The following is a 72,089-nucleotide window of genomic DNA, read 5'->3' as shown; positions in this document are numbered from 1 at the left end:
GCATTTCTGTAGCCAACAGCTTGCAGATGGTGAAATTCAACCTCTTAGCTTTCTCATGGCTAGGAGGAAATGGTCTTTTACTTTTCCACATCTGAGGGACCGAGGGCTGGCTGTTGTGCTTTGACGAGGTTGAGTAGGGTGTCCCCGGCAAACTGCCGGTCTGTGAGGAAGATGCAGGCGGACATGTTATGTTGCCTTGATCCAAAGGTGGTGCTCTCGATGTCAGAGAGCGCTGAACACCAGAAGGTGTTTCCACTTCCCAATTAACTGACGACCTGCCAATCACACTGGCTGTTGCAGGTAAAGAGGTGGCAGGTCTGCGTCCAAAAACATGTGTGACTGCTGTCCCCCCAGTCACAGAGGAGGAAGAGGCCGCGGATGCACAAGATGGGGCAGACGGTGGTTGACCCAGCCTGCTAGGCCGCATTGTAGCACAGTGAGCTTCCCACTGCAACTTATGCTTCATATCCATGTGACGGTACATGCATGAAGTACTCAAACTATGGATTTTTTGGCCTCTACTTAGCTTTTGGTGACAAATATTACAGATAACACGAGTTTGGTCATCCTTATCGATCTGAATAAATGCCCAGGCTATGTAAGTCTTAGAGCCCATGCGACCTGAAGAGCCACTACGACTTGTGATCAGAGGCAGAGTTGTGGTTGAGGATGCAGTTGTTGACGTGCTTCCAGTACTCCGTCTCTGTCCAGGAAGGTGCAACCTAACCTCGTCGTCAATAGCATCTGTGACGCCCCGCTGCGCTTGGTATCACAGATCCTAGAAGAGTGTATTGATGGAATCCTCCACAAGAGGCCCCCATAAACATTCACACATCTCCACCTTCCACCTGAGACCAGCAGAGGGAGCCCGTTAGGGATATAAATAGGGAAGGTGGAGCTAGGCAGTTCAGTTCCTCTGAAGAGTTCCTGCAGTAGAGAAGCCTAAGAGAGGTCAGTCTGCAGTGGAGCTCAGTCTAGTCTAGAGAACTCAGTTAATATTTCAGCAGTGGAGCACGAGGCTCCTGCTAGCTAGATTCAGGAAGCCCAGATAGAGCTTAAGGTGTGCCGGCGCCATAAGATCGGTGAAGCGCGGCAAGCTGCCGTTAGTGTGTATAGCCTAGTGAGGGCCCGAGTAGGCCGAAGGCGAGTGGCGAGTTAGTACATAAGGGGCAGAGGAGCTTAACCAGCTCACCCCGAAGCATTTACCGGTCACCGGATCCGAGCTTACCGGAATCTCTATGACCCAGTAAGGCATAACCGGAATCCCTGGAGAACTACAAGTCCCAGGATCGCTAAGGTGCTGATACGTAACAGAGCCAGGAGACGCTTAGGCCCCGCATACTGGGAGCGTGAACTCCAAGAGAAGGCCCTACCACAAGGTCAGCCAGCGCAGGACAGAGACAAAGTTAGGCCTAGCTCCAGGCAGGTCAGAAACTTACTACGCAGAGGCAAGAAACAGGAGGCCCTACACCTGCTCATTGGGGAGGATCCTGATATGCACCCTTCACCCTATAGTGCTCCGGGATGTGCCTGAATTTCCTCCAGTAAAAGGTACTGAAGAGACTACCGTGTCCGTTCCCGTTCTTGCTCCAGCTGGGTCTCGCCTGTCCTGCATTCCCCCTGCATACGCTGCCCTGAGACCTAGGTCCACCTGTGGGGAGCTATACCATCGAGCTGCCTTATCACGGGCCTCAGTGGACTGCTGCAGCGCTGGTGCTTCTCACCAGATACCACAGGTGGCGTCACGAACTCTTATAAAATTAACAATTATCCACCCTTTTAAAGAGTGACCCCAGAGTACGGGCCAGGGAGCCGACCACCGCGACATCCCCAAGGCCAGGCAAAGGCCCAGGTGACCTCATCGACTGGCTGACTGTGGGTTGACAGTAAGTGGGATCTCCAACCTTGTCATCATCACCCTGTGTGTTATCACACCCGTCGTCCTCAAAGCCAACCTCTTCCTGCCCTGACCGAAAAGTCAAGTTGCCGCTCCAATCAGGTATTTGAGTCTCATCATCGTCTTCATCATTGTCTCCACCAACAGGAGTTACAGTTTGGGAACGAGGGTCTACATTATGCTCAGAACCTTCTTCATCTGGTCCTGGATCCGACTTATAAAGATTCTGGGCATCAGTGCAGATCATTTCCTCATCTGGATTAACAGAAGCTCTGGAGCAGACCTCCGTTTCCCAGGCTATAGTATGAGTAAACAGCTCTGCAGACTCAACCATCTGTGTTACCCCATACTCAGACGGGCAGCTGGAGACTTGGGAGCTGTGAGGAAGCAAGTGCGATTGGGGTGACACCTCTGAGGACTGGAGTATTTGTGATGTTGAAATTGAGGTTGAGGAGAGCCCACTTAAAGGAGCACTTGATATCCGCTGAAGCACCTGCTGTTTTTGTGCCTCATCTGGAATTTGATGGGCGTGTCCGTAACAAAGGGATCGTATCACATTGTCCACGAAAAGAAGTCGACATGTTAGTTTGGCTGGAAGATGGTCTTTCTTCTGCAGATGTTACTCTCCCCCCACCGCGGGGGGGCTCGACCCACCAGCGGACAGGCACCAGTATTGGGAGAGGGGGGCTGGCCGTCAGGGTCCACCGCGGCTCCTGCACAAACCCGGCGACACGGAGGTGGCACGGGCAGGAACGGACTGGCCGTGTCGGCTTCTCACTTTTTGGATTTTAGAAGGGCATGACATGCCTATATCTGTGTTTCCCCCTCCTTTTACTCCTCCACCTCTTTTCTTTTCGCATGACTATATGTACTTGTCACTTTTCCATGTGTTAGTTATGTCTTCTGAGCAGTTTGTCAGCTTTTGGACACCTGTGAAGGTGTTTTCTATGTGTTTCTATTTGTTTTTGTTTGCCTGCCATTGGTTTTAACAGTGTTCTACGGGGGTGGCTCAACACTAGTCATAAGTATTCGGACCCTTTGCTCAGATACTCATATTTAAGTCACATGCTGTCCATTTCCTTGTGATCCTCTTTGAGATGATTGTACTCCTTCATTGGAGTCCAGCTGTGTTTAATTAAACTGATAGGACTTGATTTGGAAAGGCACACACCTGTCTGTCTATATAAGACCTCACAGTTCACAGTGCATGTCAGACCAAATGAGAATCATGAGCTCAAAGAAACTGCCCAAGGAGCTCAGAGACAGAATTGTGGCAAGGCACAGATCTGGCCAAGGTTACAAAAGAATTTCTGCATTACTCAAGGTTCCTAAGAGCACAGTGACCTCCATAATCCTTAAATGGAAGAAGTTTGGGACTACCAGAAGTCTTCCTAGACCTGGTCGTCCAGCAAAACTGAGCAATCGTGGGAGAAGAGCCTTGATGAGAGAGGTAAAGAAGAACCCCAAGATCATTGTGGCTGAGCTCCAGAGATTCAGTAGGGAGATGGGAGAAAGATTCACAAAGTCAACTATCACTGCAGCCCTCCACCAGTCAAGCCTTTATGGCATAGTGGTTTGACGGAAGCCTCTCCTCAGTGCAAGGCGTATGAAATCCCACACACAGTTTGCTCAAAAACACATGAAGGACTCCCAGACTATGAGAAATAAGATTCTCTGGTCTGATGAGACGACGATAGAACTTTTTGGTTATAATTCTAAGGGGTATGTGTGGAGAAAACCAGGCACTGCTCATCACCTGCCCAATACAATCCCAACAGTGATTGGTGGCAGCATCATCCTATGGGGGTGTTTTTCAGCTGCAGGGGCAGGACGACTCGTTGCAATTGAAGGAAATATGAATGCCGCCAAGTACAGAGATATCCTGGATGAAAACCTCTTAAAGAGTGCTCTGGACCTCAGACTTGGCCGAAGGTTCACCTTCCAACAAGACAATGACCCTTAGCACACAGCTAAAATAATAAAGGAGTGGCTTCAGAACAACTCTGTGACCATTCTTGACTGGCCCAGACAAAGCCCTGACCTAAACCCAATTGAGCATCTCTGGAGAGACCTGAAAATGGCTGTCCACCTACGTTCACCATCCAACCTGACGGAACTGGAGAGGATCTGCAAGGAAGAATGGCAGAGGATCCCCAAATCCAAGTGTGAAAAACTTGTTGCATCATTCCCAAGAAGACTCATGGCTGTACTAGCTCAAAAGGGTGCTTCTACTCAATACTGAGCAAAGAGTCTGAATACTTATGACCATGTGATATTTCAGTTTTTCTATTTTAACAAATTTGAAAAAAAATTCTAAGTTTCTGGGTTTTTTTCAGTCAAGAGTGGGGTGCAGAGTGTACTTTAATGAGAAAAAAATGAACTTTTTAGAATTTACCAAATGGCTGCAATTAAACAAAGAGTGAAAAATTTAAAGGGGTCTGAATATTTTCCATACCCACTGTATATTGTTAATGGGGAGACGGATACTGACATGTCTCTAGCCAGGACAAATATATGTCTTTTGAATATTTGCATGAGCATAATAAAGTGTATAGTATGGTGTGTATATAGTGTACAGATGTTTATATAGTATGGTGCTGACTGTGTATAGAGTATATAGTCTGGAATTCACACTTATATAGTATGGTGCTGTCTGTGTATAGAGTATATAGTCTGGAATCCACCCTATATACACTGCCATATCTCTACACTATATAGTATATATACAGCTCCATTCTAAATTCTTGAATACAGTACATAGTGTGGAGCTGTGTATATAATTGATCGTAGAATATATTGTGTAGAATATTGGAGGTATAATTGCATGTCAATCATTTGTATCCTATTTGGCATGGGATTATAAAAACCCCTTCAGTGTGCAGCTGAAACAGAACACCTAGGGGAAGCAGCATGGGGAGTCAAGTGTCAAAAGGCTGTGACTGACAGATCTAACACCTTGAGCCAGCTAAGCTCAGAACAAAAGGTTTGCTTACCATGTGGATACCATGCTGTTTAAACTGCTTTGCTGAGTCAGCTATGATTTCATAAGGAAAATAAGGAGATACTATACATCCTAGCTGTACATGATGTATATTTCCGTGATCCCCAGAACATTGAAATGCCCGCCTGGGACTCGGCCCGTTCTAGCACCCAGGGGTATGGCGATAGATAGAACAGCTAGTAGAAACCAGATAGCAAAGCTGTGCTTGGCCTTAATGCATCGCAGGTGCCCGGTCGGATCCAATGGTACAAAAACCATTAAGGATTTATGGTCCATCTTAAATTTTTGATCTTTTAGCTGCTAGAGACAAGGGGAGGGGATTTAGGTTCAGCCCAGAGGGTAGGAGGGGAGTGACTCAAAGGGGATAAAGGCTAGTGTAAGGTGGTCCACTTCGAAACAGGAGTCACGTTGAGTAACGTGCTGTGAAGGACCTAGGACCCAGCTGGCAGCCCATGCCCCCTTCAGCCCAGTGCACACTTGGTCAAACATCACACCGGTAATTGACATGATCCATCTGCTAATATCTTTTGTCCTACCACTATTGTATTTGCTTATCTGATCATTGTATATGTATAACCATTGTGTATATAGTGTATTGTCTAGTGTGCCCTTGAGGCAATTAAATATATAATTTAACCTTGTGCTGCTCTTTTATCTCGATCCACGAATCAACACGTCTGATTCTCAGTTTAACTATCCATGCTATCAGGGCTGGTTTCTGGCCTGATATAACCCTGTTAATGGACTTATATCGAATAGGAAGTGGTGGCTGCTGACCAGGCGCTGTTTCACTGGTGCTAGTGATAGGAGCCTCTCAGCCTGTCAGGGTTGTGGGCAAGGGTGGTGCCATGTCAGTGACTGCGTGGGTCACACCTTCTCACTATCCATGCCTCTCTGGGCTCATGTGGACAGGTGGCATCTGTGTAAAACTGTAGCAAGCTATCCTTACGTGTCCCCAGAGAGTGCGGAATGTTACATTGGTGAAAATGGGGAGACCACATTACGTGATCCTACTGATGTAATAGTGATGTCAGGCGCGGTGGCAAGGTGCGGATCCTTCACAATAAGCTTCATATGCTCCATAAACTTCTCCTGCACTGTATACATGGTGTAATTCTCAGTATCTGCTGTTAATGTGTGTGAATGACACTCACAGTACCACTTCTGTCCTGTATAATGGGTGTAATTCTCTGTATCTGTATTATTCGGTATATATACACTGCACAGTACCACTTCTTCTGTCCTGGAGCACCAGGATGGTGGAGCATACAGTATACCAGGATGTTGGAGCACTTGGTTTCAGTCACGGGGTCGGGGGCGGCTCCGGTTCAGTTATTGCTCTGAGAATACAGAGAGGCCGCTGTAACCATGCCCCTGGCCTGACTGACAGCCAGTCTCAATGTAGAGCCAGTGTCAGTCAGTGCGGTGGGCACGGTTACAGTGAGCAGTGACCAGTTGGAACGGTGTTCTTGGGGTTGTACTCATCCTTCTTCCTCCAAACACGGTGAGTGGAGTTCACACCAAAAAGTTCTATTTTGGTCTCATCTGACCACATGACCTTCTCCCATGCCTCCTCTGGATCATCCAGATGGTCATTAGCAAACTTCAAACGGACATGAACATGTGCTGGCGTGAGCAGGGGGACCTTGTGTGCCCTGCAGGATTTTAATCCATGACAGCGTAGTGTGTTACTAATGGTAATGTTTGAGACTGTGGTCCAAGCTCTCTTCAGGTCATTGACCAGGCCCTTCCGTGTAGTTCTGGGCTGATTCCTTACCTTTCTCAGAATCATCCTTGCCCCACGAGGCGAGATCTTGCATGGAGCCCCAGACCGAGGAAAATTGACAGTTATCTTGTATCTCTTCCATTTTCTAATAATTGTGCCAAGAGCTGTTGCCTTCTCGCCAAGCTGCTTGCCTACTGTCCTGTAGCCCATCCCAGCCTTGTGCAGGTCTACAATTTTGTCCCTGGTGTTCAAAGATAGCTCTTTGGTCTTGACAATGGTGGAGAGGTTGGAGTGTGATTAATAGAATGTGTGGACATGTGTCATTTATAAAGGTAACGAATTTAAATAGGTGCAATTAATACAGGTAATGAGTGTAGAGTAGGAGGGCTTCTTAAAGAAAATCTATCAGGTCTTTGAGAGCCAGAATTCTTGCTGGTTGGTAGGTGATCAAATACTTATTTCATGCAATACAATGCAATTCAATTATTTAAAAATCATACAATGAGATTTTCTGGAGTTTTTTTTAGATTCTGCTTTTCACAGTTGAAGTGTACCTAACTACGATAAAAAATACAGACCTCTCCATTCTTTGTATGTGGGAAAACATGCAAAATCATCAGTGTATCAAATACTTATTTTCCCCACTGTACATTGCACAGTACCACTCCTCTGTCCTGTTGTCGAAGAGAGGAGGCATTGGAGTTCGGGAGGGTCATTATTGATTTATAATTTTCTATATTCCTATGGGCAAATAAAAATAAATCTTGGAAAACCTGTTTAAATGGGTTATCCCAAGTTATATCCTATACTGCGTTTAAGGAATAACTTTCCAGTCGCTGGTGATCCGTCCGCTAGGACCGCCACAATCCCGAGCACCAGAGCACTGAAGAGCACCATGTAAATAGAGCTGTGGTCAATCATATGCACTGTGCCACCATTCACATGTGGCTCTTCAAATATCTCCTTTAACCCCTTAGTGACAGAGCTAATTTTTTAAATCTGGCCAGCGTCACTTTATGTAGTAATAACTCTGGAACACTTCAACGAATCCCAGATATTCTGATATTGTTTTTTTTATAACATATTGCACTTCATGCTAGTGGTAAATTTTGGTCGTTATGATTTGTGTATATTTATGAAAATATCGAAAATTTGACAAAAAATGTGAACATTTTTATGCCCTTAAATCAGATAGTTGCACCACACAAACTAATTAATAAATAACATTTCCCATATGTCTACTTTACATCTGCGTCATTTTTTACACATATTTTTTTTTTGTTAGGAAGTTAGAAGGACAATTTCTCATTTTTACAACAAAATTTACAAAACCATTTTTTTAGGGACCACATAACATTTGAAGTGATTTTGAGGGGCCTATATGACCGAAAATACCCACGTGACACCATTCTAAAAACTGCATCCCTAAAAGTCCTCAAAACCACATTCTAGAAGTTTACTAACCCTTCAGGTGCTTCACAGGAATTAATGGAATGTGGAAGGAAAAAATTAGCATTTTACTTTTTTTCACAAAACTTTTACTTTAGCCCCAAATTTTTTACTTTCACAAGAACAACAGAAGAAAATGAACCCAAAATGTGGGAAAACTACTATTTGGGCACACGGCAGGGCTCGGAAGGAAAGCAGCACCGTTTGACTTTTTGAACGCAAAAATAGCTGGAATCAAAAGCAGATGCCATGTCGTGTTTGGAGAGCCCCTGATGTAGCTAAACAGTGGAAACTCCCACATGTGACCCCATTTTGGAAACTAGACTCCTCAAGGAATGAATCTAGATGATGTGCAGTGAACACCTTGACCCCCCATGTGCTTCACAGAAGTTCATAACATAGAGCTTTGAAATTAAAAAAAAAGTACATTTTTCCCACAAAAGTGTTGGTTTTGCCCCAAATTATTCATTGTCACAAGGGTAATGGAGCAAAATGGAACTTGAAATTTGTTGTGCAATTTCTCCTGAGAACACTGACCCCATATGTGGTCAAAAACTACTTTTGAGGCACAGTGCAAAGCTCAGAATGGAAAAATCATCATATTGGAGTTCAGATTTTGCTGGAATGGTTTGAGTGTGCCATGTCAAATTGGTAGAGCCCCTGAGGTGCCAGAACAGCAGAAACCCCCCATAAGTGACGTCATTTTACAAACTACACCTCTCAATGAATTCATCTAGGGGTGCAGTGAGCATGTTGACACCACATGTGCCTCGCAAAAAATTATACCATTGGACGGTGAAGAAAGAATAAGTAAATTTTTTTCTGCAAAATGTTTTAGCCCTAAATTTTTAATTTTTATAAGGGCTAATAGGAAAAAATGAACCTCTCAGTTTGTTTGTTGTACAATTTCTCTTGAATACGCCAATACCCTACATGTAGTTGGGAACTACTTTTGAAGCACAGTGGAAAACCCCGAAGGGAAGGAGAGCCATAATTTAGTGCAGATTTTACTGTTATGGTTTGCAGGTGCCATGACCTACTGGGAAAGTAGACTTTAAGGGGACTATATATTGGAAACGCCACAAAAGTGATACCATTTTAAAAAACCCTTCAGTTGCTACACAGGAATAAATGCAAAGTGGAATGAAAAAAATACATTTTACCTCTAGAATCTTGCTTTATCCCCAAATTTCTCACTTGTGCAAGCGGTAACCCCAAAAAGTGGACTCCACAGTTTATTACCCACTTTCTTACGAGTGCGACGATATAGTCCAAAAGTTCTGTTTGGACAAACAGCAGGAGCAATATTTTAATTTTGGAACACAAATTTGGCTGAAAGAGCACCATTTTGCATTTGCAGGGCCCCTAGGGTGCCTAAATAGCAGAAAGCCCCCATGACTGACCCCATTTTGGAAACTTCACCCCTCAAGGATTTTATCCAAGGGTATAGTAATCATTTTGATCCCACAGATACGACACAGAATTTGATAACTTTTTCACTATGATATGACTTAATGTTATTTTTTTCACAAAAATTTTGCCATAGCCCCACATATCTCACTTTTGCAAGCAGTAAGGCCAAAAAGTAGACCTCACAGTTTGTTACCATTTATGATAGTGACAATACCCCACATGTAGTCAAAAAGTTCTGTTTGGACAAATGGCAGGGCTCGAAAGGGAAGGGGTCATATTTGAATTTTGGAACACAAATTGACTGAAATAGATTGCAGGCGACTTGTCACATTTGCAGGGTCCCTAAGGCACCCAAGCAGCAGAAACTCCCCACAACTAACCCCAATGTGGAAACTACACCACTCAAGGATTTTATCCAGGGGTATGGTAAGGGTTTTGAACCCAAAGGTACTACACAGAATTTGATGACATTAGGTCACCATATTGAATATGTCGTCATTAGCATTGAGCGCAAGAGCTCGCTACTCAAGTTTGCATCGGGTGCTCGGGTATACACTGAGTATCGTGGGTGCTCGAGAGAAAAAAAAAGCATACAGGGTGTTAAGGGGCCAGTTGCAAACAACTTTATTTATAATGGAAAGCAACCGAACCCAGGGTCCGCGATGCAGCCTGGTGGACTGTGGCCGAACACCTTCCGGGTGAGAAGGTAAAATAACCAACTTAAATAACAATCCCTTCCATGTTACAGCACACCAGGACGGGAATAGGGATTCGCACTATCTCCGTTAACAGTACGAGAGATGTGCGATAAATAATACATCTGTAGTCCTGTTGCAGCACAGGGACTACACAGTTGGCGCTAGGATGCGTGTGTGACTCACGCCGGCGAATACGTGCTCCCAGCCGGCGTGCTACCGGACTGAGGAGGATCCCTCCATGTGGCTTACAACTCGTACCGGGAATAGGATGTCTGCAGACTGCTCGGGGTGTAAGGCGACCCCTTTGACAGAGCCAGGCTGTCAGATGAAGCTACCTGCCTATTTCATCTAAGCCTGCCTATTTCCACTAAACCTGCCTGCCAGAAACTAAAGCACACGTGAAGCCCAAGAGACCAAGCGTCCACACAACACCATCACAGCTCAATGATCAGAGCGCGCCGCCATGTTTGTGGGCGGGCTTTTTAAAGATTAAGCCCTGCCCACCATCGCACCATTGGTGACGTCACCCGCGACCAATCAGGTGGTGCCAGGTCACCGGATCAGCTGACTCCCAAACCACCAATCACGGTCCGCCATGTCACGGGCATGCTCAGTACAGAGAATCCTGGATTAGGCTTTAACAGCCCTGTCTCCCTCCGCAACATATCCTTCATGCTGCTAGGAACAAAGACTCAAGAGACAACCTGTACATCTCATGCACCAGCTAGGCATTGGGACTGATGATGATGCTGAGCAGCATCAGCCCTGGCTGGACTGGAATGGGAGACCACAGAGTCCACTGATGGTTCTGAATCCAGCAAACACCTGATGCCTAACACAGGGATTGCTCTTTTATGGCAGGCAATCCTTGCATGTCTCTTGACTGTCTAACAGCCATGAAACATGCAGGATGGGGACTTGAGTATGTCACTCTAGCATACCCGAGCACCCCGATGCAAACTCGAGTAGCGAGAACTTACGTTCAACACTAGTCATCATATTATCTTCTTTTTTTTTCTTTTACTTTTGAAAACCCTAGCCCCAACACTAACCCTAAGCCCATCCCTAATCCTAAGCCCAACCCTAACCCTAAGCCCTAAGTCCATCCCTAAACCCACCCCTAACCCTAATGGCAAAGAATGAAAGAAATAAAAATTATAAAACAAAACTAATCTGACTAATGGGATTACACGGGGGTGACATACTAATTATTGGCTTTTGAACACTGTAATATGGTCTATCACAGTGAACAAAAGGAACCAATAGGAGAAATCCCTGCCTTTGACAAGTGTGGGCAGATCTCGATGGGAGCACTGCGCATGCACTCGCCATTTTTTTTCAAGAAGAAGCAGAGGGCCGAGGGACAGAGCAGGAGGGACCTGGGGATGGCGGAGCTACCTGGTTATTTATTGAATAACAGCGATCACGTGATCAGGAACCAAAAAATCCGGCACTGATCATGTTCTCCAGGGCTGGCAGCTGAGACCCCGGAGATTTTGCGACTGTAGGGGAAAGATGCTAAACCCTTATTCCCAATCGCCGTTTTGAAACGGCAATGAGGGAATAAGGCCCTTTAGCGGCCTCTGTTTTAATGCACATCTGCGGTCGTTAAGGTGCTAAAAGAGAGATAAGGGGCATGACAAATTAAGCAAAGTTCACTGATCATGGGGTGGGTGGTATTTTAGTATGTGGGCTGGTGGGGTTTGTGTGGCACTGTGGCAGAGCTGCTTTTTTGTCTCAGTCCAGACCTGTACATGGGCCTGCTGGACTGGGCATCCTGCGCCGTTAACAGTAGTGTTGAGCCACCCCCGTAGTGTTCAAGTTCGGTTCGGTTCGTCGAACACCCGTATGTTCGCCGAACTGCTCGTCGAACACCTTCGAACACCGTTAAAACCAATGGCAGGCAGACAAAAACACATAGAAACAAATAGAAAACACATAGAAAACACTTCAAAGGTGTCCAAAAGCTGACAAACTGCTCAGAAGACACAACTAACACATGGAAAAGTGACAAGTACATATAGTCATGCGAAAAGAAAAGATGTGGAGGAGTAAAAGGAGGGGGAAACACAGATATAGGCATGTCATGCCCTTCTAAAATCAAGAAAGGCTGGAGTAAAAATCAAAAAACCAGCCTACCAACACCCAGACGTAGTGACAAGAAAATTAAAAAAAGAAATATCTTTAGGTAGAATGGCGGTTCCATTCAGAACACTTTCCATACAAGACGTAGTGGTATCCCCATTGTGAGTTGTGCCAAAAACGGAACCCAATACATTCGGACTAATCCACCATTTGTCATATCCAAGGGGCAGGTCAGTAAACGACAACATCGACGCGGAACCAAGTACGGTAGTATATACTGTACATCCTTTGACAAGGCAATCAGGCGGATCAAGAAGTTGGGAAGGGTCACCCTAATGGCCAAAACAGACATTGATGCGGCGTTCTGGTTACTTACTACCTGTGCCTCCGAATAGTGTCCACCTATTGGGCTGCTTCTGGGAAGGAGCATACTATATAGATCGCTGTTTGCCCATGGGGTGGTCCAGATCCTGCTCAGTATTTGAGGCGTTTAGTTGCTTCTTCGAATGGGTTGTAATGGACGTTTCTAAGGGGGCACATATTATCCATTACCTCGACAACTTCTTATGCCTGGGTCCAAAAGATTCGCCACAGTGTGAATACACGTGGTAGTCCACCTGTGAGAAGGAGAGAGCTGAAGGGAGAGCGGACACCACAGAGCCGAGGGGTTAGATGGAGAACAGAAGAAGGAAAGAGGGCGAGGGAGGTAAGGGAGTACAGTGGAAGGCCGACCTGAGCTCCCCCACGTTCCTGCTGGGCAGGGAACAGCCCTGGGAAGAAAAGCCGCTTGCGCATCCCTTTGAGGTTACGGGCGCGAGCGGGCAGAGGGACTACGCTGGAGTGCGAAGCCGACACGGCCAGTCCGTTCCTGCCCGTGCGACCTCCGGATCGCCGGGTTTGTGCCAGAGATGCGGTGGACCCTGACGGCCAGCCCCCCTCTCCCAATACTGGTGCCTGTCCGCTGGTGGGTCGAGCTCCCCCGCGGTGGGGGGGAGTAACATCTGCAGAAGAAAGACCATCTTCCAGCCAAACTAAGATGTCTACTTCTTTTCGTGGACAATGTGATACGATCCCTTTCTTACAGACACGCCCATTGCTACAAATTCCAGATGAGGCACAAAAACAGCAGGTGCTTCAACGGATATCAAGTGCTCCTTCAAGTGGGCTCTCCTCCACCTCAACTTCAACATCACAAATACTCCAGTCCTCAGAGGTGTCACCCCAATCGCACTTGCTTCCTCACAGCTCCCAAGTTCCAGCTGCCCGTCTGAGTATGGGGTAACACAGATGGTTGAGTCTGCAAAGCTGTTTACTAGAGATGAGCGGTGTTCGACTCGAACTGTTCGCCAATCTCAAATTCGAGCTGTTTTAGTGGGTGTTCGAGCCATTCGGCGAACACGAACAATTTGAAAAAAATTCGGCTGCTCGAGGTTATGTTTGATAACTGTTCGTGCACCAAAATCATAACTGGATTTTTTCTCAGTAATGCTGAAAATGAATGTTAATACGCAGTTTGAGTGTACAGCAGGGCGGGGGAAGGGGCAGGGGATGGATTTCTGCAGAAATAATGAAGATCTCCATTTTTTTTCTCTTTCCCGCATTTACAGTGGGGAGGTGCAATCTGTTAGCCTATCAGCAGCGCACACACAGAGCGAAGTGCTTTTTCACACAAGCAAGGGCATGTGTCATTGGCAGTGTATGTCACATGTCCTTGCCCTATAAGTCCCAGCCATTTTCCCCGTCGCCACCATTTTCTCACTGCTGCAGCTGCGTGTTAGACGGCACCACTGTTGCTGTGTGCGCTATACTTTCAGTGTTAATTTCAAGCCAATTTTCGCACAAATCTACAGATAGCTTGGGAGTAGGGAATAGTTGTGATTGCAGTCCTTTTAAGGACTAGGTTACATCATTTCCTATGACTTTTATCAGGCAGGTCTGAGCTCTTAATTACATAGGTTGGGAGTAAAGACTAATTGTAATTGCAGTCCTTTTCAGGGCTAGGTTACATCAGCTCCTATCACTTTTATCAGGCAGGTCTGTGATCTTAAATAGATAGGTTGGGAGTAAAGACTAATTGTAATTGCAGTCCTTTTGAGGACTAGGTTACATCAGCTCCTATCACTTTTATCAGGCAGGTCTGTGATCTTAAATAGATAGGTTGGGAGTAAAAACTAATTGTAATTGCAGTCCTTTAGAGGACTAGGTTACATCATTTCCTACGACTTTTATCAGGCAGGTCTGTGCTCTTAAATAGATAGGTTGGGAGTAAAGACTAATTGTAATTGCAGTCCTTTTGAGGGCTAGGTTACATCAGTTCCTATCACTTTTTGCCAGGCAGGTCTGTGCCAGTGCTGTGCAAGTTTTTTTCACAGCATTTGGCTAAATCTAGCAAAGCAAATCCTTTTTGGCCTCTTGCAGTGTGTGTTAGTCAGTGGAGTAGCCTATCTGTGTTGCAAGCTACACCACCTGTGTTTAGAATACAAATTTTTTTTCTGCACCTAGTGAAGTAAAACCTTTTGGACATAGCATCATTCTATTAGTCCATCTATACTAACCTCCATCAGGTTGCAAATTCAAAATAATTTTTATCTGCATCTAGCTCTGAAAAAATATTTGGGCTTGGGCTTGTAGCAGTGTGTGGTACTTGTTCTATTAGTCCATCTATACTAACCTCCACCAGGTTGCAAATTCAAAATAATTGTTATCTGCATCTAGCTCTGAAAAAATATTTGGGCTTGGGCTTGTAGCGGTGTGTGGGACTTGTTCTATTAGTCTATCTATACTAACCTCCACTAGGTTGCAAATTCAAAATAATTTTTATCTGCATCTAGCTCTGAAAAAATATTTGGGCTTCGGCTTGTAGCAGTGTGTGGGACTTGTTCTATTAGTCCATCTATACTAACCTCCACCAGGTTGCAAATTCAAAATAATTTTTACCTGCATCTAGCTCTGAAAAAATATTTTGGCTTGTAGCAGTGTGTGGGACTTGTTCTATTAGTCCATCTATACTAACCTCCACCAGGTTGCAAATTCAATATAATTTTTTTCTGCATCTAGCTCTGAAAAAATATTTCGGCTTGTAGCAGTGTGTGGGACTTGTTCTATTAGTTCGTCTATACTAACCTCCACCAGGTTGCAAATTCAAAATATTTTTTATCTGCATCAAGCTCTGAAAAAATATTTCGGCTTGTAGCAGTGTGTGGGACTTGTTCTATTAGTCCATCTATACTAACCTCCACCAGGTTGCAAATTCAAAATAATTTTTATCTGCATCTAGCTCTAAAAAAATATTTCGGCTTGTAGCAGTGTGTGGGACTTGTTCTCTTAGTCCATCTATACTAACCTCCACCAGGTTGCAAATTCAAAATAATTTTTATGTGCATCTAGCCCTGAAAAAATATTTCAGCTTGTAGCAGTGTGTGGGACTTGTTCTATTAGTCCATCTATACTAACCTCCACCAGGTTGCATATTCAATTTAATTTTTTTCTGCATCTAGCACTGAAAAAATATTTCAGCTTGTAGCAGTGTGTGGGACTTGTTCTATTAGTCCATCTATACTAACCTCCACCAGGTTGCAAATTCAAAATAATTTTTATCTGCATCTAACCCAGCCAATACTTTTGGGCTAATACCACAGTTTGGCCACTCAGCTCTGCTCGGTTCCCATCCATTGTTTTTTGTGCAAACAACTCCAGAGTTGTGAATTAGTTAACCACCAAAATGATTGGAAAAAGGCCTGCTGCTGGTGGAAAGGGGAATAGGCGTGTTGGGAAGGGAAAAAAAGGTTGTGTCAGTGGGGTAGGTGTTAAAGCAACAATAATATCTGCAGAAGAAAGACCATCTTCCAGCCAAACTAAGATGTCTACTTCTTTTAGCGGACAATGTGATAAGATCCCTTTCTTACGGCCACGACAATCGCTACAAATTCCAGATGAGGCACAAAAACAGCAGGTGCTTCAACGGATATCAAGTGCTCCTTTAAGTGGGCTCTCCTCCACCTCAACTTCAACATCACAAATACTCCAGTCCTCAGAGGTGTCACCCTAATCGTAATTGCTTCCTCACAGCTCCCAAGTCTCCAGCTGCCCATCTGAGTATGGGGTAGAACAGATGGTTGAGTCTGCAGAGCTCTTTACTCACACTATAGCCTGAGAATCAGAGGTCAGCTCCAGAGCTTCTGTGAATCCAGACGAGGAAATGATCTGCACTGATGCCCAGAAAATCTTTATGAGTCCGATCCAGGACCAGACGCAGAAGGTTCTGACCATAATGTAGACCCTCGCTCCCAAACTGTAACTCCTGTTGGTGGAGACAATGAGGAAGACGAAGATGAAACTCAAATACCTGATTGGAGCGACAACTTTAGTTTTTTGTCAGGGCAGGAAGAGGTTGGCTCTGAGGACGACGGGTGTGATAACACACAGGGTGATGATGACGAGGTTGGAGATCCCACTTACTGTCAACCCACAGTCAGCCAGTCGAAGAGGTCAGCAGAGGAGGTAGAGGAGGATGCTAGTGACGACGAGGTCAGGTTGCGCCTTCCTGGACAGAGACGTAGTACTGGAAGCACGTCAACAACTGCATCCTCAAACACAACTCTGCCTCTGACCACAAGTCGTGTTGGCTCTTCAGGTCACATGGGTGCTAAGCCTTGCATAGCCTGGGCACTTTTTCAGATCGATAAAGATGACCCAACTCGTGTTATCTGTAACATTTGTCAGCAAAAGCTAAGTAGAGGCCAAAAAATACATAGTTTGAGTACTTCATGCATGAACCGGCACATGGATATGAAGCATAAGTTGCAGTGGGAAGCTCACTGTGCTACAATGCGGCCTAGCCGGCCGGGCCAATCACCGTCTGCAACATCTTGTGCATTAGCGGCCTCTTCATCCTCTGTGACTGGGGGGATAGCAGTCACACCTGTTTTGGGACGCAGACCTGCCACCTCTTTACCCGCAACAGCCAGCGTGATTGGCAGGTCATCATTTTTTAGGAGATGGAAACACCAGCTGGTGTTCAGCGCTGTCCGACATCGATAGCACCACCTTTGGATCAAGGCAACCTAACATGTCTGCCTGCATCTTCCTCACAGACCGGCAGTTTGCCGGGGACACCCTTCTCAACCACGTCTAAGCACAACAGCCAGCCCTCGGTCCCTCAGATGTGGACAAGTAAGAGACCATTTCCTCCTAGCCATGAGAGAGCTAAGATGTTGAATTTCACCATCTGCAAGCTCTTGGCTACAGAAATGCTGCCTCTCCGCCTGGTGGACACAGAGGATTTTCCAGACCTTATGTCCGTCGCAGTGCCCCAGTACCAGATGCCCAGTCGGCACTACTTCTCAAAGAAAGGTTTGCCTGCGCTCCACCAGCATGTCGCACACAACATCACCGCTTCTTTGAGAAACTCTGTGTGTGACAGGCTGCATTTCACCACAGACACTTGGACAAGTAGGCATGGACAGGGGCGTTACATGTCGCTGACTGGGCACTGGGTAACTATGGTGACAGCAGGACAAGGGGCTGCTGTCCAAGTCTTGCTGTCCCCACGAGTTGTGCGTCAATCCTCTTTATCTCGAAGTTCCTCCACTGCTTCGGCCTCCTCATCCTCCTCTCGGTCCTCCACCTGCACCCAAAGCCTGTCTGGTCATGCCACAAGCTTTCTAACTGCGTAGAAGGGATCCTGCACACCTCCTTACTATGCTGGCAGCAGGGCTCAATGGCATCAGGCAGTTTTCACTTTGAAATGTCTGGGAAATGTGAGTCACACAGCTGAGGAGTTGTGGTCAGCTCTGGAGAACCATTTTCTTGAATGATTGTCTCCACTGGACCTGAAACCAGGGAAGGCCGTGTGCGACAATGCTGCAAACCTGGGTGCGGCCCTTCGCCGGGGCAATGTCACACATGTGCCTTGTACGGCTCACGTGTTGTACTTGGTTGTCCAGCAATTTTTAGCCCACTATTCCAGACTAGATGGCCTTCTGCAGAGGACACGGACACTGTGTGCTCACTTCCGCCGTTCGCATCCCGCAGCTCAACGACTTACATCTCTACAGAAGTCGTTGGGCCTGCTAGTTCACTGGCTGAAATGCGATGTGCCGACACGGTGGAATTCAACTCTGCACGTATTGCAGCGACTGTGGCAGCACCGACAAGCCCTGGTGCAATACGTTCTGACGTATAGCCTGGGCCAACGAGATCCAGAGGTGGGGCAAATCACGCTGCAGGAGTGGTCTCAGATCAGGGACCTATGAAGTTCACGCGCCCCCTGGGCCGTGGGGTACCCGGAGCCGAGCCAGTAGACGCTGGGGGTTGTAGTCACTGAGGTGGTGACCCGGTTCGTGACCCAGGGCGGTCAATCCAAGGGTAATTTGTATATATGGGTTTTATAATGTCTGACTATGCCACCTGTGGAGTGCGGCCAAAGGGGCCGCCGCTGCGGAACAGTCCTCTGAAGCTGGTGGTTTTGCAGCAATGGTATTATTACTCCCCACAGGAAGAGTGTAGCTTCAGGGCAGTGTGGGTGGATGATGGTGGCTGTAGTGCAGGGAGTCAGTAATGAACACAGAGTCTGTGTGATGCAGTACCAAGATCTTTACTCACAGTTGTTGCAGTCCAGATTACAGGTACCAGAGCAATCTCCCCCGTCGTGCTGTACGTACTCACTGAGGGGCTCAGTCCACCCCCAGATAGCTCCGGAGTACTTAGCAGGACCCCCTTCTGTGTGTCCTTTCTCTGGCCTTCTCCCTGCACCTCACACCCAGTGACCCTTCCATCCGGTATCCTCGGGCCTTTGCGGGTGACGTGTGTTCCGTCCCCTGGGTCCTATGTGGCTACCTTCTTAGTGAGACTGGTGTGGACTTTGGCCTGCAGTACATGAAATGCTGCAGCCTCCGGTTTCTAGTTGAGCCTTGCTGTTTCTCCGCTAGTTGAGGGACCGGTTCCCCTTATCTGGCCTGACCCCTCTACCTCCTGGTAGCAGCGGGCGTACGGGTGGCCTTCTGCACGGCCCATACCCCTAGGGTCCCTTCGGTTCCTGGAGCCTTCCTGCTCCCACTCTTCTCTTCTCTCCTTCAGGCCTGGGCCTCCCAGGCTAGGCCCGCCTCCGGAGCAGAGTTCATGCAGAGCTTCTGCTCCTGTCACTTCTCCTCCTCTGACTGGCTTGCTCTTTCTAAGATGGCTTCCCATTTATACTCTCCCTGTCATGTGCTCCCCTAAGCAGCTTTCTCCACCCACACCCACTACATAGGACCCTCCCGCCAGCTAGGGACCTGGGACTGTGCTCTCTCTTAGGAGCAATCTTGCCCTACCCCCACTGCGGGTATGTTTTGGATGCAGGTGTTAGGGTCCCTAGCCATACTCCTTCCTTACCTGAGGGTGAGATACCACACCACTGGGTGAGATGCAGTACCTCTGTGGTGACTGAACCCTCAGGGGCGCCACACACCCTTCTACACAGTTTTGAAATGGCGACGAAGATGTTTAGTGCTGACGATGCCATTATCAGCATGACTATTCCAGTGATTTACATACTGGAGCACACTTTAAACAGAATTCAGAGTCAGGTGGTGGGACAAGAGGAGGTGGAGGAAGTAGAGGAGGAGTCGTATGCGGAAGGGATAACATCTCCAAGGTCCAGACGGTCAGCAGCACCAAGGCGGCAGGCATGGGAGGGTGGGGGAGAGGGATTAACCAGGGCGCATGGTAGCAGCCAAACTGTTGAGGAAGGTGCAGGAGCCGAGGAAGAAGTGGAGGACGAACTGGAGATGGGCATGGAAGACTCATCAGATGAGGGAGACCTTGATCACATTTCTGTTGTGCGAGGTTGGGGGGAGAGGGCAGAGGAAGGAAGCATGATTCTTACCTCGCTACCAACACAACAAGGACTTGGTCCTCCTGGATGCGCAAGACACATGAGTGCCTTCTTGCTGCACTACCTGCAACATGACCCTCGGATTGTCAGAATTTGAAGTAATCCCGACTACTGGGTTGCCACACTCTTAGATTCCCGGTACAAAAGTCAATTTGCCGAAATAATTCCTGCCATAGAAAGGGATTCACGCATGCAGGAGTATCAGCAGAGGCTGTTGCAGAATCTTACATGTGCTTTTCCACAAAACACCAGTGGTGCACGTAGTGAATCTCACAGTTCTAACTTGCCAACCGTGGGACTGTCGAGTCTTCATCACTCAAACCCTAACAGTAACACAGTATCTGCTTGTAGCAGCAGTTTTGTGGAATCGTTTCACCACTTTTTTAGACTATCCTTTGCAAGGCCACAGGAGACAAGAAGTCTGACACATAGTCAATGCCTAGAGAGGATGTTACAGGAGTATCTCCAAGTGAACATCGAAGCCATGACTGTGTCACTGGACCCTTGCTCATTTTGGGATTCCAATCTGGAAAAATGGCCGGAGCTCGCCACTCACGCTTTGGAGATCTTGTCATTCCCTGCAGCCAGCGTTCACTCTGAACATGTGTTCAGCACTGCTGGTGGTGTGCTGACAGATAAGCGCACGCGGCTGTCCACTGAGAATGTAGACAGACTTACGTTCATAAAGATGAACAAATCATGGATCCGCAAGGACTTTTCTACCCCTGTGTCATCCTGGGGAGACTAAAAGCTTGAGGATTTGGTAAAATCACCTCACCAACCGTTTTAAGCAACTGTGGGGCAATTGATGCCACTTAAGTGGTGTCTGTGTCACAATTTTTGGAAAAAATGGAGACTCTTTTTGGAGTCCCCTTGCTGTGTTTTACGTGACTTTGGCATCGTCAATTCCAGGTGGGTTGGGTCGCTCCCCCCCCCTTTTAACCGTAAGAAACTACATACACTATGGCTTGGGGTAACACAGATGGTTGAGTCTGAAGAGCTGTTTACTCAGAGGTCTGCTCCACAGCTTCAGAGTCTGCTAGTCAGTGTAGAATTTTTAACTGCATCTAGCCTAGGCAATACTTTGGGCGTAGTAGCCCAGCTGCGAAGCAAGCTGCACCGCCTGTGTATCTAATAAGAATTTTTAACTGCATCTAGCCTAGTCAGACTGTGGGGACCCCCAACCAAACTCAGACGCTCTGCCCCCCTACCGCCCCCCTTTCCTTGACAATACAATAATGTAACTCTTACAACTGGATGGGTGAGGATCGGTCACAGCTTTATTAACTCTTTATACTCATTCCATTAGAAAGGCATTTTATTTCTAAAATAATTCAGCTTGTTGCAGCATGCCCTGGGTCTCCACACCGGCAAGTTGGCCAACAAGTGTAACTCTCCAACATGTCCTTTCTATTTCCAGGCCACGGAGGATCCTGGGTACTCGTATGCAGGACTCTGACCCCCATCCATCACTCTTAACGCTTGTTCCACTCCGTCCTGGATTCCTGACAGAAATATGTCCAGTCCAATATCCATTAAGTGAACACCGTCGGGCCATATGAGGCCTGCTTTATCTCCTTCCAGTTGTTGGTGTTGTATCACTACACCACCTCTGTCTCTTCTAAATTTTGCCATCCGAATATTTATTACCCGCCTTGTCCGTTCGATGGCCGTGATGTCTCGCGCACCTTGCCATACCGCTATGGGCACAATCTCTGACCATACTATACACTGTGTTCCAAATTATTATGCAAATAATATTTTCTCAGATTTTCCCAAATTACCTATATGAATTGCAGTCATTGTAATTTTCCAGTCAAATAACTATTAGAGTACAATTGAAAGGATTTGTATAATCTGCCTATGATAACAGTATATTTTTAAAAAAATAAAAAACTCAAACTGCACTCAAAATGCATGTTCCAAATTATTATGCACAGCAGAGTTTTCAACCTTTTCATTTTAATAAAGAACAAAAAAATGTTCATTTTTGAAATTATAAGCATTAGCAGGTTATTACAAACTGAAATCAAACAGCTTTCAACTCAAAACTTTATTCTAGGTGATGTTACATTTGCACATAGGACCCCTTGTTCGAAAGGAGCTTCTGAACTCTCTCATCCATTGAATTTGTCAGGTTTTGGATGGTCTCTGCTTTAATTGTTTTGCATGAGGACAGAATACCCTCCCAGAGCTGTTGTTTAGATGTGAACTGCCTCCTGCCATCACAGACACTCCTTTTGATGATGCTCCAGAGGTTCTCAATGGGGTTGAGGTCAGGGGAGCATGGGTGCCACACCATAAGTTTGTCCCCTTTTATGCCCATAGCAGCCAGAGATGCAGATGTGTTATGTGCAGCATGAGACGGGGCATTATCATGCATGAAAATGATCTTGCTGCGGGATGCACGGTTCTTCTTCTTGAACCATGGAAGGAAGTGCTGTTTGAGAAACTCAACATACATTATGGAGTTCATCTTTACCCCTTCAGGGATCCTAAAAGGGCCGCCAATCTCTCTCCCCATAATTCCAGCCCAAAACATTACTCCACCTCCTCCTTGTTAGCGCCGTAGCCGTGTTTGCATGGGGTGTCCATCAACCAGCCATCCTCCACTCCATCCATCTGGACCATCGAGATCATTTCATGCATGATAAAGGAGCATCATCAAAAGGAGTGTCTATGATGGCGGGAGGCAGTTCACATCTAAGCAACAGCTCTGGGAGGGTATTCTGTCCTCATGCAAAACAATTAAAGCAGAAACCATCCAAAACCTGACAAATTCAATGGCCGAGAGAGTTCAGAAGCTCCTTTCGAATAAGGAGTCCTATGTGCAAATGTACCATCACCTAGAATAAAGTTTTGAGTTGAAAACTGTTTGATTTCAGTTTGTAATAACCTGCTAATGCTTATAATTTCAAAAATGACCATTTTTTTGTTCTTTATTAAAATGAAAAGGTTGAAAACTCTGCTGTGCATAATAATTTGGAACATGCATTTTGAGTGCAGTTTGAGTTTTTTATTTTTTTAAAAATATACTGTTAATATAGGCAGTTTGTACAAAAACCTTTCAATTGAACTCTAATAGTTATTTGACTGGAAAATTACAATGACTGCAATTCATATAGATAATTTGGGAAAATCTGAGAAAATATTATTTGCATAATAATTTGGAGCACAGTGTAGTTAGTTTTGTGAAAAATTCTCTGAAGCGATCAGTGTCTAGTTTCATTATTGACATTAGTTATGCGCTCTTGTGATGACCTAGGTCATTTCCCCCAGCCTGTATAACTAAGATGACCGGACCTCTTGCCTCTCTCCTTACCTTGATTACCTCCATTAGTACCTGTGGCCATAGCAGGCCTCTATTACCTCTCCAGTTGAAATATGTGTTATGAAACTCTAATTTCCTCCCGCCTGGGCGGACTTTCGCCCTTTTTTCTGCCAAATATATATACGAGTGGCCTATCACCCACACTGTTGGCTTAGCGTCACCTGTAAAAGAAACAAACCACGCTAGGGTAACACGTCCGGTCTTTTGTATCTCGCCAAACGGGTGGATCGCCATCTCCCTATCCTCTGAACTTCCGTTTCTGACAGTCCTGCTCTTGCTGCTTCCGTGGCCGCGCCTATGCGGAATGAGTGTGTCCCGTAATCTTTGCGGTGGTTCCCTGCCGATGTTAGGCATTTATTAAATATAGCTTGGAACTGATATCTTGATAATGGCGTTCCATCAATGTGTGATTGGAAGAAATTACTTTGTGATCTGATGGTTATATATGTTTTTGCTATTGTTACCTGACTCAGTGTACCATTTGTGGGTTGTAGAAGTACCCAAGTGCCCCTGCCCGCTGGAACCGTATTCGATTTGCGTATGCGTAGACGTATTGCAGTATTGGCAATGACTACGTCCTGGTGTAATAAGCCTCCACTGGTGGTAATTTTGGATTGAGGGACTAATTCGCTTATGCATAGCGCCCCGAAGAAGGCGATCGCAAATGCAGTAGACAGTAGTGTTGCTTCAAATTGTGTCATGTTAATGGTGTTAGGGATATGATGTGAGAAATCAGTTTTAGTGACACGGGACGGGACGTCTACACTCCTGACTTGGCTGACCCATTTTCCACCCTTTTATGGATTGTCTGATGATGAATCTCTTTTTCACATCTCCTCAATTCAGTAGTTGGAAGTGAAATGCTACTCCGGTCAGACACCGCTGCGCTGATGCCCCTGATATGCCCCTCATCATTAGCTGGTGGAGAAATTCTATGGTGACTTGTAATCTGGCTTGTTCACATTGGTCAACCCGTCTGCCTGCTACTAGTCGTGCCCACTCTTCCCATGCCTTACCGTATGCTTGCCACGTCGACGGAGCAACTGACGCTCTGATTAATGGCATCAACTTTTCGCCACTAGATCCCATAGGGAGGGTGGGCAACTGTTGCCCGATGGGTGGGCGTTGGGGAGGAGCTCTGTGAAAATCTGCCAATTGAATTGTGATAAAGTGTTAGCAGCAGCGTTAGACCCCTCAGCATCGTGGCTAGCGCGGACCCATACATTGTGTTTTAGGCACAGGAATGCTAGCCGGCGTAGTAGGCCTAGCACTGGGAGAGACGATGATGCCATCTTATTAATGCAGTGCGCTAGGCTGGTGTTTTTTGTTATGAAGCGTATATTTTTGTTAGCCACGCGCGCGCCCCATATTTCTATTGCTACCACTATTGGGAAGAAAAAGTATTTTCCGGGCTAGATGCAGCTAAAAATTATTATTAATTACAAAGCTGGTGGAGCTTGGTATAGATGGCCTAATAGAATGAGTACCACACACTGCTAATATGCCCAAAATTATTTTCCAGGCAGGATGCAGCTAAAAATTATTAGTAATTTGAAAGCTGGTGGAGCTTAGTATAGATGGCCTAATAGAATGAGTACCACACACTGCTAATATGCCCAAAATTATTTTACAGGCAAGATGCAGCTAAAAATTATTAGTAATTTGAAAGCTGGTGGAGCTTAGTGTAGATGGCCTAATAGAATGAGCACCACACACTGCTACAGGCCCAAAATTATTTTCCAGGCAAGATGCAGCTAAAAATTATTAGTAATTTGAAAGCTGGTGGAGCTTAGTATAGATGGCCTAATAGAATGAGTACCACACACTGCTACTATGCCCAAAATTATTTTACAGGCAAGATGCAGCTAAAAATTATTAGTAATTTGAAAGCTGGTGGAGCTTAGTATAGATGGCCTAATGGAATGAGTACCACACACTGCTAATATGCCCAAAATTATTTTACAGGCAAGATGCAGCTAAAAATTATTAGTAATTTGAAAGCTGGTGGAGCTTAGTATAGATGGCCTAATAGAATGAGGACCACACACTGCTAATATGCCCAAAATTATTTTACAGGCAAGATGCAGCTAAAAATTATTAGTAATTTGAAAGCTGGTGGAGCTTAGTATAGATGGCCTAATAGAATGAGTACCTCACACTGCTACAGGCCCAAAATTATTTTCCAGGCAATATGCAGCTAAAAATTATTAGTAATTTGAAAGCTGGTGGAGCTTAGTATAGATGGCCTAATAGAATGAGTACCACACACTGCTACTATGCCCAAAATTATTTTACAGGCAAGATGCAGCTAAAAATTATTAGTAATTTGAAAGCTGGTGAAGCTTAGTATAGATGGCCTAATAGAATGAGTACCACACACTGCTACAGGCTCAAAATTATTTTCCAGGCAATATGCAGCTAAAAATTATTAGTAATTTGAAAGCTGGTTTAGCTTAGTATAGATGGCCTAATGGAATGAGTACCACACACTGCTAATATGCCCAAAATTATTTTACAGGCAAGATGCAGCTAAAAATTATTAGTAATTTGAAAGCTGGTGGAGCTTAGTATAGATGGCCTAATAGAATGAGGACCACACACTGCTAATATGCCCAAAATTATTTTACAGGCAAGATGCAGCTAAAAATTATTAGTAATTTGAAAGCTGGTGGAGCTTAGTATAGATGGCCTAATAGAATGAGTACCACACACTGCTACAGGCCCAAAATTATTTTCCTGGCAATATGCAGCTAAAAATTATTAGTAATTTGAAAGCTGGTGGAGCTTAGTATAGATGGCCTAATAGAATGAGTACCACACACTGCTACTATGCCCAAAATTATTTTACAGGCAAGATGCAGCTAAAAATTATTAGTAATTTGAAAGCGGCTGGAGCTTAGTATAGATGACCTAATAGAATGAGTACCACACACTGCTAATATGCCCAAAATTATTTTACAGGCAAGATGCAGCTAAAAATTATTAGTAATTTTAAAGCTGGTGGAGTTTAGTATAGATGGTCTAATAGAATGAGTACCACACACTGCTACTATGCCCAAAATTATTTTACAGACAAGATGCAGCTAAAAATTATTAGTAATTTGAAAGCTGGTGGAGCTTAGTATAGATGGCTTAATAGAATGAGTACCACACACTGCTACTATGCCCAAAATTATTTTACAGGCAAGATGCAGCTAAAAATTATTAGTAATTTGAAAGCTGGTGGAGCTTAGTATAGATGGCCTAATAGAATGAGTACCACACACTGCTAATATGCCCAAAATTATTTTACAGGCAAGATGCAGCTAAAAATTATTCGCAATTTGAAAGCTGGTGGAGCTTAGTATAGATGGCCTAATAGAATGAGTACCACACACTGCTACTATGCCCAAAATTATTTTACAGGCAAGATACAGCTAAAAATTATTAGTAATTTGAAAGCTGATGGAGCTTAGTATAGATGGCCTAATAGAATGAGTACCACACACTGCTAATATGCCCAAAAGGTTTTACTTGGCTAGGTGCAGTAAAAAATTTGTATTACATACACAGGTGGTGTAGCTTGCAGATAGGCTACTCCACTGACTAACACACACTGCAAGAGGCCCAAAAGGATTTGCTTAGCTAGATTTAGCCAAATGCTGTGAAAAACACTTGCACAGCACTAAAACAGACCTGTCTGGCAAAAAAGTGATAGGAAATGCTGTAATCTAGCTCTCAAAAGGGCTGCAATTAGAACTAGTCCCTACTCCCAAGCTATCTGTCTATTTCAGATACAATTTGCTTGCAATTCACAGTTATACTGTATAGCGCGCACACAGCAGCAGCGGTGCCGTCTAACACTCAGCTGCAGCAGTGAGAAAATGGTGGCGACGGGGAAAATGGCTGGGTCTTATAGGGCAAGACCATGTGACATACACAGCCAATGACACATGCCCTTGCTTGTGTGAAAAAAAGCACTTCGCTCCGTGTGTGCGCTGCTGATAGGCTGACAGACTGCACCTCCCCACTGTAAATGCGGGAAAGAGAAAAAAAAATGGAGATCTTCATTTTTTCTGCAGAGATCCATCCCATGCCCCTCCCCCCGCCCCGCTGTACACTCAAACTGTGTATTAACATTGATTATCAGCATTACTGTGAAAAAATCCAGTTACGATTTTGGTGCACGAACAGTTATCGAACATAACCTCAAACAGCCGGATTTTTTTCAAATCGTTCGGGTTCGTCGAAAGGCTCGAACACCGCCCAAAATAGCTTGAATTTGAGATTGGCGAACAGTTCGATTCGAACACCGCTCATCTCTAGTTAACAGTATGACTCTGGGCCTTGCCTCCTGACGTGTACTTTCTTTTCTCCCCGATTCTCATGCACTTGGCATGAGGCAGACAGTGAGGATTCCCTGTGGCCCGCCCAGGTCTTCAGAGCATGGCGGGAGGCTTTCACTGCGTATGTTCCCAGCTGAGGAGAGAGGGAAATGCTTCAGGCAAGCTAGACTGTCCCCATACTGAGAGATTCTATCTCTAAAGCCTGGTATTTGCTGCTAAAAAAATGTATATTAATAATTTCAAATTTTCCTGCTTTCCCCTCTGACAATTACAACTTCCAGCATGCCCTGACAGATTCAAACCTTCAGGGCCTGCTGGGAGTTGTAGTTTTGTTTCTGCAGTGATGATGCGGGGACAGGTGTTGCATCTGAACCCGCAGCATCAAAAGTCATTCACACTTTAAGGCTACTTTCACACTTGTGCTGTCCAATACAACAGGCTTTTCTGTCTGGGAAGACCCTGACAGATTTCACAAGATCTAGCACTTTCCTGATACAGCCAGGTGCTCCCATTAACTATAATGAGAGCCCGGTCACAAGCCCGCTAAACAGGTGGCCAAAATCGCAGGATGCTGAGGTTTGAAGTCCGGCCATTTTGTCGGCTTGCTGTCAGATCTGGGTGGCCTTGCATTATAGTCAATGGGAGCATCTGGCTGCATCAGGCAGAACCTGTGAAATCCGTCCGGTTCTTCCCAGACAGAAGAGCCTGCTGGATTTAACAACCACAATGATAACAAAGACAGAAAAAAATAGATAAATGTCAGACTAAAGTGAAGCAAATGTTCACCAGAGTCTCCAAGTGGAAAGGTTTATTGGAGCTGTGAAGACCCAGGGTCTTCTGTGGGCATAATACTACTCAGACAATGCAGGGTGAGGGTAAAACAGTGTGGCAATACTTATTTGAACCACAAAATGGACAATAAACATATAGAACAGTCCCAGCAAATGCCCAAGATGGTAAAACATTGCACAATCCTCACCGTTCCGCTGGCCCGCCTGGGACAGAACAGCTGCAACTTTTGGACTTCCAGGGCCAACTACCTCAGCCAGTGGACCCCCGCTTTTGGCAGGCCTCCACAGAGAGAAGGTAGTGGCAAGCTTAGGAAGCTAGCAGTCCATCGAGGTGCAAGGCCAGGAGACCCGAGGGTCCCACCCTGGCCTCTCCGAGAGTTTCCATGGGGTCAGATGACTGGCTGGTCCCAATCTGGCTTCTCTGAATGTCTCCATGGGTTCCAGGCGACCGGATGGTCCCACCTGGCAACCCCAAACAACATATCCATGGGGCCAGGTGCCTTCATCGTCCCAACCTTGTCTCCCCAAATGTATCCATGGGCTCTCTCATGGTCAATGGAGCAGTCATGGCCATATAACCTTAGGCCGGAATCATGTAGAATCCAAATCTATGTCTCTTTGGTGAAAGCCATGCTTCCAAGCTGATGGTCTCAGAGAGTCTCTGATCTTTGATTCTCCTTGTAAAGTCTGCTTCTTTCTCTGCTTCAAATCTCTCGCCTACAGAGGCAAATGTCCTTTTTAAGTACACATCCACAGGTCAAGGGTTAGGGATGATATTATTCCACAGAGCTCAGGTCTCATTGTTTGTGCATTTAATCAATTTACGTAGTTTGTCTTCCTATTTTGTGAGTCAACAAGCCACAGGGTCCACACAATGGTTAATCAACCTATTTAACAAACATTCATTGTTCCACGCTGAGTCACTGTCCTTCTTGACCAGCCACAGAAATACACATACATTTACAAGTCAACACAAAGATAATAGTGTATTTCTCTTGGATTAACAAATCTAACCATCTGGCTGATTAAGATTATAAGCTGTATCATCACAGGAGTGATTATGCTTTACACCATCACATATTTACTGTTATAGGGTAATTCCAAAGTCAATTGTGAAAGACCCTAGGCACACATTTTAGTGAGAGAGGCCGAAAAATGAACAAGTAATAAAACCGTTTATAGTAGCTGTAGTGTGGGCACCTAGATTCAATTCCACTCTTGGGCCCTTAGGCACCCCAGTCGTCATCCCAAATATGCTCTATAGAATACAGTAAATTCTGGTGAATGTTATGTTCATGTTAATAAATAGAAAACCCTTGTGACATTGCGCAATGTACTGCTGAAAGTGTCCTTCTGCCATAGGGTAAATAGATGCCATACAGGTATTAAACTGGGCAGCCATAATGTTTAGATAGTCCTATTTTCCAAACATCCATCCACAAGTATCAGTGGACCAGGGTGTGACAAGAGAACATTCCTCCCTACCAATAACCCACCACAACTAGCCTGACCTATAGAACCTGACAAGAAGGGTTCATGGATTCTTGCAGCTTGCACCAAATATTGACACTCCCATTAGCATGGTGCAATAGAAGTCTTGATTCATATGATCAAGCAATGTTTTACACTGCTAAGTGATTCAATTTTAATACATATGCAGATATACTAGCGTGATCCAATTTTTGTACTATTTTGATATCTGGAGTCTGTTATAGCCTTCAATGTTTTAAAATGTTGAGTTACACAGTCAGAAATGTTAGTAGGAGCATTGTATTTGGCTGAAATTTACTTAGTAACTCTGTACTGCCTGATCCTGGTCTGATCCTCAGAGCAATATCTGACATCCTACTCTGTTCCTTTTGTCGGTGAGATGAACAGGTCCCTAGGATCAGCAGGGGTGTACACTATATGAACAAAAGTATTGGGTCACAGCTCTTAATTCTTTGAATTCATGGTTTTCAATCATTCTCATTGCCATCCACTAGCCATACAGTCTGCCTTTAAAAGTTCTCCTTGTAGCATGGGTCTAGAAGTGTCACCAACCAGTAATGACTGTCACCCAAAATTTGGAGAACGTGAGGGTCACGGGAAAGGCAGCTTAACATAAACTCAGCCATGCGTTCCAGACTGCTAACTGGCAAGACTTCCATGTCCTCACCAAGAGGACGACTGACCTGCTCTTCTCCTCCTCCTCCTCCCCCCTGTCCACAGGCCATCCACAGTACGACAGTGGTGCAGGTAGTACCGTCTATAGCGCATGAAACTAGCTCCTGTTCTTCCTCCTCCTCTTCCTCATTGTCACCCAATCCACGTTGGGATGAGATGAGGCTGGGCTGTGTGGATCACCCTGTATGGTTCCTTGCTCCATCTCATCGTGCTCTGCCTGCAATGCATCCTCTTTGATTGTGAGCAGAGAGCATTTCAGAAGACAGAGAAGCGGGATGGTGATGCTAATTATGGTGTCATCGCCGCTCACCATCTTGGTGGAGTCCTCAAAGTTTTGGAGGATGGTACAGATGTCTGACATCCATGTTCACTCCTGAGGTCTTATGTGAGGAGTCTGAACTGAATACTGACGGCCTTGTTGATGCTGGTAGTCAACAACTGCCCTCTTCTGCTCACAAATCCTTCCCAACATCTGCAGTGTAGAGTTCCAACGCGTGGGGACATCACACACCAGTCGGTGAGCCGGAAGCTGCAAACGCTGCTGAAGCACGGCAAGGGCGGCAGAACCTATAGCTGACTTTCTAAAATGGGCACACAGGCGGCGTACTTTGACAAGCAGATCTGGCAGCTCTGGGTAGGTTTTGAGAAACCACTGAACCACGAGGTTAAGCACATGGGCCAGGCATGGTAGATGTGTGAGCTCGCCTCGCCTCACAGCCGCCACCAGGTTCCGGCCATTGTCACACATGACCATGCCTGGCTGTAGGTTCAGCGGTGTCAGCCACAGATCTGCCTGCTCTTTCAGAGCTGTCCACAACTCTTCAGCATTGTGCGGCTTGTCACCTGGGTCCCGGCTTCCACTATGTTAAATCAGTGTGCCGTCAGTGAAATGTACCGTCCCTGCCCACAAACACTTGTCCATGTGTCCGTGGTTAGGTGGACTTTCCCTGTGACTGCATTGCTGAGGGCACGGCTAATATTGTGGGACACGTGCTTGTGTAATGCGGGGACGGCACACTGGGAGAAATAGTGGCGACTGGGGACCAAGTACCGAGGGACGGCCACCGCCATCAGGTTTCAGAAAGCTTCCATCTCCACGAGCCTAAAACCAACATTTCAAGCACAAGCAGTCGCAAAATGTGGGAATTTAGTAGTGTGGCCTTTGGGGCGTTGGCTGCGTATTTGCCCTTGCGTTCCAAGGACTGGGGTATGGACAACTGAACGCTGCGCTAGAACAAGGACGTGCTTGCTGATGGTGCTAGTTGATAGTGTGCAATGACAGGTGCAGGGCAGGAGGCATCTTTGCATGCACTATGGACAGGGGATTCGCTTGCACGCACAACAGCGGAACAAGCAGTGGTGTCACCTGCAGACACTGTTCCTGGACCCTGGGATTTGGCCCACAAAGTCGGGTGCTTTGCTGCCATGTGCCTGATCATGCTGGTGGTGGTCATGCTGGTAGTTTTGCTACCCCTGCCGATGCTGGCCTGGCAGGTGGTGCAAATGGCCTTTTCATTATTATCGGCAGAAATTTTAAAAAACAACCAGACTCGGGAAGACCTAACAGTTGTACTGGCAACTTCCGTCGTGTTGGTGTTACCGGGAACGGTTGCCTGCCTTCTGTCTGTGGCCACCACACTGCTTCTTCCTGCCTGTTGGGGTGCTCAGCCTCCCTCCCCCTGTGAGCTGCTGTCCACGTTCAGCATGTCCTCCTGCTAGGTTGGGTCAGTTACTATATCATCCACCACACCGTCTTCCACCTCTGTACCCTGGTCCTCCTCCTGACTTTCTGGCAATTGTGTCTCATCATTGTCCACCTCTTGTGACACTTTCCCACCGTCTCCTTCGTATGACCGTGGCTGCTCAAATATTTGGTCATCGCTACATGCGATCTCCTCTTGCCCCGCTTCAAGTGGACCAGGCAAGAGGCCCGAATCTATAAATGGAAAAGTGAACAGCTCCTCGGAGTGTCCAAGTGTGGGATCAGTTGTCTCTGGGCACTCAGCATGGTGGGAGGAAGGAGGATCAGGGTGAGGAATATGCGGTCCAGACTCACGGCTACTGAGACTTGACTGTGTGGTGGTGGTTATTTAAGAAAAAAGTGTTTTTTCAGCTCACCATTAGATGAATTCCTGTGGCTTTGGGTGTGGACTCCAGGATGGTGCTCGGATAAGGCGGCTGTGGTAATCAACAAAAAGCAAGGATCCAGCGACAAACATCCAAATAGGAATATGAATGTGTGTTAAAACTTCATGTTTATTAGAATTCCTTTAAAATCATGCTGTTAAAATTATAAATCCAGGGGATTACGCGTTTCGAACAAAAATGTTCTTAGTCATAACCATGTCTTGTGATCATTACAAAAGCAAAGTTAAAAAAGAAAAGGGAGGAAAAGGAACAAGGTGAGCAATTAGTCATGTAAATGAGACAATTATGCTAATAAACCAAACAAATGTCATAGGTGTAAAAGCATTAATTCAATAATAATACGTGATATCCGTTCTCTTATTCAATCCAGAAGGGACTCTGCAATTAAACTTGAAAATATGTTGCGCTTCTCTAAAATACAGTACTTTATCTCTATCACCGCCTCAATCACTGGTGAGAACCTCCTCTAATGCATGAACATGAAAAAAGTCCAGACAACCTTTATGGACAGACAGAAAATGGTAAGAGGCTCCTGATAAAGCTCTTGTTGTAACATTTGCAGCATCATACATATGTTCTGCAATTCTGGTCCTGAGAGGTCGTGTAGTGCAACCAACATATTGAAGATTGCACTGTGTGCATGTAATGACATAAACCACATAGGTTGTACTGCAATTAATAAACGTGCGGTTCCTATGTGTGTATGGAGCAGCGGTGGCTTTAATTTCCTTAGAATTATCCATGTATGGACATAAGCCGCACTGTTGTCTGCCGCATTTGTATGAACCGGACACAGATAACCAGTTGCGTTTTGCTTTAGTTTTTTGCCTTACTGTGTGATCAGAAGGTGATATCATGTTGCCAATAGTAACACCTCTCCTGGATGTAATGATCACAAGACATGGTTATGACTAAGAACATTTTTGTTCGAAACGCGTAATCCCCTGGATTTACAATTTTAACAGCATGATTTTAAAGGAATTCTAATAAACATGAAGTTTTAACACACATTCATACTCCTATTTGGATGTTTGTCGCTGGATCCTTGCTTTTTGTTGATTACGACAGCCGCCTTATCTGAGGACCATCCTGGAGTCCACACCCAAAGCCACAGGAATTCATCTAATGGTGAGCTGAAAAAACACTTTTTTCTTATATATTCACATATATTGGAATCGGCTTTTTCCTTCACTTTTCTGCTCCCATTTTTTCATTAGGATTAATAGAATTATATTATCCTTATAGCTAGAATCTGGCTGGATATGGAAGGTCTCCAATCTCATGAGCAATTTTTTAATGTAAATAATCCTGCTATATTAAACAAAGTCGCTTCTATTTTTTCATTGACAAATGCCCAAGAAATTTTATCTAATCCTGATTTGAACACTCATATGCAGAATTTGGAAAAAATGATGTCATCACGACTAAAAACATGGTGGGATTTCAAAACTTTACAAGCTTATGTTGATAACTGTATGACTCCTCGTGGTCTACGTTTGAAAAAAAGGCCAACTACAGTGTATAATGATGAATTTGTGAAATTATGGGATGATATTTTATCAGATTGCTCACTAAAATTAAGTTAGCTCATTTTGAAATATGAACAGTCTAAACTTGATGAATTAGAAAAAAACATAAAAGACATTGAAATTTCCGTAACATCTCATGCTAATTCATCAGCGTACACTGCTTTTCAAAAGAAAATCAGTGAGAATCTTACCAAACTAGAAGATGATATAACGAAAATTAAACAAAATAAATTTCAACAGGATTCAATTGACTATTCCACAAATCATGTGCATGATTGGCACATTCAAAGACGCAAGGAAAAGTCTCCAAAATCCATCCTGAAAAAAGGACACCAAAAAAACAACCAGGAAAAAAGATTCCATCAAGAGTTGTTTTTAGGTCCACAGAAATAGATTCCAGTGATCCAACCACTGACATTTCTGATGTAGAGTCAGCCACATCATCAAACGAGCCAGTTTTTTTGCAAGTGGTAACAAATCCTACTGCAAAGAAAAAAACAGCCTACAAAAAAAATAGGCGTTCAGGCCGTAAACACCACAGGAAACGTACACCAGTATTTCACACAGAAGAAAACTTAATCCATCAGAGTGAGAATTTTACTGTAGTCAACTTGTCTGCTACTATAATCAATGAAGATCAAATAAAAGTTCTCAGTAAAGGACTTAATTTTGTACCTAGTTCTCAGTTTGATTTATTTTCCACTTTAATTGATGTAAATAAGTTCGTTCGTAACATGACTGTAAAGAAACATTTTTTTGATCCCAATGAAGGCCATGAAACATCTGAGGCATTAACTTCTCATATTTTTGACTCTTTTCTGCCCACTTTCAGTGAACAAATTTAAGCTAGATATTTGGAAAATTTGTCTGATGCTGATCTTGCAATTTCATTGCTGCATGATGCTCATTTCAGGAAATGAATACCGAATCCTACCTTTTATTTAAGCCACAGCTGCTCCATACACACATAGGAACCGCACATTTATTAATTGCAGTACAACCTATGTGGTTTATGTCATTACGTGCACACAGTGCAATCTTCAATATGTTGGTTGCATTACACGACCTCTCAGGACCAGAATTGCAGAACATACAGTTATATGAAAAAGTTTGGGCACCCCTATTAATCTTAAGCTTAATGTTTTATAAAAATTGGTGTTTTTGCAACAGCTATTTCAGTTTGATATATGTAATAACTGTTGGACACAGTAATGTTTCTGCCTTGAAATGAGGTTTATTGTACTAACAGAAAATGTGCAATCTGCATTCAAACAAAATTTGACAGGTGCATAAGTATGGGCACCCTTATCATTTTCTTGTTTTAAATACTCCTACCTACTTTTTACTGACTTACTAAAGCACTTTTTTTGGTTTTGTAACCTCACTGAGCTTTGAACTTCATAGCCAGGTGTATGCAATCATGAGAAAAGCTACTTAAAGTGGCCACTTGCAAGTTGTTCTCCTGTTTGAATCTCCTCTGAAGAGTGGCATCATGGGCTCCTCCAAACAACTGTCAAATGATCTGAAAATAAAGATTATTCAACATAGTTGTTCAGGGGAAGGATACAAAAAGCTGTCTCAGAGATTTAACCTGTCAGTTTCCACTGTGAGGAACATAGTAAGGCAATGGAAGAACACAGGGACAGTTCTTGTTAAGGCCAGAAGTGGCAGGCCAAGAAAACCATCAGAAAGGCAGAGAAGAAGAATGGTGAGATCAGTCAAGGACAATCCTCAGACCACCTCCAGAGAGCTGCAGCATCAACTTGCTGCAGATGGTGTCACTGTGCATCGGTCAACTATACAACGCACTTTGCACAAGGAGAAGCTGTATGGGAGAGTGATGCGAAAGAAGCCGTTTCTGCAAGCACGCCACAAACAGAGTCGGCTGAGGTATGCAAACGCACATTTGGAGAAGCCAATTTCTTTTTGGAAGAAGGTCCTGTGGACTGATGAAACCAAGATTGAGTTGTTTGGTCATACAAAAAGGAGTTATGCATGGCGGCAAAAAAACACAGCATTCCAAGAAAAACACTTGCTACCCACAGTAAAATTTGGTGGAGGTTCCATCATGCTTTGGGGCTGTGTGGCCAATGCCGGCACCGGGAGTCTTGTTAAAGTTGAGGGGCGCATGGATTCCACTCAGTATCAGCAGATTCTTGACAATAATGTTCAAGAATCAGTGATAAAGTTGAAGTTACGCAGGGGATGGATCTTTCAGCAAGACAATGATCCAAAACACCGCTCCAAATCTACTCAGGCATTCATGCAGAGGAACAATTACAATGTTCTGGAATGGCCATCCCAGTCCCCAGACCTGAATATCATTGAACATCTGTGGGATCATTTGAAGAGGGCTATCCATGCTCAGCGACCATCAAACTTAACTGAACTGGAATTGTTTTGTAAAGAGGAATGGTCAAAAATACCTTCATCCAGGATCCAGGAACTCATTAAAAGCTACAGGAAGCGACTAGAGGCTGTTATTTTTGCAAAAGGAGGATCTACTAAATATTAATGTCACTTTTCTGGTGAGGTGCCCATACTTTTGCACCTGTCAAATTTTGTTTGAATGCAGATTGCACATTTTCTGTTAGTACAATAAACCTCATTTCAAGGAAGAAACATTACTGTGTCCAACAGTTATTACATATATCAAACTGAAATAGCTGTTGCAAAAACACCAATTTTTATAAAACAATAAGCTTAAGATTAATAGGGGGGCCCAAACTTTTTCATATAACTGTATGTATGATGCTGCAAATGTTACAACAAGAGCTTTATCAGGAGCCTCTTACCATTTTCTGTCTGTCCATAAAGGTTGTCTGGACTTTTTTCATGTTCATGCATTAGAGGAGGTTCTCACCAGTGATCGAGGCGGTGATAGAGATAAAGTATTGCATTTTAGAGAAGCACAATATATTTTCAAGTTTAATAAGTTTAATTGCAGAGTCCCTTCCGGATTGAATAAGAGAATGGATATCAAGTATTATTATTGAATTAATGCTTTTACACCTATGACATTTGTTTGGTTTATTAGCATAATTGTATCATTTACATGACTAATTGCTCACCTTGTTCCTTTTCCTCCCTTTTTTTATTTAACTTTGCTTTTGTAATGATCACAAGACATGGTTATGACTAAGAACATTTTTGTTCGAAACGCGTAATCCCTGGATTTATAATTTTAACAGCATGATTTTAAAGGAATTCTAATAAACATGAAGTTCTAACACACATTCATATTCCTACTTGGATGTTTGTCGCTCGATCCTTGGTTTTTGAGTGGTGGTGGTGGTAGTGCCTAAGTGACTGGAAGCATTATCTGCTATCCAACTAATAACCTTTTCACACTGCTCTGTGATCAATAGTGGTGTTCTCCGGTTCCCTATTAATTGGGACAGGAAGGTCGATTGAGATGTGGGTGTTTGTTGTGGCACAATTTCAGCTTGCCCACGGCCTCGGCCTCTGCATGCATCACTTCCAGTTCCCTGTCCTTTTCCACGTGCCTTGGCCATTTTAGATGGAGGACAATATCTTCCACGCTCACTACAAATGGCTGAATTTAGAGCGAACTTATATGTGATCCATGTGACGGACAAACCACAGTTTTAAATAGCTGGCCTGTAGGTAACTATTTTGAACAGCAAACTGGTGTCAAAAACTTTGCTGACACACTGAAAGAAAATTAGAATGGAGGCCAGAAATGGCAGTATTTTCAGTGAAATTATATGTGATCCGTGTAACGGACAAACCACAATTTTAAATAGCTGGCCTGTAGGTAACTATTTTTAACAGCAAACTGGTGTCAATAGCTTCACTGACACACTGAAACAAAATTTCAATGGAGGCCAGGAATGGCAATATTTTCAGTGCAATTATATGTGATCCGTGTGACGGACAAACCACAGTTTTAAATAGCTGGCCTGTAGGTAAGTATTTTTAACAGCAAACTGGTGTCAATAGCTTCACTGACACACTGAAACAAAATTTCAATGGAGGCCAGAAATGGCAATATTTTCAGCGCAATTATATGTGATTCGTGTGACAGACAAACCAGTTTTAAATAGCTGGATTTTTAGCACTGTAATATGGAAAGGACCTGGCATTATTCTGCAGTGCCAACAAGCAAATGGCGCAGAAAAACCGTGTTCTCTCAATTGCTTTTAAAGCAAATAATCAGGATTAAAATAAAAAGAAAAATTATTCCTGGCCCCTGATACCTGGGGCTATTTCTACAAATATCTGTAAAAGCAGCAGACAGAACTGGAATGAACCCTCTTGCTACAGTGGTGGCCAAAAGTATTGGCACCCCTGCAATTCTGTCAGATAATACTCAGTTTCTTCCTGAAAATGATTGCAATCACAAATTCTTTGGCATTATTATCTTCATTTAATTTGCTTGCAAGGAAAAAACACAAAAGAGAATGAAGCAAAAATCAAATCATTGATCATTTCACACAAAACTCCAAAAATTGGCCAGACAAAAGTATTGGCACCCTCAGCCTAATACTTGGTTGAACAACCACTTCCGGTAACCATCAATGAGTTTCTTACAATGCTCTGCTGGAATTGTAGACCATTCTTCTTTGGCAAACTGCTCCAGGTCCCTGATTTTTGAAGGGTGCCTTCTCCAAACTGCCATTTTGAGATCTCTCCACAGGTGTTCTATGGGATTCAGGTCTGGACTCATTGCTGGCCACCTTAGAAGTCTCCAGTGCTTTCTCTCAAACCATTTTATAGTGCTTTTGGAAGTGTGTTTTGGGTCATTGTCCTGCTGGAAGACCCATGACCTCTGAGGGAGACCCAGCTTTCTCACACTGGGCCCTACATTATGCTGCAAAATTTGTTGGTAGTCTTCAGACTTCATAATGCCATGCACACGGTCAAGCAGTCCAGTGCCAGAGGCAGCAAAGCAACCCCAAAACATCAGGGAACCTCCACCATGTTTGACTGTAGGGACCGTGTTCTTTTCTTTGAATGCCTCTTTTTTTTTCCTGTACACTCTATGTTGATGCTTTTTCCCAAAAAGCTCTACTTTTGTCTCATCTGACCAGAGAACATTCTTCCAAAACGTTTTAGGCTTTCTCAGGTAAGTTTTGGCAAACTCCAGCCTGGCTTTTTTATGTCTCGGGGTAAGAAGTGGGGTCTTCCTGGGTATCCTACCATACAGTCCCTTTTCATTCAGACGCCGACGGATAGTACGGGTTGACACTGTTGTACCCTCGGACTGAAGGGCAGCTTGAACTTGTTTGGATGTTAGTCGAGGTTCTTTATCCACCATCCGCACAATCTTGCGTTGAAATCTTTGGTCAATTTTTCTTTTCTGTCCACATCTAGGGAGGTTAGCCACAGTGCCATGGGCTTTAAACTTCTTGATGACACTGTGCACGGAAGACACAGGAACATTCAGGTCTTTGGAGATGGACTTGTAGCCTTGAGATTGCTCATGCTTCCTCACAATTTGGTTTCTCAAGTCCTCAGACAGTTCTTTGGTCTTCTTTCATTTCTCCATGCTCAATGTGGTACACACAAGGACACAGGACAGAGGTTGAGTCAACTTTAATCCATGTTAACTGGCTGCAAGTGTGATTTAGTTATTGCCAACACCTGTTAGGTGCCACAGGTAAGTTACAGGTGCTGTTAATTACACGAATTAGAGAAGCATCACATGATTTTTCAAACAGTGCCAATACTTTTGTCCACCCCCTTTTTTAGGTTTGGTGTGGAACTATCTCCAATTTGGCTTTAGGACAATTCTTTTTGTGTTTTTTCATAGAAGACAAATTAAATGAAGATAATAATACCAAAGAATTTGTGATTGCAATCATTTTCAGGAAGAAACTGAGTATTATCTGACAGAATTGCAGGGATGCCAATACTTTTGGCCACCACTGTATGTGCACTGCAGTCTGCTATATACCCTGCCTGCCTAGCACTGATATCTCTGCAGCTGGATTAGTCCTCAGAAGGACTGTTAGTTGAGATGGATATGTGTCTTTATAGTCTGGTATACCTACACTAACTAGAAACAAGCAAATCTCTCCCTAGCTCAGCAGCACCTCTCCCTACACTGTCTGATTCTGGAGTGACTGTGACGAGCATGGCAGCACCAGGTCTGATATAGAGCTGATGACGCTGTGCGGTCAGCCAATCACTGTAATGCCACAACCAACATGGCTGCTGCATTACAGTGTGTGGCAGACAATCCCTGCATGTTGCTTGGCGCTATAAAGAGCGCCAAACATGCAGGGAGGGGACCCGAGCTTCCGCCAAGCAACCCCGGAAATACTCAGTGAGCGCTGAGCATCTCGAGCAGTGAGATGCTCGGGAGAGCACCAAGCAGTAGTGATCATGTTCACTTATCACTAGTGGTAACCAGTTTTTTAGGAAATGCAAGAGCAGATAGATATGAAGAGTTTGTGGAAAATCTCAAAACATATAAGGAATCTTGGCTGGAAAATGTCTGTAACCCCTTAAGGATCAGCCACTTTGTAGGTTAATTACCGGGCCTCAATTTTTTAAACCACTGTCACTTTATGAGACAATAACTCTGGAGTGCTTCAACGGATTCCGTTGATTCTGAGATTATTTTTCATAACATATTGTACTTCATGACGGTGGTAAAAGTTTTGCCAAAACATTTGCATTTATTTGTGAAATATCCGAAATTTGGTGAACTTTTTGAATATTTCACAATTTTCAAACTTTGAATTTTTATGATCTTAAATCAGAGAGATATGTCACACAAAATAGTTAATAAATAACATTTCCCATATGTCTACTTTCCATCAGCACAATTTTTGAAACATAATTTTTTGTTAGGAAGATATATGGGTTAAAAGTAGACGAGCGATTTCTCATTTTTCCAACAAAATTTCCAAAACCATTTTTTTAGGGACCACATCACATTTGAAGTGACTTTGAGGGGTCTATATGACAGAAAATACCGAAAAATGAAGCTATCCTAAAAATTGCACCACTCAAGGTGCTCAAAACCACATTCAAGAAGTTTATTAACCCTTCAGGTGCTTCACAATGTGGAAGGAAAAAATTAGCATTTAACTTTTTTTCACAAAAATTTAACTTTAGACCAATTTTTTTTATATTTTTACAAGGGTATCAGGAGAAAATGGCCCCCACAATTTGTTGTGCAATTTCTCCTGAGCACGCCGATAACCCATATTTGGAGGAAAACCACTGTTTGGGTGCATGGCAGGGCTCGGAAGCGACGGAGCACCGTTTGGCTTTTTGAGCTCAAAATTGACTGGAATCGAGAGCGGACGCCATGTCGCGTTTGGTGAACCCCTGATGTGCCTAAACAATGGAAACACCCAACAAGTGACTCTATTTTTTAAACTAGACCCCTCAAGGAACGTATTTAGATGTGTGGTGAGAACCTTAAACCAACAGGTGCTTCAAAGAAGTATATAACATAGAACTGTGAAAATAAAAAATCACATTTTTTCCACAAAAAATTATCTTTTAGCCCCAAAATTTTTCATTTCACAAGGGATACTAGAGAAAATGGACCTCAAAATTTGTTGTGCAATTTCTACTGAGTGTGCCAATAACCTATGTGTGGTCAAAAACTACTTTTGAGGCACAGTGCAAAGCTCAGAAGGAAAGGAGCGCCATATTAGAGTTCATATTTTGCAGGAATGGTTTGAGTGTGCCATGTCAAATTGGCAGAGCCCCTGAGGTGCCTAAACAGCAGAAACCCCCCATAAGTGATGCCATTTTACAAACTACACCTCTCAATGAATTCATCTAGGGGTGCAGTAAGCATGTTGACACCACATGCGTTTCACAGAAATTTATACCATTGGACGGTGAAGAAAGAATAATTACATTTTTCCACTAAATTGTTGTTTTAGCCCCAAATTGTTAATTTTTTTAAGGGCTAATATGAGAAATTGCACAAAAAACTGAGAGGTCAATTGTTTCCTGATTGCTCCAATACCCTACATGTAATTGGAACTACTTTTGAGACAGAGTGCAAATCTCAGAAGGGAAGGAGATTTTACTGTTATGGTTTGCGGGTGCAATGACCCACTGGGAGAGCCCCTGAGGTTCCAGAACAGCAGAATTTCCCATAAGTAACCCCATTTTACAAACTACACCTCTCAATGAGTTCATCTAAGGGTGCAGTGATCATATTGACACCACGGGTGTGTCACAGAATTTTATAAGTGAAGAAAAAATAATTACATTTATACCACAAAAATTTAGTTTTAGCCCCAGATTTTACATTTTCACACTGGGAAATTGGAAAAAAGTGGCAACAAAATGTGCTCCACAATTTCTGCTGAATGTGGCAATACCTCATATATGGCTGTACAGTACTGCTTAGCCACACGGTGAGACTCGGGGGGGGGAGATGGAGTGCTATTTGCCTCCTGGTGTGCTGATTTTCCTAGAATAGCTTACGGACTCCACATACACAGCCCATAAGTGCTAGAAGAGCAGAATCCCCCAGTAACCCCATTTTGGAAATTATACCCCTGCCAAACATGTGGACGTTAAATGGGGCTTATACACACTGTGGGGTTCAGAAAACAGGGGGTCATTTGGATTTGGGAGCGCAGAATTTTCTGAATTTCTTTTGGAGGGCGAGGAGTTATTTAGCTTTCCAGAGTAACGTGGAATCCCCCTATTTTTCCATTAACAGATGACGGACCTGAGTGGGGGCTTGCTTTTTTGGAATGAGTTGAAGCTTTTCTTGGGAAAATTTTACATAATTTTTGGGATCACATTTATCCTGTGCTCTGCGCTGAGCACCTACTTTGGGGTTTCCATCTAAATCTCCGAGTAACATAATTCAGATGAAACCCCCGAAATATTTATTCACTATAATGAGGCAGCAGAGTTACTCTGGACTCCATTTGGCCTCTGTTCAGTGGTGTCCATCTTTTCAGAGGGGCACAAAACTGTGGTCGACCGCGCTTTTATGCAAGCCTAAAAAGATGGACACTGCCGGATCACAGAGCAGATGGCGTCCACAGTGTCTCCATCTGCCTCATTATAAGGCGCAGAATATATGTGCACCTTATAATGAACACAGGATATATGTGCACCGAGCCTTACTGCGATCTTTGGGAGGCAGAGTGAACAAATCAACAGCAGGTGAAGAATTGGTTTTATTTATTTTTTACGCCATTCATCGTGCGGCATAAGTGATTAGACGACTTTATTCTGCAGGTCAGTGCAATTACAGAAATACCAGATTTAGATCGGCTTTTTATATTTGGCCGCTGTCACACACTAAAAGATGGGTTTTTTTGCAAAAGCTAGTTATATTTTGGAGCTATAATTTTTTCCATATTTCTGCCTACAGAGCCATGTGAGGGCTTGTTTTTGCGGGACATTTTTATTGGTACCATTTTCGGGTACATGACATTTTTTGATCGCTTTCTATTCTGATTTTTGGGGAAGCAGAATGAACAAAAATCAGCAATTCAGGAATTGTTGTTTTTTTTTTATGTTGTTCTGCGTGTGATAAAATTGATAAGGCAGCTTTATTCTTTGGGTCAGTACGATTACAGTGATACCACATTTATATAGGTTTTTTTATATTTTAGCGCTTTTACATAATAAAAACTTTTATTGAAAAAACAATTATCTTTGCATCGTTGTATGCTGAGAGCTGTAACTTTTTGATTTTTCCGCTGATGGAGCTATATGGTGGCATGTTTTTTGTGGGACAATATGACGTTTTCAGCAATACCATTATTATTTACATATGTCTTGTTTATCGTGTTTTATTCCACTTTTTTTTCAACAGTATGATGAAAAACCATAGCTTGCCATGTTTTTTTTTTGTTTCTTTACGGCGTTCACTAGTGTGACAGGTTTGTAGATCGATTCGTTCTGGACACGACCAAATATGTGTACTTTGTTAATTTTTATTTTTTGACATAAAAACGTATATTTATTAGTGTACTTTTTTATATAGTTTTTTAAGATTTTTTTTCGATTTTTACAATATTATTTTACTTTTTTTAAACCTTTTTACATATTCATTCTATGGGACTTTCATGTTTTTCACTTTTTTCACAGGTATAAGTTCATTATACCTGTTAATTAATGTATGGTCTTCCGGCCCCGACGTGAACACTTCGCCATGCTTCTTCAGAGGGCATGTCAGGGCAGGGGGTGTCATAGTTTAAATACTTTGATGGACCAATGAAGGAAGACCTAGACGTATGACCGGCTCCACCAATAGGTAATGCAGCGCATGCGTCGGCAAGGTACAACTCATGAATGAATGGAGACTTGAGTTCGCGGTCACATGATTTAACCCGCAATCCACTCCGCCTTTGGGCGGTAGTAGAAGCATGGAGATCACTTTATTCCACGGGTTCCCAAGTTAGTATGAGCTTGTGGCCTGCACATGCGTACTCCCATAGGAGAAGATACGGTTTGGTAAGCGTAATCTAATAATCAAATAAAGACAGGTATATGAAAAAAGGACTGAAAAATGTCATGCATTGAGAGAGGATGATAGTTAAAGGGTTATTAATAAGAATAAGAGAAAGTCCAAAGAATCACAGTAAGAGGACTAAGTGAAATGCAGGAATCATTAAATGTAACAATAAATAAATAGAATAGAATAAGGATATTCTTATTATAATTCTAGAGATCACTGTAATCATTGTATGAAGAATGGGTGTAGTGCTGGGGATAGTGTTGGTGAGAATAGAATGACAATAAAAAATAATAAATAATAAATGTCCGTGATTAAGACTAAGAATAGTGCTAATGAGCAGGGGATCAGATGACTTTATATTGAAGATGTACAAAAAATTGAATAATTTAATGTTAAAAAAGAATTAATCATTGAATATAAATACTGATTAAAAACACACTAAAAAGGTGACTTTTTTTAGTGAAAACTGGATAGTGAATAATCCCTGTATAAAAGATACTAAGAGTGACTTGGGGATGGGTAAAAGGGTAAGATGTAAGTCTCAATATTGACTATTAATGGGAGGTAAAAATAGAGAAAGAAAAAATCTATGGGTAAGGAAAAGGTGCTGATAGTGATGAAGAATGAATGTCAAAACACCAAATGCAAAAGATCCCAAAATCCTACGGCATAAAAAAGGGTTCCATGGGTCACATTGATCCAGTGAAAAAGTCAAAAACGGAAAAAGTCCTTATGCGGCTTTCTAAACCACCCATCCCATTCATCAGAACAGAGTCCTTCTGTTGTTCCATTTCCTTTTCGTTTTTCAGATGGTGTGAAAAAAAACGGACAAAAAAATGGGTAGCTCCCCATCAAGAAACATCTCTACGACCACCAACTCTAAGAAGGAAGAAGTGATGATGTCATCATCCAGGTAAGGCAATCTCATGAAGATGTCATATCGGACTAGTATGGTCCACTTCACCGGTCATCAGGTAGAAACAGAGCTAATTAGAATACTAAAAGAAAATGTAAAGATTACTAGATAATCAGAAATGAGTTAAAAACATTAAAAACTTTAAAAACAATGCCCACTGCCCAGTTAAACTTCCAAGAACTTATATATGACCCATAATATTTAATGCACCTTTTTTTTCCTTTTTTTTAGTTGTTCACAAAAATGCCCCAAACCCCAAATTTTTATTGAGTCCTTGAGGTGCAAGGGTGCCTAATCTGTAAATCCATTTGCTCTCTTGTTTTGCTAAACTCTTTCCTAAGTCACCACCTCTTAGTCACCACATCAATTCCTTTGATTTTTAATAAATTTGGATTACATTTGTGGAATTTTTTAAAATGCTTTGGAATGGTTTTTAATGTGGAATCAACAGTAATGTTTTTTGCCTGTTCAATGTCAAGGCAATGCTCTCGGACTCTAATTTTTAACTCTCTACTGGTCAAACCAATATATATTTTGCTGCAAAGGCACACCGTGTGGTAAATCACTCCTTTGGTGGAACAAGTGATGTGCTTTCAAATCTCATAAATTCTGGAGCTGTTATGTTTTTTAAAGGTTTTAGTTTTGATAAGATTGGCACATGCCTTACACGAACCGCAGGGGAAGAAACCTATATTCTCAAATTTCCATTGTTGGCTCAGTCTGTTTGGACCATAGTGGCAATGAACCAGTTAGTCTCGTAAATTATGTGAGTGTTTTGCAACAATGGATGGAGTGGGTAAAAGGGAATTTTTTAATATGGGATCAGTAAACAAAATGTTCCAATATTTTTGATATCTTTAAATTCATACCATTGGCAATGAAAATTTTTAACAAATCGTACCTGATAGTCTGCACCTGATCTATTGCAATGTGGTTATTGTTGTACAGTAGAAGGTATCTAGATTTTTTGTCTTTGTATAGCCTTTCCGAATAGTTCTACGACTGTATCCTCACTCTTCAAAACGCTGTGATAACTCTCTGGATTGTTCCTCGAATTGCTGTTTGTCCGAGAAAATTCTTTTTACTTTCAAAAATTGTCCCATTGGAATTCCTTGAACCTTTGTGTGTGGATGAGGAAAAGTTGCATGAAGCAAGGAATTTGTCACTGTTGGTTTGTGGAAAATCGTTGTGGATAATTGTTCCTCGGGTGTGGCTGTAATCAGAGGGTCAAGAAACAACACGTTGGCCATATTTGTAGGTTAATTTGATGTTGTATGGTTATTGTTGATTTGGTCCATCATCATTTGCAATTCTTCAACTGACCCTTCCCATATGAACAATAAGTCATCGATATAACAAATCCAATTTTGGATTTTTTCCACCCCTAAGATCAAATCATCATGGAAGATTTCACGTTCCCATATGCCAAGAAAAAGATGGGCATATGAGGGGGCACATGAAGCCTCCATAGCCGTTCCTTGCAACTGCAAAAACTTTTTTTAATTGAATGTAAAGATATTGTTTGTCAATACAAATTCCAATAAGCAATTATCAATTTGGCAATTGGTTTTTCAATATTACTATATTGCAGGCACCACAAAACTGTCCTTAGTCCATCAGAAAGCCTAATGGATGTATAGAGAGCCTCAACGTCAGTAGTCACAATAAGCATATTGTCATTCAAATGGACATAATCCAGCCGGCCAAGAGCAGTGGAGGCATTACCTATGGGCAGAGCCGTTAATACATCTAGGTCTTCTTTCATTGGTCCATCAGAGTATTTAAACGATGACACCCCCTGCCCTGACACCCCCCACCCCTGAAGAAGCAGGGTGAAATGTCTGCATCAGGGCCAGAGGACATAAAATCTTTTATAGCATTCCACTACATTGGTAAAACCTTTGTTGCAACTATGCATTTGCTATATAAATCAGCGATTTAATAGACTACATTTTGGGGTCAATGTTGTGCACTTTACTCAATGGACTGCATTTTTCACTGTGGGATTTTACTCCCTATAGGCAATATATGCTGTTAGATCTCTTCCTATACCAAGCTGATAGTTCTCGGGCTTGGTGTCTATTTCTATAGATAGACAGTTGAAACCAGAAGTTTACATACAGTATATAAAAAGACACATATGCATGTTTTTCTCAATATCTGACATGAAATCAGAATAAACCTTTCCCGTTTTAGGTCAGTTAGGATTACCATCATTTTTAATATTTGCCAAATACCAGAATAATGAGAGAGAGAATGTTTTAAGAGAGAGAATGTCTAGTGTTGTATACTTTAGCCCGAAGGTTGTGGCCGTTACCTACACAAGACATTTTGCCCTGCTTAGGGCTAGAAAACAACAGAATTAGAACAATATAGTCTCAACGTGTCATATCTCTCACATCTCCAGTTATGATTGCTTCAGTCAATTGATGCTACCATATTCACTCTTGTGAGAAATACTGGTGATAAAGAAGATGCTGCAGCCAGTAGTTTAGTTTTTTTGTTTGTTTTTAATTAAAGGGAGTCTGTCAGTACAGAATGACTGTTCAAAGCAAGTACAGGCGCTTGGTGTACCCTTTACCTGTGAAAAACTTTTAATTGCACCGTCTCACATGCTTGTTTTCCCTCTATCTCCCCGTTTGCCTGCTCTATAAAGCCAGAGCTGTCAATCAAGGAAGATAGGGAGTAGAGATAAAGGGAAAACTAGTAGGAGGGAAGGTGAACTTAAATGTTTGTAGGATGCACGGTGTGCCTGTTCTTGGTTTGAACACTCAGAGTTGAAATTTGTAAAAAGAAAACAAAATAGACCTTAGAGTAACTGTGATTATCTTGTGCTGTTTTCTAGGTTAAGTAATGTTTTTAAAAATTTTGTTATTGACATATTCAGAGATATAATATATGGTTTTCTCTCTAAATAACATCTTGGTTTATTCACCTAATTATGAGTCACATATCTGACATGTATGCACGGTACTCCAAAAGCTCAGAGATAATTCTTTATTAGCTAAACTTGAAAAATGTTTGTGTTTTTGGTTCAGCATCACACTGAAACATATAAATTCAAAAAACATTACAGATAAAAAAGGAAAGGGATCCTTCCTCTGGTTGCAAGTTTGCGTATTTTGGCCAAAATTTCAAAATATTTCATGTATTTTATACATCTTTTTAATTTTTTATTCTACATTTTTCTAGTTTTTTTTATACAGGATGCAGCCATTCCCTTTAGTGTGGGTTGGGTAAATTGGTGTGTTTCTCCTGGTAGGGTTCACTTATATAGTGCTAGGCAGCTCGTCTGATCCAATAGTATGGGCATCATCAATAGGCTCTAAGCCAGACACTGTGCATCACACGTACTTGCAAAACTCAAAGGGAGAGAATAATACACATGAGGGTAATATAAATATTACATATCATAAATAAATAGATCCTGGGAAAATGACCTACTACCACTATATGTGTACCTCAGGCTGTTTAAAGACTCATTCGTGGAGATATAGAAAAACACTGACGGAAAAGAAACCGACGAAAAGAGTAAATAGTGTAAGTGTAAATATTAAAATGCAATTTTATTAGTCGGAAATATTTAAATTCAATGTTAAAAGGATTGGAAGAAATAACCAAGTAGAAAGCAGACACAATTCCAAGTGACAGTTAACAATAAATTCAGGTAGCTGACAAAATTTTTATAGTTATTTAAATTAAATAATGAATATATATATATCTAAAAAAATAAGAATATATATATATATATATATATATATATATATATATTGTGATTACCCTAAGCAAGTGCAATAGATATGAAAAAAAAAATTATTCCACAAAAAAATGCAGCCGTGCATGGATCTATAGCAAAGCATAGATATCAGGACCATTTATAATAGCCAACAGATAGAGCTATATAAGATCGTTAATACCAGTATAGATGTATGGCTGTGAATGACTGAATCTGGTCAGTAATGTGCAGGTGCATGAATGCCAGGAGTCCACATGGTGGCTGTGTTATTATGACTTACAAATAGCACTTATAGCTATATAGTAGCCATTTAACTATGCAAAAAGTATTCCATGTATACCATATTGTGGGACTGCACCTGGAGGAAGTAAGTGGTGTGCTGTCACTAGGAAGCACCAACCCTGACGCGCGTTTCGGTGTCTGCCTTCATCGGCCCTGATGCTGAGTTGAAGGAATGCTTCTCATCAGACCCTGTATTGGTACAGCTGGACTTAGAGCATCCTTTTGTAGTAGTGGTTGATGCCTCACAGGTTTGAGTTGGTACAGTGTTATCACAAGGTAGATAACTCTCACTCAACTCAGTCCATGTGCCTACGTTTCATGAAAAATTTTATCTACAACATCAGTAATCTTAATTTGTTGGCAATCAAGTGAGCCTTCGAGGAATGGCATCATTTCCTAGAAGATGCTAAACATGAGATCACTGTCATCACAGGCAGCAAAAATCTGATATATTTAGAATCAGTCATCTGCAGGGTACCCTTGGATAAATAATGTTCTTCATCTGGGAGCCAGGTATTTTTGGTGGTCAACTATAGTTTGAGACAGTAGGAAATATGTTTCTGCATGTGAAATCTGTGCTGAAATACCAAGAGCCTGTCTTTAGCAACTTTTCCTGTCCTTACATATTCAAAAATCCCCAGATTTAGTAAACAGTATCACTTCCTCCCTTTGTAAAAGTTGCCTAATTTCAAAATTTTGAGCAAGTAATTTGTCAAACATCTTGTACGACTGCATGGTATTCCAGAAAACATTGTTTGGGACTAGGGTACTCAGATTATTTCCAAATTCTTGACGGTATTATGTAATATTCTGTAATAGGTCAATATTGAGTTGTCTTTTTCTCCTTGCCCACCATGCAAAAACCAATGGACAGACAGAGCATAATAATGTCTGATCATCATTCTGCCCAGGTAGAACACCTTCTGTTAGGTAAATTTACTATTAAGTTCTTTCTGCCAAGCTGGATCCCAAAATTATTGCCTTATGAAATATTTGTCAAAGTCATTAACCGTGTAGATTTCTGCCTGAAACTTGCTCTGTCCTTTAAAATACCTAATGTGTATCACAAGTCTCTGCTCAAGGTGTATCGCTCGCGTGTTCACCCTGTTAGTGATTCTCCTCCTCCTGTGATGATCAGAGGCACCTTAAAATATGAAGTGCCAAGAATTCTAGCTTTTTGTGTAGTGAGAGAATCATTACCGTACTGGAAACGTTGTGGTCCAGAAGGTTCATAGACCTCTTGTGAAAGGGGGAGTAGTGTCACATCTCTACATCTGCTCCAGTTATTTGTCTTTCACTCAAAATCCGCTGCTATATTCACTCCGCGAGCAGCATTGGTGATAACGGAGATGTTGTTCCCAGTATCTCTGGATAGTGCAGATGCTGTCCATCCAGGGATTAGTCTGGCTGAGACTCATGCTTCCTCTCAACCAGGGTAATGGGTGAGTGAGCTGTGTAGCAGCTCAGCAGGTGCAATCATCCCCCTGCTGTGGCCAATTGGGCAGAACCACAGCCTATGAACTACACTCTATATGAACCCTAAGCGTTCTACTTTAGATGCCAGATATTGTGCCTGTAAACTCCCTAGTGCTTTGTTTTTTTTTGTGCTAATCCAGATGTAGACCATTCTGTTTTCTCTCCTGATTCTGACCTCGGACTGTCTGACTTCTCTTTTGGCTAACCTTGTGGAGTCTGTGGAGTCTGACCCAGGCATCCTCTCTGACTTTGATTTTTGTCTACTTTTCCATACATTTTATCCATTCTGATACTGACCAGGTTTTGTTTGACCTTCCTTGCCTCAGGCTTGCTCTTCCAGCCAGCCTCCATTCATGGAAGCAACCCAGGGGACCCCTTTGTAAGTCCAGTTCCTTGTATAAGTGTTTAAAAGTTAAATCTGGGGTTTCCTCGTGGATCTGCCAAACAGAGAGGCTGGTGCCAAGTCTGTTCGAGGTAGCCTTTTTGAGCCAATGGCCTTTGATTTTACACAATGTGTCCTTGTAAAAAAAAGATATTTTCAAGTATGTATGAACTTTGATTTGTGTGGTGCCCTGACTATTCCACCACATACCTTTTGCCTCTGTTGTGATTAAGGCAATATAATTAAAAGGGTCATCAAAAGCTCATAAGCATTTGAAAAAAGATACAATCTTATGAAATCATATTAATATTGTATTGTAATGAACATTTTTAGAGCATTTTTTTCCTGCTTATCAGAAATTATTCAATATTTTTAATAAAGTAAAAAACACTGTTACTGTCCTATTCTAACTGCACCAAAGCTTATCAGTGTACCTCACCTTAGAAATTGAATTTAGCATTATTGTTACAATATCTACCAGTGTGTGAAGCATAAATAATATTATGCAGTCATATTACTTATAAAGCAATGGTTATATTTTATATCTCAGTACAGTTTTATTTCAAGTATATCTAAGTTCATAACATTTTAATTACAAATGAAGTATGGCGGAGTTACGCTTTTGGAAATGAAGCTGTAATTGGCTGCAAAAATTTTATGTGCATATGTGTTGTTTATTGAACAATACACACAGTCGGGTGGAAATTCATCACATACCAACTACAGCTAAGCTTGCCTAATAACACATTAAAGGAGAAGGCAACTTTTTTTTCCCTATTTGATTATATAGGCAAGCGTGGATTTTTATGCTGTACATTAACAGCATGTGAGTTGTGCTATTGTTCCACAGTATAGCCAGAGGTAAAGGTCACCCTGTCAAACACAATTTATTGTTTCTTCGCTGTGTATTCACACATATTAAAATGTTTTCCTTTACAAGGTGCTAGCCTCTTGTTTGCTCTAAATAATGAAACACATGTTTGCTTAAACTATTATCGCAACTGCAAGGAAAGTAAATTCTCTTCAGAATCAGGAGGCATTTACATAATACATACAGATTTATTTGTAAAATACAATTCGCACCAAAACTTTTTCTTTATTTAATCATGGATATTGTAATAATTGTCAAACTGCAATATATTGTAAAACTATAAAGAAATTCCCTTTTTTGTGGTTATTTTTCTAATCCCTTCAAGGACCTAAATTTTTCCATATTGCATTCCATGATTTAGAGCTTACCCAGTAGCTACAGATTCAGTATTATGATAATGTGCCTACTTTTAGCCTTCTAAGTAAACTTTATTGTTTGGAAAAAGTTTTTTATATATTACAGGACCTGCATAGTGGTGTTGATTACTTTAAAGTGGTGTTTTGACCGATTGGTGGGTGTCTCATGACCAGCACCACCATTGATTAGCAACACTATGCAACAACTTTAATTTATAACATTTTTAAAAAATGACAGTTACACTTTAAATGTATGGTAACTCTCCCAAAGCAAAATCTTAATGCTTCAGCATACAAAGACATTTTAGACAACTATATGCTTCTGAGGGAGAACCCTTTTCTGTTCCAATATAATTGGCCACAGTACACAAAGTAAAGTCCATAAAGGTAAGGTTGGGTTATTTAAGTGTAGGAGAACTTCACTGACCAACCCAGCTTTGACCTAAACCCCATCAAACATCTTTGTGATGAACTATAAAAGAAATAGCAAACCAAACTTTCTTATCCACCTCGTGTCTAACCTTAGAAATTCCAATAGACACAATCTGACTGTGTGTGCAGTCATAAATCTAGAAAAAATCATTCTGTGAAGAGTGGAAGCTTTTTACGTTCCAAACCAAAGAGTGCAGCATCATACTGTGTGCCCCAAGATACAGTTTGTGCAAACACTGAATAAATTAGTTTTAAATGGCATTATTTCAATAGACTAGATTTATATAATTCTGGTACTTTGTGCACAAATTGGCCATTTTGTGTGTGCCCACCAACCACAACAAGGTGTACCTTTTTTGATGGAAACCTAATCTTTTTTTATCAGACATTGCTCTCCAGGGCCAGAAACCAAAGAGTGAAGCAGTATACTGTGGTTCTATAAGTACAGTATATAGCAGGAATGCTGTTTAAAATTCATATATTCAGTGTTTGCATATATTACGGTCACAGCAGCTTTCACCTGCTCACATTTGTGCCATTCTGTTAGGAGGAGCAGTTCTCTCTTCAGGTGATCTGGAGATTTAATTAATAAAAACAGTACTCTAGACAATAAAACGATATACTGAGAAATGTGTCATTAAAGGGTTAGTCCGAAACCCAAAAGTAAAGGTTAATAATAAAACTTTAAAAACGAATCACTTTTGTAATTTAATGTTAGTTAAATTTCACAACCATTCACTCTCTACTGTAACTTATGTGTCTGGCTGTATAACTCACTTCCGATGACTAATTGTTTGAGAATCCCCAGTGCATGATCGGAGACTCAAACAAATCATCATTATGGGGCTGGGACTGCGATTGCTCTCTCGGCCCATGAAATGAGACATCATCAGTGACATCCATTTCATGGGCTGGACTGTGTATTTTCTATTGAGCATGTGTCCACTGTTAAGCCCAATGCATGCTCAGTATGCACTCTCTTCTCGCCTTGTTCACTTACATTCAGCACGCTCCTTTGCTGGCAAGCCAGTAATCCTTTATTGTGCAGGTGCCCGTTTTCATTGCAACTCATGCTCTTTATATGCTCCATACATAACAGTGCATGCACCCCTATTGTTCTACTGTAAGTGTCTTATTAGTACCACTGACTGTTCATTTTTACTGGGCATGTGGTCATGTAATTTTAGCCTGCATGTCCAGGAAAGTAATGGGGGCAAAAACTGGCTATCTGGGTCTTTATCAACTCAATATAGCCTCTCCCATTTTTTGAAAAGATAGTTAGAGTTGATGAGGACCCAGGTAGACTGTTATTGCCCCCTTTACTTTCCTGGACATGCAGGTTAAAATTACATGTTTGCATGCCCTGTACAGATAAACAGTCAGCGGCACTGATAAGACACTTACAGGAGAATAATGGGATTGCGTGCACTATTATATACAAAGCAATTAAAGAGCATGAGTAAGGCTATGTTCACATGTCCAGTAATTATCCATTTGAATGGATCCAGCAGTAATCCATTAGGCTACGTCCCATGGATCAGGAATAGCAGCACATTGGAGGCAGTGTATCTCCACTGGGACCAAAACGCTGAATTCTAATTGCCGGACTTATTTGTCAGTACATGCGGACCCACCGATTTGTCAAAATCTTCAGTGGAGACACTAGTCTCTGTTACAGGAATTGACATACTGCGACTTGTAAATCCGCACTGTGGGTGAGTTTACGCAGTGTCAAACATAAGCATAGTGGGCATTTCAAATAGAAGCACAGTGGGCATTTCTATAAATCTCATCCACTGTGCTTGTAACGTAGAACTCAGCATTTTGGACGCAGCACAAATGTGCTGCGTCCAAAATGCTGCTCTTCCTGATCATGGCCACGTAGCCTTAGGAAAAAAGTTATGCTGACACAACTTTTTAGTTCATTATTCACTAACTGATCTCTGCCAGATCTGTTTTTTAACATTGAAGTCAATGGATGTATTAATGTGCCATCCGTTGTCATCTATTTCTAATGGATCCGGCAAGAAAAGGCTTTTTGCCTCATTAACCGATCCGTTGCCCATTGACTCCATTGCTAGAAAAAACTGATCTGGCAGAGATCAGTTAGTGAATAACGGCCTAAAAAGTTGTGTTGGCACAACTTTTTTCATAATGAATTTCAGCTGGATCTATTCTAACGGATCATTACTGGACATGTGAACATAGCCTAACAATGTAAACTGGCACATGCACAGTAAAGGGTTACTGGCATGCCAGCAAAGGAACCTGCTGAATGTAAGTAAATGCAGCGAGAAGGGAGTGCATACTGAGCATGCATCGGGCTTAATAACTGACGCTTGCTCAGTAGAAAATACACAGTCCAGCCTATGAATAAAACGTCACTGATGACATCTCATTTCATGAGCTAAGAGAGCAATTGCAATCCCAGCCCCATGATAATGCTTTGTTTGAGTCTCCCATCATGCATTGGGGATTCTCAAATGAATCATCATTGGAAGTGAATAATGCAGCCAGACACATATGTTGCAGTACAGGGTGGATGGTAGGGAATTTTAACCTTAAAAACTAATCAATTTTGTAATTTAATTAAAGTTTTAATACTGAAATTTGCTTTTGGGTTTTGGAATAACCCTTTAATTTATCATGAAGATTTTGTTTTGGACATCTAAACAGTAACATGTTACATATCATATTATTTGCAACACAAGCAGAATTTGTTTTCCTAGGACTAAGGGGTGATGTCCTTTGTCTTTGAGTCTCGGACCAATTACTTAAATGGCTTCCATATTTAATTTCTATCAAACCTCAGAATGTGAGACCTGGAATCTAGTGGCCCCTTTTTGGTAATCAGGATCTCTTTCGTCATAGAATCATAGATTGCTAGAGTTGGAAGGGACCTCCAGGATCATCGTGTCCAATGCACAATTCACTAAACCATCTCAGACAGATGTCTGTCCAGCCTTTGTTTGAAGACTTTCATTGAAGGAGAACTCACCACCTCTCATGGCAGCCTGTTCCACTCGTTGATCTCCCTCACTGTCAAAAAGTTGCTTCTAATATCTAATCTGTATCTTCTCCCTTTCAGTTTCATTCCATTGCTTCCTGTGTTTCCATGTGCAAATGATAATAAGGATGATCCCTCTATACTGTGATATCCCTTCTGTGATGAACCCGTAGCCGCCATCTTGGTAATGATAAATCATATCCAGGGATGGCCACACTTCAGCAGCCCCCACCCTTGGGACCTTCTGTTAAAACGTCAACTAGATAGTTTCCCCCATCCAGGCTCCTGTGAGATAAGAGGCCCCCAGGGCCTACTTAACACTTGAATGCTAGGAGCTTCAAAGACTTCGAGAGGAAACACAGCTAGCAGGGGGGGTGCAGCCTGCTAGCCTGTTCAGCAGCCTGCCCGGAAGGACTGAGATGGCTGTCCACGACGTGGACACTGGCGATCACCCGCCGATCCGGCGTTCAGCATATCGGGTCTCTTTCGAGGTGCAGGGAAACATGCGCCAAGAGATAGACGAGATGCTGAAGCTGGGGGTGATCCAGGCATCCAACAGCGCGTGGGCCTCGCCTGTAGTCCTCGTTCCAAAAAAGGACCGAACTACACGGTTCTGCGTGGACTGCCGGGGGCTCAACGCTGTAACGGCCACCGATGCGTTCCCCATACCACGCATCGATGACCTGCTCGATCGGATGGCCGGGGCTAAGTACTTGACCATCATGGATCTGAGCCGGGGGTACTGGCAGATTCCTCTGACCCCCGCGGCAAGGGAACGCTCTGCCTTTATCACCCCTTTTGGACTGTACGAGTCCACAGTGATGCCATTCGGCATGAAGAATACCCCTGCCACTTTTCAGCGGATGGTCAATACGCTGCTTGAGGGACTTGAAGGGTACGCGGCTGCGTACTTGGACGATATTGCAGTCTTCAGTCCCACCTGGGAGGATCACCTAGAGCACCTGCGGCAGGTGCTCGGTCGGATCCACCGGGCAGGCTTGACCATCAAGCCGGAAAAGTGCCAGCTGGGCATGAGTGAGGTCCTCTACCTGGGTCACCGGGTAGGCGGGGGGGTTCTGAAGCCAGAACCTGGGAAAGTGGATGCCATCGCATCCTGGCCCACTCCTAGGACCAAAAAGCAGGTGATGTCCTTCTTGGGGACCGCCGGGTACTATAGGAGGTTCGTCCCACACTATAGCACCCTGGCCAAGCCCCTGACGGACCTCACCAAGAAGAAGCTGCCCGTCGCAGTCGACTGGACAGTCGCCTGCGAGACAGCTTTCGGGGCACTCAAGGCCGCCCTAAGTAGCTCCCCTGTACTGCAAGCTGCCGACTTCGACCGGCCGTTTGTGGTACAGACCGACGCCAGTGACTTTGGCCTCGGTGCTGTGCTAAGTCAGGTCAACACGACAGGCCAGGAACATCCTGTCTTGTACCTGAGCAGGAAGCTACTGCCCCGGGAGGTGGCTTACTCCACGGTGGAAAAAGAATGCCTGGCAATTGTATGGGCCCTGCAGCGTCTGCAGCCCTACTTGTACGGGAGCCATTTCACCGTGGAGACGGACCACAACCCCCTCAGCTGGTTACACACGGTCTCTGGGTCGAATGGCAGGTTGCTACGCTGGAGCCTCGCTCTCCAGCAGTACCACTTCTCTATTCGCCACAGAAGAGGCCGTGACCACGGTAACGCTGACGGGTTATCCCGGCAAGGGGAGGGTGCAGAAGGACGCACGGGGGAACACAGGAATGTGCTACCCCCTCGCGCCCTCATATAGGGGGAGGTGTGATGAACCCGTAGCCGCCATCTTGGTAATGATAAATCATATCCAGGGATGGCCACACTTCAGCAGCCCCCACCCTTGGGACCTTCTGTTAAGATGTCAACTAGATAGTTTCCCCCATCCAGGCTCCTGTGAGATAAGAAGCCCCCAGGGCCTACTTAACACTTGAATGCTAGGAGCTTCAAAGACTTCGAGAGGAAACACAGCTAGCAGGGGGGGTGCTTAGTCCATCTGTAACTCTGACCATTTGTCCCATAGGACTAGTTTCTTTGTCTGTCACAAGCATGGAGGCATAAGATATAGAAACATGAATAGTACACGCATGTTGCGTGGGATGGGCCAATAAAAAATATCACGGCGTCCCGGAGCCATTGCGCACACAAGCCTCCGCGGTAGACGTTTGTACGTGCTCTGTAAGCCAAGATATAGCGCTAAGCCAAGATATAGCGCTGAGCCATTCCGAAGGACCGTATGGTATCATAATTGATATCAAAAGGTCGGTTACGGCGGCCCGAATCCATGGGAACCCCTGGGGGTATCATGAGACCATCCCAGAAGAAGTTATTGGGTTCCTTAGAATTTGGGCTTCTGATCGAAGTTAGACCTGAGGGTGGAGACTGAGCCAGCTGACCTCACCAGCAGTGGGCGGGACGGGGCAGGTAAGATAGCAGGACAGACAAGAGATAACTCAGTCTTGACCCAAGAGTGGGGTGCTGAACATCTGAGCACCAGCTGAGGCCACCAAGGGGAGGAGCAGTTTGACCATGCGGTGGTAGGCCTCAGCCTGTAACAAAGGACCGTGCCTGCGACCGCAGAATCCTCTCCCTGCGTCACAAGAAAATCAAGAAACCGGTAACTGATATGCTGTGGTGATTCTGTGTGTTGTATTCCATTGTTGTATCGTTTAGCCTGACCTTATACCTGTGTATATTTAATTGTATATCGTGTATCTAGTGTATTATTATAATCAATTACCTCAAGTAATTGTGGGCCTGCCTTTTATTCTGCATAACAAACGCACGTCCGTGTGAGCTCGGCTCAAGCCAAAAACGCTACCCAGGGTTGGTTCCTGACCCGATATAGGCCCATTCACGGACTGGGCGTATATCTAAAATAGGGACTGGTGGCAGCATACCAACTGGAGATTGGGGAAGGCTGGTAGTGACGGTCGGAGGTTCAGATATATATATTCCTGGCGCGGCCAAGGAAGATATATATACCGCCCTCACTACAGAGGGCCCCGATACCCAGTAGGTTACAGGACAGTCTCTCTGGCGACCGCTTATCGTAGGTGCAGTTCCCTGACTGACCTGAGGCTAAGAGGGTGCTAGCGAGTTGTGCTGTGTAGTGACGTTACGGTTTAGTGACATTGAAGGGATAACACTCTACCGTGTTCCCTGCGCTGGTTGCAGCTTCCTGGCACTACTTTCTCTAGGTGCAGTACCTTGACTGACCTGAGAGGTAAGGGGGCGCCAGAGAGCTGCACCCACCGGCCGGCTTTCATCACACCTTCAGATATTTGTAGACAGCTTCTAAGACTCCTCTTAGCCCTCTTTTTTGCAAGCTAAACATTCATGGATCCTTTAACCATTTAGGACATAGTTTTCAGTCCACTCACCATCCAGGCAGCTCTTTTCTGAACTTGCTTCCATTTTTCAATGTGTTTATTAAAATTTGGTGCCAAGAACTGGACACAGTATTCCAGGTGAGGTCTGACCAAGGAGCAGTAGAGGGGGATAATTACTTCACGTGATCTAGACTCTTTGATCTCTTAACACATCGCAGAACTGTGTTTGCCTTTGTTTGTTGCTGTTGACTCATGTGCAATCTGTGATCTATTAGTATATTCAAGTCTTTTTCACATGTGCTGTTACTTAGTTTTATTCCTCCCATTCTGTAGATGTAATTTTTGTTTTTCTTATCCAGATGTAGAATCTTGCACTTCTCCCTGTTACATACCATTCTAACTTGCTAGCCATTGTTAAAGCTTATCTAGGTCTTTCTGAATCATCTTATTTGTCATCTCAAGCATTAACTATCCCTCATAACCTTGCATCTTCTGCAAATTTGATTAGTTTACCTTCAGTTCCCTTATCTAGATGATTTATAAAAATATTGAACAACAATGGGGCCAGGGCAAAGCCTTATGGTACCCCACTTAAAACACTCTTCTAATTGGATGTGCAACCATTTATTACCACTCTTTAATACGATCACTGAGCCAGTTATGAATCCAGATAACCATAGCCTTGTCAATCCCACACTTGGTAATTTTTTCAATAAGGATAGTATGAGATACTTTATCAAATGCTTTGCTGAAGTCGAGATACTATAGATAGTATAGATACTATATCTACCGCATTTCCCTGATCTACCCAGATCTACCCTATCTGTTTCAGTACGCAAGGACGTAATTCATCTGGACCAAGAGATTTAAATTCATGTAAATTAGCTAAGTTTTCCCTCGCCATCTCTCTGTTTATAGATAATGTGGATTCTTTTATTCATTCAATATCACAGTGAAGATCAGTTGATGTTACATTTGCTTTCTTAGAGAACACAGATGAAAAATAGGAATTTTAAAGTACAGCCTTTTCAACATCATTTTTGACCACTTCACCTTTTCATCCTGTAAAAATCCTATAGCATCTTTGACTTTTCTTTTGCTTTTGACATACCCCCAAATCATTTTTTATTGCTTTTGGTTTCCCTTGCAAGCTTCACTTCATTACTGGTTTTAGCTCTTCTAAAGCTTGCCCTTCATTCCCTGAAGATAGCATTATACTCTACTTTAGATATTCCCCCCTCTTTCCATTTGATAAACATTTATTTTTTCCTTTTTATTAAGTGATAAAATGTTCTGTGTTTATCCATCCTGGTTTGTTACTGATTGTGCAGTGAGAATTTTATTTAGCAAAAGCTCCCATCCTTCTTGGACATTTTTGTCCTTTAGAGCATCCAGCCATTGGAACTTTCCTACCCTCTTTCTGAGTCCATTAAAATCTGCCTTTCTAATGTCCAACCTTGAAGTCTGAGTCTTTGCAGGTCTTCCTCCTCTTGTTAACCAAAATTCATTGATAGTATGATCGCTGCCTCCTAAATTCCTAGCCACCTTTACTTCCTCAACCATTTCCTCCCTGGAAAGAATTACGTCAAAGATGGCAGATCCTTTTGTTCTCCCTTCTACATTTTGAAAGATAAAGTTGTCAGCGAGAGAAGATAAGTATTTTCTGGACCCATTACTTTTGCCTGAGAGAGATTCCAAACAAATATCTGGATAGTTGAAATCTCCCTTGTTCACCACTTTTTTTTAGAACAAAGACATCTGATGTAAAAAGAGTTCATCCATATCTTCAGTCTGTCCAGGTGTCCTATAGTAAACACCTATAATAGTGTCCTTTCTGTTCTTCTCTCCATGTATTCTTACCCAAACAGTTTCTACAGAGCTACCATCATCTGAAGATTGGATATCTGTGGAGATATATGCTTTCCTAACATAAAATGCAACAAAACTCCTCCACTCTTGTTAAACCTGTTTCTAATAAATAAGTTGTATCTTTCAAGGTTTGAATTATAATCAGGTGTATCATTCCTTGAAGTTTCAGTGATGCTTATGACATCATATCTCTTTTCCAGTGTTAGCAGCTCCAATTCTCCTTGTTTGTTTCCCATGCTCTGTGCATTTATATAGACACATTTTTGTTTGTAGTTGGTTTCTCTTTTTCCTCTATTTTCATTCAGAATTTGATGTATTTGTTCTTTATTTCCACTTCTCAAAATAATTCATTACCTGCATACTTTTTCCTGGCCGTATATTTCCCATCCCATATTGCTCTAGTTTAAAGCTCTCCACATGAGTGTAGCAAGGCATCTACCAAATATGTGTTTTCCTGTTTTCATGAGATGCAACCCATCTCTAGCAAGGAGCGTATCATACAGGTAATTCACTCCATGATCAAGAAACCCAAAATGTTGCTGATGGCACTATCGACATAGCCAGTTGTTTACCTGCAGAATCCTGTTCAATCTCCTTGTTCCATGTCCATCCACTGGGAGGAAGGATGAGAAGACGATCTGCGCTCCCAGTTCCTTCACTTTCTGGCCTAGTTCTTCAAAGTCTCTGCATGTAGTTTCCAGGTCCTTTTTTGCTGTGTCATTTGTTCGTACGTGTATTAGCAGTTGTGGGTAGCCATCTGTAGCACTGAAGAGTCTTGATACCCTATCAGGCACATCTTTGATTTGGGCACCTAGAAGACAGCATACTCATTGTGAGGTGATGTCTGGTCAGCAGATAGCGGTTTCTGTTCCTCTCAGTAGGGAATCCCCCACGACCACCACTTTCCTTTTCTTTTTCACCACAGTGCTACTTTTTCTCTCTTCAAGAGGCTTCAGATTGCTTACTGGAGTGTTCTTTGTCAGCAAAGCACTTTTTTCATGTACATCTTCATAGTTGTTCTGCATGAGAGCCTGTGAGTGGTTCTTGAGTTGTATGGGTGCTGACTAGTGTTGAGCGAGCACTAAAATGCTCGGGTGCTTGAAGCTCGGGCCGAGCTCACCGTGATACTCGGGTGCTCGACCCGAGCAACGAGCCCAATGTTAGTCTATGGGAGACCCGAGCATTTTTCCGGCGGCACCCCCAGCAGTCTGTAGAAAGCCTAAAAAGTGCCCAAAATGATAGTGACAGTGCTCAAATGACATGGGGACAGCATGGGAATCGCCCCAGGAAGCATTTCTGACCCCCAGGTCACTGCTGTCAACAACTTGGTCAGAGGTATTAAGCCACTTTTATGGGCACACAATAAAACGTTCAAAAACAAAACTGAAACTGCTTTCCTGTGAAATATGTTAAGGAACATCCTTTCCAGGGTAAAGACATGTGTATAAGGTAAAATAAATAACCAAAAACAAAAATACTCCTCCATACCTTGGGCTATGTTCACAAGTAGCATTTTTTATGCGTTTTTGCACTTTTGTATTGCTTTCAACCGTGACAAATGCATTCACCGGGAAATGTCATTTTAACATTTTACAACCTTATCTGGCCATGTGCTGTCTGACACATGCATACAGTGCTGAAAAGACATGGGAACAGCATGGGGAAGACCACTGGAAGCATCTGATGGGCACAATTTTAGGCAGTGACCTGGGTGTCAGAGAAGTGATCCTTGCCGCATCAGAAGATGCAGACTTGCAACTATTCCCATGCAAGTCCTTGTCCCAGGGCAGTGTTCAATTTTACCTCCCCCATTCCTTGCAATGCAAGCGCAAGTATGCAGCCTGCCACTCACCCACCCCCAGACTGCAATACCATACTGCTTGCTTGTACTTGAAATTGGGCCTTTTTAGGCATGTGGAGGCGGAATCTGGCCACCACGTCATGGCTGCGTCGGCGGCCTGGTATCCATACTCAGTCCCCAGCTTCCCGGTGGCCGGGTGTCCACACTTAGTCCCCAGCCACCATGGGGCGGCCGGGTGTCCATACTTGGTCCCCAGCCGCCCCTATTTGTCCCGGTAACCTTCCCCACACTTTTCTTAGCCTGGCCTGCTTTAGGGCAGCATTGGCCGAGCCTACCAGACAACCAGACTCCTCCGGTGTGCCCTGGCTTCTCCATCAGGGGAGTTGAGAGTGCCAAGGTGAGGAGCATGATGATGATGATAGAAGTTAGCATCTGCTTTGTTTTCTTGGAATGCAAGCGTAAGTGTGCAGCCTGCCACCCACCCACCCCCAGGCTGCAATACCATACTGCTAGCTTGCTTGCACTTGAAATGAGGCCTTTTAGGCTTGTGGAGACAGACGCCGGCCACCATGTCATGGCTGCGTCGGCGGCCTGGTATCCATACTCAGTCCCCAGCCGCACGGTGGCCGGGTGTCCACATTCGGTCCCCAGCAGCCAGGGTGCGGCCGGGTGTCCATACTAGGTCCCCAGCCGCCCCGCGGCCGGGTGCCCACACACGGTCCCCAGCCGCTTGGGGGGCAGTCGGGTGTCCATAAGCGGTCCCCAGCTGCCCCTACTTGTACCGGTGTGCCTTATACACAAGCGCGCATAACAAAACATTACCTGTGCCCTCCCCAGTGCATTTAGTGGAAAGGACAGCCTAACCACAAACACGTGGACAAGTGAATGTGGCCAGGGATGTTCCATCTCACTGACGCCTTCACACTGGGTTAATATTGTTGAAGCCAGGACACAGTTGGACACTGGGATGCAACACGTCCTCCAGACATAGAGGATTGCGAGTCCTGGGTCAATCATGCTTCAACACAAAGTTCAGAAGGTAGACAGCAGCAGTGGTCAGCCTCCTACACAACGAGTAAATTATTCATGATCATGAGGCCATCCATCTCCTTAGCTTTCTGTTCCTTGGAATGCAAGCGCATGTATGTAGTAGCGGCTAGGCTTGAGGTGGTCAGCGTTTTGGCGCATATCCTACCTCCTCCGAGGATTGCTGGATGTTTTCCTGCTATTTTCCCAGTTCTATGACTCCCGTTAAAACAAAACTTCAGGTGATGAATGATGGATGAAGTGGTGGCAAAGGAGAAAGAGCAGGAGGAACAGGGACCATTCACATCAATATCAGGCCAGTCAACCACACATGTCTTGTAGGATATGTTTCTGTACCAAAAGGAGCAGTTCGGCTACACAGTTATAGGGCATACAGTGAGTGCAATGCCTACCAAAAATTTTGAAGCACTCCAATGCCCCTTGGAAGTGACATGGAGGTCAGAGGGCCTTAACTAAACAGTTTTTTACATTTATAGCAACTGGGTCTCCTGTACACTGTTGACCTAAGCAGTGAATGGAAGGCTTTCCAACAATTATGAGGAACTGCAATGCCCTTTGAAACAGACGTGGATTACAGCGTGATAAAAACCTTCTACCCATTATTGGGGAGTGGGTCTCCCTTAGTGTTTGCCAATGCATTGAAAAGAAAAAGCTGACTAAAATTAGGAGGAAATGCAATGCCCGTTGGAAAAGTCGTGGAGGTTAGAGGTAATTAAAAACAATATTTCAATGCCCCTTGCAAGAGCTGTGGAGTTCAGAGTGGTTTAACAAGATGGTTCTAATGCCCCTTGGAAGAGACGTGGAGCTCACAGTAGCTTAACAAGACCATTTGAATGCCCCTTGGAAGAGTGGTGGAGGTCGCAGTGGAATAAAAAGACAATATCAATGCCCCGTGGAAGAGAAGTGGAGGTCACAGTAGCTTAACAAGACGGTTTTAATGCCCCTTGGAAGAGTGGTGGACGTCGCAGTGGAATAAAAAGACAATATCAATGCCCCTTGGAAGAGTGGTGGAGGTCAGAGTGGAATAAAAAGACAATATCAATGCCCCTTGGAAGAGTGGTGGAGGTCGCAGTGGAATAAAAAGACAATATCAATGCCCCGTGGAAGAGACGTGGAGGTCACAGTAGCTTAACAAGACGGTTTTAATGCCCCTTGGAAGAGTGGTGGAGGTCGCAGTGGAATAAAAAGACAATATCAATGCCCCTTGGAAGAGTGGCGGAGGTCGCAGTGGAATAAAAAGACAATATCAATGCCCCGTGAAAGAGACGTGGAGGTCACAGTAGCTTAACAAGACTGTTTTAATGCCTCTTGGAAGAGTGGTGGAGGTCACAGTGGAATAAAAAGACAATATCAATTCCCCTTGGAAGAGTGGTGTAGGTTGCAGTGGAATAAAAAGACAATATCAATGCCCCGTGGAAGAGATGTGGAGGTCACAGTAGCTTAACAAGATGGTTTTAATGCCCCTTGGAAGAGACGTGGAGGTCACAGTAGCTTAACAAGACGGTTTTAATGCCCCTTGGAAGAGTGGTGGAGGTTGCAGTGGAATAAAAAGACAATATCAATGCCCCGTGGAAGAGACGTGGAGGTCACAGTAGCTTAACAAGACGGTTTCAATGCCCCTTGGAAGAGTGGTGGAGGTCGCAGTGGAATAAAAAGACAATATCAATGCCCCGTGGAAGAGATGTGGAGGTCACAGTAGCTTAACAAGACAGTTTTAATGCCCCTTGGAAGAGTGGTGGAGGTTGCAGTGGAAAAAAAAGACAATATCAATGCCCCTTGGAAGAGTGGTGGAGGTCGCAGTGGAATAAAAAGACAATATCAATGCCCCGTGGAAGAGATGTGGAGGTCACAGTAGCTTAACAAGACAGTTTTAATGCCCCTTGGAAGAGTGGTGGAGGTCGCAGTGGAATAAAAAGACAATATCAATGCCCCTTGGAAGACTGGTAGAGGTCGCAGTGGAATAAAAAGACAATATTAATGCCCCGTGGAAGAGACGTGGAGGTCACAGTAGCTTAACAAGACGGTTTTAATGCCCCTTGGAAGAGACATTGAGGTCACAGTAGCTTAACAAGACGGTTTAAATGCCCCTGGGAAGAGTGGTGGAGGTCGCAGTGGAATAAAAAGACAACATCAATGCCCCTTGGCAGAGTGGTGGAGGTCGCAGTGGAATAAAAAAACAATATTAATGCTCCGTGGAAAAGACGTGGAGGTCACAGTAGCTTAACAAGACGGTTTTAATGCCCCTTGGAAGGGTGGTGGAGGTCGCAGTGGAATAAAAAGACAATATCAATGCCCCTTGGAAGAGTGGTGGAGGTCGCAGTGGAATAAAAAGACAATATCAATTCCCCGTGGAAGAGACGTGGAGGTCACAGCAGCTTAACAAGACAGTTTTAATGCCCCTTGGAAGAGTGGTGGAGGTCGCAGTGGAATAAAAAGACAATATCAATGCCCCGTGATAGAGACGTGGAGGTCACAGTAGCTTAACAAGACGGTTTTAATGCCCCTTTGAAGAGTGGTGGAGGTCGCAGTGGAATAAAAAGACAATATCAATGCCCCTTGGAAGAGTGGTGGAGGTCGCAGTGGAATAAAAAGACAATATCAATGTCCCGTGGAAGAGACGTGGAGGTCACAGTAGCTTAACAAGATGGTTTTAATGCCTCTTGGAAGAGTGGTGGAGGTCGCAGTGGAATAAAAAGACAATATCAATGCCCCTTGGAAGAGTGGTGGAGGTTGCAGTGGAATAAAAAGACAATATCAATGCCCCGCGGAAGAGACGTGGAGGTCACAGTAGCTTAACAAGACGATTTTAATGCCCCTTACAAGAGCCATGCAGTACAGCATATTAAAAACATTATTCCCTTTATGGGGGAGTGGGTCTCCCATAGTCTTTGCCAATGCCTTCCAAGCAAAAGCTGCCAAAAATTAGGATGGAGGAACTTGCAATGCCCCGTACAAGAGCCATGCAGTACAGCATATTAAAAACATTATTCCCATTATGGGGGAGTGGGTGTCCCACAGTCCTTGCCTATGCCTTCCAAGCAAAAGCTGCCAAAAATTAGGACGGAGGAACTTCCAATGCTGGCAACACGGACCACGGTCAAGCTGGTGGTATAGTGGTGGTGGAGGCTGAGGATAAGAAGAAGAGCAAAAAACAGCTGAAATGAGGAAGCGTATACCCATGTGTGGGTGTGAAGCGGTGCATGGGAATACACCTCCCGAAACAACACAGTGGATTTGACTTTATGTTACTCTGCTGTCATTTGGTGGTGATGAGAAGTCTGTCCCAATCCAGCCTTGTTCATTTTGATAAGGGTCAGCTGGTCAGCATTGTCAGTTGACAAGCGAGTGCGCTTATCAGTTATAATTCCCCCAGCGGCGCTAAAAACACGCTCCGATAGCACGCTAGCGGCAGGGCAGGCCAGGACCTCCAAGGCGTACAGAGCGAGTTCATTCCAAGTGTCCAGCTTGGATACCCAATAATTAAAAGGCACAGAGGAATCACGGAGGACGCTGGTACGGTCAGCAAGGTACTCCCTCATCATCTTTTGAAACTTTCCACTCCTTGTGAGAGTACCCCACGCCTCAGGGCCTGTAAGCTAGGTGGGTCTCAGAAAACTGTCCCAGAATGTTGACAGTGTTCCCCTGCCTCTGCTGGATTGGAGCTGCGTCTCTCTCGCCTGTATGCCTTGGTTGGTCAACGAACTGTGACCTCTGCCGCTAGCGTGTTCAGATGGGAATTTTTTTAACAGTTCTGCAGCAAGGGCCTTCTGGTACTGCCCCATTTTTGTAGACCTCTCCACCTCAGGAATAAGAGAGTTAAAGTTCTCCTTGTAGCGGGGGTCTAAAAGTGTCACCAACCAGTAATGACTGTCACCCAACATTTTGACAACGCGAGGGTCACGGTTAAGGCAGCGTAACATAAAGTCAGCCATGCGTGCCAGACTGGTAACGGGTAAGACTTCCGTGTCCTCACCAAGATGATGACAGACCATGCTCTCCTCCTCCTCCTCCCCCCTGTCCTCAGGCCACCCACGCTGAACCGATGGTATGATAGTTGTACAGGTACTACCGTCTGCAGCGCATGATACCTGCTCCTGTTCTTTTTCCTCCTCCTCCTCCTCCTCCTCTCTCTCATTGTACCCCAATGCACGTTGGGATGAGATGAGGCTGGGCTGTGTCTAATCACCCGCTACGGCTTCTTGATTCATCTCATCATACTCTGGCTGCAATGCCTCCTCTTTAATTCTCTGCAGAGAGTGTTGCAAAAGTCAGACAAGTGGGATGCTGACGCTAATGACGGCATCATCGCCACCCACCATCTTGGTGGACTCCTCAAAGTTTGTCTGGATGGTACATATGTCAGGTCCGCTCCTGAGGTCTTATGTGTGGAGTCTGACATGAATATCGACGGCATTGTTGCAGCTGGTACTCCACAACTGCCCTCTTCTGCTCACAAATCCTTTGCAACATGTGGAGGGTAGAGTTCCAACGTGTGGGGACATCACACACCAGTCGGTGTGCCGGAAGCTGCAAACGCTGCTGCAACACAGCAAGGGCGGCGGAAGCTGTAGCTGACTTCTGAAAATGAGCTGACAGGTGGCATACTTTGACGAGCAGATCAGGCTACTCGGGTACGATTTAAGAAACCGCTGAACCACGAGGCTAAGCACATGAGCCAGGCATGGTACGTGTGTGATCTCACCTCGCCTCGTCTCAGAGCCGCCACCTGGTTATGGCCATTGTCACACACGACCATGCCTGGATGTAGGTTCAGCGGTCTCAGCCACAGATCTGCCTGCTCTTTCACAGCTATCCAGAACTCACAAGCAGTGTGAGGTTTATCACCTAAGCTTATGAGTTTCAACACAGCCTGTTGCCGCTTGGCTGAGGCAGTACTGCAGTGCTTCCAGCTTGTAACTGATGTGGTGATATCTGAGATGGAGGCTGAACATGAGGAGGAGGAGGAGGAGGATGATGTGCCGGAGCTGTACACTGTGGGGGCAACTCTGACTGACATAGGGCCCGCAATCCTCGGTGTGGGGAGGATGTATTCCGTCTCAAGGTCCGACTGGGTCCCGGCTTCCACTATGTTTACCCAGTGTGCCATCAGGGAGATGTGCCATCCCTGGCCACAAGCACTTGTCCATGAGTTCGTTGTCAGGTGTACTCTCCCAGTAACTGCATTGTTGAGGGCACGGCAGATGTTTTGGGACACGTGCTTGTGTAGTGCGGGGATGGCACACCGGGCAAAATAGTGTCGGCTGGGGACTGAGTACCAAGGGACGACCACCGCCATAAGGTTGCGGAAGGATTCTGGCTTCACCAGCCTAAAAGGCAGCATTTCCAATGCAAGCAGTCGTGAAATGTGCGAATTTAGGACTGTGGCCTGTGGGGCATTGGCTGCGAATTTGCGCTTTCGTTCAAAGTTCTGGTATATGGACAATTGAACACTGCGGTGGGACGTGGACGTGGACGTTGATGCTGTTTCTTGAGAAACTGCTATAACAAGTGAAGACTCAGAGGAGGGGGCATCTTTGCATGCAGTATGGACAGGGGATTGCCTTGCACGCACAACAGGGGGTTCTCTTACACGCACAACAGTGGAAGAAGCAGTGGTGACACCCGCTGACACTGGTCGTGGATCCTGGGGTTTGCCCCACAAAGTCGGGTGCTTTGCTGACATGTGCCTGATCATGCTGGTGGTGGTCAGGCTGGTAGTTTTGTCACCCCTGCGGATGCTGGCCTGGCAGATGGTACAAATGGCCTTTTTGGGGTTATCAGTAGAGTCTTTAAAAAAATTCCAGACTCTGGAAGACCTACCGGTTGTACTGGCAACGTCCCTCGTGTTGGTGTTACGGGGAACGGTTGCCCGCCTTCTGTCTGCGGCCACCACACTGCTTCTTCCTACCTGTTAGGGTACACTGCCTCCCTCCCCCTGTGTGCTGCTGGCCTCGCTCTGCGTGTCCTCCTGCCACGTTGGGTCAGTTACTAGATCATCCACCACCTCCTCCTCTTCCACTTCCGCACCACAGTCCTCCTCCTCACTTTGTGGCAATTGTGTCTCGTCATCGTCCACCTCTTGTGACAAATTGCCAGCGTCACCTTCCTGTGGCCGTGGCTGTTCAAATATTTGGCCATCGCTACATGGGATCTCCTCTTCCACCACTTCAAGCGGAGCAGGCGAGGGGCCCAAATATGGAAATGGACCAGTGAAAAGCTCTTCAGTAGTGTCCAACTGTGGGATCAGTTGCTGTCTGAGGACACTCGGCATGGTGGGAGGAAGGAGCATCAGGGTGAGGAGGAGTATGTGGTCGAGACTCACGGCTACTAACACTTGACCGTGTAGAAGACAGACCGGAGATGGTAGTGTCCAGGTGACTGGAAGTATTATCTGCTATCCAATTAATAACCTGTTCACACTGATCAGTTCGCAATAGTGGCCTTGTTGTGTGCTTCCCTAGTAATTCGGTCAAGAACTGGGAGTGAGAAGATGTGTCTATTGGTTGTGGCACATTTTCACCTTGGCCACGGCCCAGTCCTCTGCACGCACCATCACCAGAACGTCCAGTTCCACGTCCCTTGCCACGCACCTTGCCCATAGTAAATGAAGTAAAATAGCTTACACTCGCACTATCAATGGCAAAACGGTAATAAAAAGGAGATTAGAACTGTGGAAGAGGAAAAACACAGTTCCATTTCTCTGGCCTACACCAGAATCTTTTAAACAGATATAGGCTACGTGCCCACGATGCAGAAATGCTGCAGATTTTTTACACGCGGTTTTCCCGCCAGGTAGAAGCGTTTATGAAGCGTATTTACATGCATTTCTGCATGCGGGTTATCAAGCGCTTCTCCAAGCGATTTTAGCATCACTTGGAAAAGTGCTTGACTACTTGTTCACACTATATAAATCCATGCAACCGGCATGGATTTATAGTAGTGTGACCAAGTTAGTTAAAAAAAAGAATAAGAATGGTGAAAAATAAAAAAAATAAAGTTTATACTCACCTTCCGATGTCTTCCCGGTGTTTTGTCTGCTCCGTCCGGTGTCTTGCACTACTCGCGGTGGTCTGAAGGACCTGCGGTGACGTCATTGAGCCATGTGATGGATCACATGACTCAGTGACGTCATGGCAGGTCCTTCACAACAACGCGAACATTGCAAGACACTGTACGGAGCAGACAAAACACTGGGAAGACATTGGAAGGTGAGTATAAACTTTATTTTTTATTTTAAATTCTTTTTTTTACAGGTTCTATGGTACCCAGGTCTGGACGAGAGTCTCATCTCCTCCAGTACTGGGTACCATCCGCACATTGAAACGCATATAATAAGTGAGTATAAATGTACTGACACGGATTATATGCGTCTCAATGCAAGTCAATGGCGGTGATTACGCCACGCTTCCGCAAAATTAATGGACATGCTGCGGATTTTGGAGAGCAGCATAAACGCTGCGGAAAAAAACGCAGCATGGGCATTGAAAGTGCGGCTTGTCATTGGGGACTATGGGGGGCGGATTACCAAGCGTTTTTGAAGCGTTTATGCTACGAAAATTCCGCAGCATAAACGCTTGAAAAACGCATCGTGGGCACACAGCCATACAGTACAGACCAAAAGTTTGGACACACCTTCTCATTTAAAGATTTTTCTGTATTTTCATGACTATGAAAATTGTACATTCACACTGAAGGCATCAAAACTATG

The sequence above is a fragment of the Phyllobates terribilis genome, unplaced genomic scaffold, assembly GCF_046119375.1.
Source record: "Phyllobates terribilis strain yellow unplaced genomic scaffold, ASM4611937v1 Scaffold_3__8_contigs__length_932513732, whole genome shotgun sequence".
In the NCBI taxonomy this organism is placed as follows: Eukaryota; Metazoa; Chordata; class Amphibia; order Anura; family Dendrobatidae; genus Phyllobates; species Phyllobates terribilis.
This window is presented reverse-complemented; position numbering follows the sequence as displayed.